At 43.6% G+C, this 72,089-nt stretch overlaps 1 long non-coding RNA gene across 1 annotated transcript; it reads left to right on the plus strand.

Annotated features, from left to right (window-relative positions):
- The first annotated feature begins 4,962 nt into the window (after nt 1-4,962).
- LOC147663487 (uncharacterized) lies at nt 4,963-25,564 on the plus strand. The gene is made up of 3 exons (XR_015305306.1): nt 4,963-5,126; nt 6,569-6,599; nt 25,048-25,564. It is a non-coding gene; the product is annotated as an uncharacterized LOC147663487 (long non-coding RNA).
- Nucleotides 25,565-72,089: the final 46,525 nt, after the last annotated feature.

The raw sequence follows: 72,089 nt of genomic DNA on the forward strand, positions 1-72,089 counted from the left end.
CTGTTTTTTAAACTTTAGTCCCAACGCATTTCATATCCTAACGACAGCAATGGGTGTTGTTGATTACTTCAGAGCGCCTGCCCGAAATCGTGCCTGATGTTTCACAACTTCTTTGTCTCCATTCTACAGGACTACATCGATGACGGATGGAAAACATGCCCTTTAGCTTTTGCCCTAACTGGCACACTGTACTCTCTGCAACAGCAAGATGAAGTGTGCAATTTGTGTTTGTCACCTGAGCTCGAAGAGACATCCTGTGAGGGGTGTTAGCGTTCCAGTCCAAGAAAATACTTCTGCAGTGAACGGAGCATCATTAGGCCCACACAACAATGCAGCGACTCACAGAAGATGCACTGGATATAGTCAAGAAACAGAAGAGACAGAGCGACAGATGGCGCCACCAGATGTTCAGACACTGCTGGCTAGCAGTGGGGATAGCTCTGACTCAGAGCCAGATTCCATACAGGGGGCACATGAGTACATTGGCGAAAGTCGCACAAACCCCTACCAAACCACCCAAACAGGTATTCGGTGCCCCACTGCCTTTGGGACATGGAGGTCCCCATCAACAGGTGCATACACATAAAAGTTTGTTTTGTTGTCTGCACCAAAACAAACCACATCGGAGCAACTTTGAGCCAAAGCAACGTACAGCTGATCTGAAAGAAGCCTTGAAGACGGAAGATGGTCTATCTTCAAAGCCTTCGGCATCAAAACTGGAGCATAAGCTGTCGTCCTCGAAACCACAAATTCAAAAGACTGCAACCAGTAAAAGAGGCTCTTGACGTCTGCAACCAGTACAAGAGGCTCTTTGACGTCTTCCACATCTTCAGTGTCGAAAAAAACACTAAAAGTAGCACAGAGTCCAGCAAAAACAATTGCATCCCATACTTGAGCACTTGACAAGCTAGACAAGAAACAAAAGACTCTTTGTACTTCTTGGCACTGGGAAACTAGGCACTAAGCCATCACCACCTGTTTCCCTTCAGCTTAAAAAAGGAAAAACTCTTTTGAGGACGACATCAACTAAATAAAAATAAGGCATGACAGAGGCACAAGTCCTATTTGTTTCCCTCCTCCTCCAATTCCTTTCCTTCCTATTCCGTCTTCACTTACGGTACCTTCAGGTCAGTGCAAGCACCCTCTCCAGGATACTTGCGTTCTGAGCAACCACTTTTTCAACAAATCAATCAATCAATCACTTACTGGTGATAATCAACCTGAAGAATACAATATCCCTTATTTTCACAGACTCACCGAGAGATCCCAATACTGTCCCTGACCCAAGGTATATTTATGATACAGATCCTAATATCTACCCATCCACACTCTTACCACCTGATAATACATCATGCGATCATGACATTATCAGTAGTGCTGCTGTACATCACCAAGCAAACCTACACACTATCCAACAAGAAGATAATTTCCTGGTTGATACACTTACTATTTCACAAACAAAAGCTCATTCACTCCCTATGCTTAAAGTGTATTATCATCCACACATGACGAATGTAAGCAGGCAGATCAATCTAGGGTAGTCACCCCTTGTATTGAAAAGAAATGGAAGGCATGCCCATTGGACCCTGAATACATTAAAGACCAAGTCCCATCAGAATAATTGATGGTACACGCAGCCAGGAAAAGAGCAACTTTACAAGGCACAGGGTATGTGCCTCTTACAGATAAAGAAAGTAGGAGCAGGTAAACATGTTGCAGCACAAGAAGCCAAACACATGCGTATTGCAAATTCTGAGGTGCTACTCTCCCGATACCATTCGGCCACATGGAATGAAATGCCAGAACTACTGCAACACCTCCCTGATCAATATCAACAACGTGCAGCATAATTGATAGACTACGGCAGGGCTATATCTAATGCCACTATACAATGTTCCTTAGACTTTCAGACACAAGTGCCTGCAAAGTTACCACCAGTATCCTCATCCGACACCATGCATGGCTGAGTCTCCGGTTTCAAACCGAATGTATAACACCGCCAGCTCAATTTACCTTTTGATGGTCAAACTCTATTTGGGCCACAGGTGGATGAAATGCCAGGGAAGTTCAAAAAGGACACAGACTGTTAAAGCAATGGGTGCCCTACTAACATAAAAACACTGGTTCCTTTTTTGGGTCAATACTGGGGTGCAACCAGAGGAGGGTCATCCACTGACTCCGGCAGTGGCAATAAATAGCACAGCTCCTATTAGTCAGTTTACCAGGGGATCTTTCTATAAAACAAATTATAGAAATAAAGGTAGAGGCCATGCAACCACTACCAAAACCCCCAGCCCATAAAACTCTGACCACCTACACCTCCCCCAACCGGTTGGGGGAAGGTTACAGCATTTTTATCCACAATTGCAACACATCACCTCAGACCAATTTTTTTAAAGTTTTTGTTTTTTGATTTACATAGGGCGAACTTGACCTGAAGATATCAAGTATCGGAGCCCTTTACATGAGCACCAGTTTCGTTACAGATGGACACATTCATTTTTGTTAGGTGCAGGCAGATTAAGTGATTTACCCAGAATCTCAGGAAGTTGAGCGTCCTGGCAGAGAATCAAACCTGGTTCCAGAGCTTCGAGGTGGACTCCTCTATCCGTAAGGCTACATTTTCTCCCCTATACTTCTAAACATGGATTCCTCACCTTGTGAATAGATAAAATATCAGTACCTCCAAGGAAGGTGAGTTGGAGTTGACTCAAACCAAAAAGTTCTGCTCGACCGAAAGGGCAAAATGCCACTTTTGAAGGACCTTACTGTCGAGGCAGTAGTGTTTTGTGAAATTGTATACTGACGTCCATGTGGCTGCCTGACAGATGTCCAGGACAGGGACTCCACTTGCTAATGCAGTGGCAGCTTTGGCCCTAGAGGAATGTGCCTGCAAGTGTGCTGGGTGATGCTTCGAAAGTGCATGACAGACCTTTATGCAGAGAACAATTCGCTGAGTGATTGTTCATTTTTGCATTATCCTGCCCTTTGCTACTGAAAACCCTTCAAGGAGCTGTCCATCCACTCTCTGGTCCTTGGTCCTATAGGTATAGACACTTAATGTTCTTTAAGGATCCAAAAACTGGAGATTCTCTTCCTGCTTAGAGTGATGAAGTAGAGCAAAAAATGCTGGAAGGATGATAGTCTGACCGATATGAAAAGGAATTAAAATTTGTAGTACAATTGAACCAATCAAACACTCACACCCAGTCAAATGATCTGAAGACGGCTGGAATGCCAGAAACCGGTCCTCGGAAGCTTGTTTCCGGTCCAGGGAAGACATGGCTTAGCAGTTCGGGCTGGACTGTTCCCATGAGGCACAGGGTCAGACTGATTTGCATATAGCCATGTCTGAACTGGGGTGGCAGAGTGGGCTAAAGAACGGTGATGGATTAAACCCAGATCGTTTGACTGGGTGTGAGTGTTTGATTGATTCAGATGCTCCGTCCATCACCACCCCCTTTTGTACCGATATAGAAAGTGCGGTGTCCCTGAAATGGTGAAGTGAGTTTCTCGCTGAGCATTATAGTAAAAAAAAAAGTGAAACCGAAAGAGCGGCGTCCCTGAAGCAGGCACCCCTTCAGCTTGAAAGTTTAAAAATCAAGAAGTGGCCGCCATTGTCCCGTGAGTGCTGTGTGGGGGAAGCCACTATTAAAGTTAAAGCATGCATAGAGCACTGCATATACAAAAAGTAGCCACCATTGTCCCTGAAGTGCTGTGTGGCCACACTGCAAATGCAAGAAGCGGCCGCCATTATCCCACATTTTTTCTTAATGAAAATAGTGCTCACTGACTTAAAAAGCAGACCGTGTAACCACACATGTTGAAAATCCAGTCGCTATGGGATTTTACAAATGCAGATGAGGCGGTACCAAGGAGGGACTAAACCTATTCACAAACTAAAAGCAACAATTTTGCAAGGAACGTAACAGGAGCCAATTGAAAAGATGGTGGGAAATGGGCGGAGCTTGTATGCCATACATCAAGACAGCATGCCTCGCATAGCAGCGCATATGCTGCTCAGGCTCGACCTAAAAAAGGACTTGAGGTACCTCAGAGCCTGTCTAGACGCAAAGGCAATATTCACCAAGTAATCCAACATAAAGGTATAGTCCTCATTAATGTTGAAGAATAAAAGGCTGCCCGATCGAATGAGGGAAGCGGGTAATACCTTTATCTGAGATGTCAAGATGTATTCAATGACTACAGCTGTTTTGGTTTCAGTTGCGTTGTATCATGACTGATTGCTGTAAATGGCCTGTAACCACTCTTTAATGCATGCACCCACTGATACTCAAACTCCAGCACCTGGACAGGACATTAAGATTAAGTGATGGCTTTTTCAGAATACTTCAGTATTTGTGAGCCTGCTTGTTTTAATCAAAGCACATTCACTATGTTAGGTACACTAAGGGATATTATCTCAGGTTATATTAAAATATGGTATGCAAAATCTTTTGATGACACCACAACATTTGTCTGCATCAATCAACTCCATTTCTGCAGAGTCTGTTATGGACTGATCCCTTTCCTGATTTTCCTTTAGATCATCCTTTTCCTTTCCCTCAGATAAGCTGACTAGCCTTTCAAAGCCTGATTCGATGCAGATTCCCCGTGTTCCCTTCATAACTAGGGGTGGGTGGAATTTGCGTAATCGCGTTGCTCAATTCTCCGCAAAACTGTAAAAAATCTCAGCGAACACGCAGGAATCCTGTGAACATGTGGAATTGCTTGTTCGCTGTGCTTTTTTCCTGTTCGCAATTGCTGTTTGCGTGATCGGGGGAAATATCTCGCAAACATGCATTTTTGGAACGCGAACAAGCAAATAATTTCGCGGAATGCAGAATTTTGGGCAATTTCGCGTTCTCAGCAGAACGCGAAATTACCCAAATTCCGCGAGCAGAACGGAATTTACCGCCCAGGCCTATTCATAACCACATGTCAGCGAAATTGTGTTCAGCATAGGAAATGGAGTTAAGAAATGCTCAAGTATCCCAAGAAACAATTACTTATAAGGAACACAGCTACTTATGAAATCTGTTATCTAATGCTGTGATTAACGTCTTTCTTTAGGAAGAAGATTTGAAATGGGTAGAGGAAAATATCCCTTCAACGTTTGCAGATGCGTAAGTATCTTTACTACGGACATTTTAGTAAACAATTTTTAGGCTTCTGTTGAACAACTGAGGCTGTTGAATTGAGTGCAGGTGTGGTTGTGCTCTTTGCAATACTAAGGAATTTTCGAGCAACAAGAATTACACTTCTCCTGTAACAAGAACTTTCTGTGGAAATTCTTCAGCACTTGTTTCTCCATTTGTCCGATCTTTTACCTGGACTGCTCCTCTCCCTGCTGAGGCTTCAAGTTTATTTCTGGAACACCATTGTGCCCTCATAAATGCTCAGAGATATTTTGGTGTTTTCTGGCATTTTGGAACAGGGAGGATTTAGTTAAACTTTATGTGAGTAGCTGATTCTCTTGAATGGACAAGATATCCGTAGCACATGCCTGCTTTTTTTGCCATGATAGTAATGAAAATGGACATGGCAGTGGAACGCTGGTGCACTGGGCTTTTCATCTGCAGACATATCGGGGATCACTCTGTGATCACTGGGTTTTGGAACCATCCACAGTCTTTCACAGCTAAGAGGTGGTGCTACAACCATGTCCTTCGTCCAAAATGAGTATTTTGTTACATTTGTTTAGTTTCATCATAAAACTGGAAATCCTTTACCCTGAATCTTTTTCTAGTCAGAACCCTTGAAAACACTTCACAGTTTAGACGTGAAAAGACCTGTGATTTTACTCATTATGCCAAAAAAAATTAAAAATAAGCAGTAGTTCTATCTTAAGGTGAGCGTGCTGCTGACCAAAAAATGCTGCTTGTGTTTTTTATCACTTACTGGCATTCAGCTGCCAATTGCTGAAGCATTCAAGAGGGTTCCCCTTATGAAAAGGGCCGGAGTAAGAGGGGAGCGGAGGTGTCCATGTCCCATTAGTCTCATAGGATCTACGCGTTCCCACAAATCAGTTTGCTTACAGAGAAGATTTGTATGTAAGTCGCTTAGACTGTTTTGAATATACCTATAAGTATTACTTCTCTTGTTGCATGTTCTAGTCTGTTCTATGCTATCAGTTTATCAGAATCAGACATTGGCTCAAACGTCTGTGTTTATTCCTCTTAATGAGAACCTAGTTGATGGAGGGGGGGGGGGGGGGGGGGGGGGGTTACAAACAATGGGTCAAATGTTGTTTTGGTAATTCCAGTAATCTATCTATAGGTCTATTTTCATGAGCTGCACCTGACCTGAATGTTTATCTACTTGGACAGACCATGAGAAAAGGATGAGGGCATTCAGACATCATGCGAAACAGTGTTACCCTTGCTTCATTCCCTTAATAAAGTTGATGCCGTTTCCTAATTTCATGGTTTTTTCTTGGTGTTACTTAGACTTTTGCAGTTAGCCAGGAGTCACAGACTGAAAATGCCTGTTATTTTGGTGGGTCTTTTTTCCAAACTGATTGTTTGGATTGCGATGTAAAACGTAATCTGTATTTTCTTTGTTTCAGAGCTATTCCAGTATTAATGGATTCCGATGAGGTATGTATTAAATATATTTCTTCACTTCATATCTGCAGCTTGTCACCACTTCCTTTTCTTCACTGAAAAACACATGAAATGGATGAGAGTGCTGATGAGGTTTTGAGTTCTTGCTATGGAGAAGTATATGATGGTAATGAATCTGATGGTGTAGTGGCTTCATCGCTGTTCCTGTGTTTTAGTCTTCATAACTTTTTATGTCTATTCTGTTGATAAATCACATTGGTGAATTGAGAATATGAGAAAGCATGCATTGCTTTCATATTTACGGTATTTCGGTATTAACAAAATATATTAGGAATTATCTTTGGATATCAATATTTGCGAATATGCATGGGGAACTTTAGTCCCTGGTACAGACCCACATTTATGTTGCGAATTTTGTGCAAATAGAGGGGAGTGAGAATCTGTTCAGTTTCATGGCTCACAATCTGTTGGTAAAATTGTATCTGCTCCATCTACTCCTGCTCCTAATTGATTCCTATAAAATCTTCCTCTAAAGGGAGAATTAACATGTATCATCCAATTTACATATGTCACCCCATTTGCATATAGATACATCATCCCATTTACAATCCCATATTTCATACATTTAGAGCTAGATATATCACACTATTTCGCCTAGGATTACTGAGGCTTTTATGTTCGGTACTCCCTAGATTATGAGAGCAAAATACAATATAATGGTGGATTACGACAGAATTTCTAGCACACTGAACACGTTTAATTTTGTTTTGTTTTGCCAGTGTGTTCAATTTAGGTTCCACAAGTTCATCCTCCAAATTTGAAGTCTGCCAAGTTCTTCTTCCCAGTATTTTCTTTGTACTTGTGCTTCATACAGGCTGTGGTAGTTGAATTCTATAAGTTTATTCGCAGACCGCAATCCTGTGACTCTCAGCTCCATGCACTAACCGTTTATCACAGGTCCCTAGATCAACAAGCTCAGAGCCCCATGAAGTCACAGAGCACTACATATATGGCATTCTATGGAAGCATTACAGGACTGGGCACAGGAAAACAGCTACGTTAATTACAATGCCAGTCTACATTATAGCACATCCCCTTTCTTCCCAAACATCAAACACAACAACCACACTAAGATGAACCAAACAAAGACAGACCCACCACAGATCACGAATAACCTGGAACCAAGCTCCAGAGAACACTAAAACACAACTTGGAATTTACACCCACCAAAAATCACCCAACCATCCTGGTGGATGGGGGATCTCACCGCTCGTTCCATTGAATGACCAAACCCACAAACCGGTTTCCCTAGCATCTCCTCAGTCATGGGATGTTCCCCATACTTCTCCTGCTTTCCTTTTAAAACCATCAGCCGTCATTAATAACCACCATGAACACCACTCTGCTATCCTTTATGGCTGCACTAATATTTCCCACCCTTCTGGTACAAAGCAACTCTCCTTAAATACATTTCCACCCACTGTCTTCACTCTGTATGGACCCCAAAACATGGAGAACCCCCAGCCCACACCACCAGGCCTGACCAATGAAGTTAGTTTCCACATTTTAAAAACTGTGTTCCTGCATCCACAAAAGAACGAACTACCTCTCATCATCTCGAAGGGCTTTTTGCCCATGTTGGGATTCACTGTGGTGCAATATGCCCACAACATGTCAAATACAGCACTTTAAAAACCTAACCCTGCATCACTGGTCAACTCCATAGTCTCCCATTAATCAAGCTGTTTATCCTCTCTACCGGACAATTTTCTTGTAGGTTGTACAAACATGTACTGTTATGTTTCGCTCATATGCTGCTCAGTTATTCTTTCATTTCACCTGAAGTAAGTTGCACGCCATTATCAGTAATCAACATAGAGGGAATACCTTGCCTCCTAAATATTTCTCCCAGTCTGCAATTGTAGCCTTCGTGCTTACACATCTCATAAAGGCCACCTCAATCCATTTTGATTTTTCATCCACCAAGACCGATGCATACCTCTCATGTTCAGGCAAGAAGAAAAACGGCCTAAGATATCCAAGCATAACTTTTCCCCACACAGTTTTGCCCACTTCACTGAATTTCTGCACACCTGACATTCTTCTACCCATTTCTTCACCTGTCTATCCTTTACAGTCCAGTAAAATCTTTCCTTGAGTCTGAGCATTGTCTGACCGAAATATCCCTCATGCTCCAAACATATAGGTTTGTTCTTTACTGCACTAGGTGGCACAAGCCTTTCGCCCCTCATGATGAGTTTGTCCCCAAGCAAAGACCATTCTTCAGCCACCTTGTGAAATAGTCTAACCTTAGCTGGAAATGTATGTACTCTTCTGTTTACCACAGCTTTGAGGACAACATCCCCTTCCATAGCACACATCCAATCCTGCATAGACACACATTCCTGCAAGCTCTCAGTGGCATCCTCCACATCTGCCACCACTTCCTCTGTGTCAAATTCATACTAATCTGCAGACACTTTGTTCTTCCAGCCAGGTAAATATTCAATACAACAATCATAATCCTGTAGTTTCACAGCCGACCTTACCAAACGTCCAGAACAATTGTTTGTGCCGTTAGGTCTCAAAATCCTCAGCAAAAGCTTATGATCCGCCTCAGAGTCATCCTGATACCCAAAAGGTATGAAAATGGTTTGTTGTTCAGGCATCAGCTAATGCCTCTTGTCCGATGACTGAATACTTCCTTACCTTGTTGGCCAACGAACAGAAAGCAAAGGCCCCTGTCGTCTGTTTTCCCAGGCACCTGAAAAAGCACTTCAAATATGACTATCACAGTGGCATCCACATTGAGGATCGTCTTTAAGCCAATTTGAAATAGAAACAAAATGCCAGCATTGGCAATGTTGTCCTTAAGTGGCTCAAAAACTTCCTGTTGAACTTACCCCATGTGAGTTTCATACCCTTTCTCAGCAACTCTCTCAAGCGCTCTATTTTAGAAGGAAAATCTCCTACAAACTTATAACAGTATTCCACCCACCCCATGAAAGAAGGCAGTTTGTCCTTAACACCATGCACTTTCATTGAGTATAGCACAGACTCCATTTCAATTTTCAGATTTTCAATTTAGGTCTTGATGAGGTGCCCCAAAAATGTGACCTAATGCATCAAAAATGGAAATTTTAGCAAATTCATTCCAGCCTTGGATATGCGCGATAAGATCTCACAAAATTTATCAGCATTAGCAATGTTTTCTGCATAGATCAAAATGTCGCCTTTGAAGAACACCACATTTTTAAACTCCAGACAACACATTTGACATTATCCTCTGGAAAACACTTGCTGCAGATGACAGTCCGAAAGGCAACCTGTTAAACTGAAGTATCCCCTTGCTCGTTATGAAACGTGTCAGATGCTTGTAATCTGTATGCAGTTTCACCTAATGGTAGGCACGTTTTAGGCCTAGTTTGGAAAAGTACTTTCCCCCAGACAACAGAATCAGCTCATTGTTGTCTGGCAGAGGGAAATAATCCATGGCAACATTCTAGTTGAGACTATGTAAGTCAACAGAAAACCTCAGCGACCCATCCGATTTATTTTGTGCTATCACCACGGGAGACCACCTTTGTGTGGCCTCAACAGGCTCTGTGACTTCATCCTTGCTCATCTGCTCAAGTATACTCTTCACTTCTGCTTCACCAGCAAGGCATCCTTCCTCAATACAATTTGGTGTTGGTATTCTTTTGTTTCTCCTAACCTGTTCTCAAACACGGTTTAAAATTGTTCCAGAACTGTTCCTGGCTCTCCGTAATCCACGACCATCACTTGGTTGGCAGCTCTTGGATTTACAATTATGTGCACCTTTCCCATGGGTTTCCCAATCCATAAACTCAGGTTTTGCAGACCAACATCCCATGACCCTAATGTTCGCTCCATGATAGCCCTTCAATATTTCATCAGTAGATTTAAGTTTTACTCAAACAGCTGCTTGATTATGATGGTGTATAGTGACCCTGAATCAACCATCAGTATGATTTCTTTTTCATTCACTTTAAAACCCTCTTTGGAAAGTATTTTCTTCTTCATATCCTATTCATGCCTCTCACTTGCAGACATATCACAGGCCATCAGAACTGTGTGTTCAACCACTTCCTTTATCTCATCCACTGATGCAACACATTTGTTTGAGGTTTTGCTAACTCGTGCAAAATGTCCTTTCATGCTACAGATTTGGCATTCCTTGCCAGTGGCAAAACGATTTTTTGAGTCGCCCTAGTGGAATCTGCTACAACACCTGTAACAAGAATGGGAGGAAGATCTCCCTAAGAAATTCGATGGTACCCCAACTTTCATACTATTTTCTTTGCTTTGGTTACTGTTTGTCACAGTCAGTTTTGTATTCACTGCATTTACCAGTTCTGATTCCGCCACATTTGAGATGTTTTAGCTTATATTTTTTTGCATCTCCTGCATGACTCCTCCACTAGCTTGATAATATTTAAAGGATCCTTAAGTGTGGCATTGCTAGCTGCTGTTAGCCTCTCCTGCATTTTCTACTGCTGCATTGGACTGTTAATTGGTCCCTAATCAACTCTTCTGCCATTAGCCCAAATCTGTACTTGGCAGCCAACTCACGTAGTCTTGCAGCAAAGTAATCTACCGGCTCAAAGGATCTCTGTGGCTGAATGAAAAAATGTGTGACATTGCATCACTATAGTCACAGCTTTAGCAAATCCGTGCTGTAATCTCCATTTGGCCTCTTTGTATACACCTTCGATCTCATCTCCACTATCGTCATACACTTGAAGCAGTTATTTTATATGCATGTTGGCCCTCCGTACCCAAACAGCCTATTAGAAGTGTTTGTTTCCTGAGTGAAGAGATACGTGTGCCTTCAAGAGCCACCAAGTAGTCCTCAAGAGTCTGTCTAATTTTTGCATTCAATTGATAGATATCTAGGTGGCATGAGAAACGAGGGGGGCATGCCAATAAGCTGGTTTGAGCTCATTATGAACAGTCACAGTGACATTCAACAGACGCACTAAATTATGGCACAGCACAACACAGAGCAAAAAATCATAGAGATCATAACTTGGTGCTTGTACAGCTGTGCGGTGGTGCAGTGTCACTGTATTGAGAGGTGACGGAAGTCTTGGTGCACAGTGAGCTGCCAGTAATATCTGGCTTTTGGAGGTAGGGGCTTTTACGGCACAGAGTGTTGGGTAGGCAGCTATCGAGAGGCAGTATTCCGACTGCTTGTGGCTAGCACGTGTGGGGGGAATCTTTCAAGGAAGCTGTCGCAAGGAGGACTGCTTTGTGTGTTCAATATTAGAAGCGTGTGAGGCTGCGCTGATTCTCTGATAACTGTTTTCAGGCTGGGGATCCTGTTTTCACTACAGGAGCCAGGTCCCACTGTGCAAAGTGAGCGGATGGTGTTTTTAGGTGCGGCAGCACTGCGTGGCAGTGGAGGCAGGGGTAGGAAGTTGCTAACTCTTGGCCTACCATTACTTGATGTTGGGGAGTGATGTCATCAAGATTTTTGCTGCTGCTACTGGTGATAGGTGTCTGGCCATCCTCGTCACTAAATGATGATGTGAATTACATGTTGAAACAGGATGTGGTAGTTGAATTATTTAAGTGTATTCACAGACCTCAATGCTCTGACTCTCAGCGAAGGGCGCCAACCGTTTATCACAGGTTTCTAGATCAACTAGCTCAGAACCCCATAAAGTCACAGAGCATTACATACATGACATTCTATGAAATCACCAAAAAGCTGGGCGCAGGAAAACTGTTAAATAAATGGAAGTCTACATTATAACACACACACTTGCACATGAAAGAGAGCTTAGTGAATAAGGTCTGTCTGCTCAGTCTGACTCTAAGGAAGTGGTCTCTTAGGTCATTTGATGGATGGAAAAAGTCTGTGTCTAAGCCATCCACCTGTAGCATTATTTTTGAAGAAAGTAAATGTATTTTGTTCATATAGTCTGATGACTTGTAAATGTTGATGACCAGTTAGAGGCGACATAAGTATGTTTTCTGCCAGGGACTATTGGTCATTAAAGATGCCCTGAGAGCACAATTGTGTTTGACTCTACTATTCTCACTTTGTGTTTCGGACTCTTAGCAATCTAAGTGTTGTGATTTAAAAAAATATTTATTTTGTTTATTTTTTCATACGCATACTCAATATGAATATAGTTAGTAAATAAAGAATATTATGAATAGAAAACAAATACTGGTCATTATGGTTAACAGTTCATCAAAATAACCATTGGCATCCAAGTTCTCATTGTCCTTCTCACACACTTAACTTCATTTTTGTACTCCTGGACTTATGTGTATGCTTTACAGCGTTGTACAAGTGGGGCTTGTACACCACCAACCTCCAATCCCACTACAATATGTTAGATGTTCACATTCTGCCAGAATCGAATTCACCATGCAGAGTGCCATATCAAATTTCTGTTGTGTGCCGGACTCTGCCAAATCAGGGGAGTCATTCATCTTACTTTACTAAGTAAGTCAGTGTGATCATCTTTCTTTCGTTACCCACGCACAGCTGAATGTTCAGTACTTCATCCATTGGTGGTTCTAGATGTATTGTATTCCATATCAATTTTGCCTGCATGACAAGGGATCAACATATTTTTAACTGACCTTCCTTATCTCCTATTCTAGTTTGATGTTTTCTAAGGTGAGGTACTATGGTCTCATACAAATCGCCTCTATTGAAGACCCTGGCAGACTGCCAAATTTCAATTGTACTCCAAGTAGCCTGTGAATCTTAACGTTGCATATTATGCCAGTGACCCAAACCTTTCCTATTTTCCACTTTGGCACAATTAGCTAATTGACAGATGGTGGGGAATTTTACTGTCAGCAACATGGTTGAGGCTATGATCCTTTGAAAACTCCATGATCGTGTACATGTGTGTCCCAGTTATGCAACTTATTTGCACCGTGACCGAATTCAGAATCTTCTCCATAATAACACTCTGACATTTGTCCTTCAGGTCCTACATAAAGAAGTTGAAAGTCTCAGGGTAGATCTCATGAAAAGTTTTTGACTGTCTCTTCTACCTGAGCCCATTTAGATGTAGAGTGAATAGACGAGGAAGCAATGAGGGGGATAAGCATATGAGCATCTGGGGGAAGAGTGGTGCATGATGGTGACAGAAACAGTAGTAACTCTAAAGTGCGCAATGGAAGGACACAAGTAATGCGTTAATGCCCCAGGGAGGAACAAACACAAGAAGAGGAACTAATGCCCACTAAAGCTGACAAATAAAGCGCAAATGACAGTGATAATAAAGTCAACTAGTGGAAAACAATCGCTGTACTCTAAACCCACTGTAAGCAGTAAATTCCCCTTTAACCTGATTTTGTTGCAAATATAGGACTTTCCTGTCCAAAATGATATGCCCTGACATATGTTGGAAAACAGGGGGGTAGGCGCCATTCTCTTAGCTGCAGTTCCTGGTATTTTTACCCCAAAATTGGTAGGTAAACGTTTACTTTTTCAATTCACGCTAGCGCAGCTGTCTGTATACGCAAGTGTGGTAGAATCCACTCAAGCCCACACCTCCCTGAATTTCTTTTTGTGCTTCAACATTTCAGAAATATCTTGGGCTCATGGCATTCCCCATGAGCATATCCAAAGAACAATGGTTCCTGTGGCATACCAATTTATAGAATATACAATACTAAACAGCTTAAATAAGCAATATTCACTTGTAGCAGAGAAGGGTTTGGCAAAGAAAGAAGCACACATATGCAAAATTTATAAGAAAGACTTCTTATATTTCAACTCATGAAAAGTGTCCATATTTACAACAGCAACACATATACAAAAAGTTATATGTACAGTGTAAAGTGCAGTGCGTCCCAAGTGATTTCGTGAACAAAAACAAAACAAACACAAATAATAAATGATCTATACAGTTTTGCGTTATGGGTATTAACACAGGGAAATGACCAAGCAATATGATACAATAATTGCTAACAGTTATTGTACTGACCGTAACCTTATATTCACATATTTGATTTTCACACTTTTTGAGCCTTTGCACAGCTGTTCCTTGCGTCTCCTTGCCCTCATTAAAGTGTTTCTAGTTGCCATAACATTAGCTCGACAAGCAAGTGCACTCCAAGCTCTGTGTCAACCTGTCGTATACCATCTTTTCCTGTGAAAAGCTGGTTCTGCGAACTTGGGAATCCTTTCCTCCAAAAGCTGACATGCAGTTCCATGTCAGTCAAGCCATCAACTGAATGGCATTCTATGCTCGGCTTCGCCCTTTTTAAGAGAATGTGAAACCCCTTTGCCTGGACCTTAAAAGAATGCTGAGTTTTTACATTGATCTTACCAGAGACCAACAAGTCCACAATCAACTCTTTTTGGGGTTTGTGGGAATTAAGAAGGGCAAAACCAGTCCGAAATGTACAATTGTGTAGGATTGTGCTGTGCAGTAAGATGTCATGCATTGGCCCAAACAAAAAACAGCAGGTTTATGTGCCCATTCTACCAGAGTCAAGGCTGCTACCACTGCGTTGGCACTATGAGTTTCTGTTCTGGACATTTGTTAGGCTGCTACGTGGATGTCTTGTTATACGTTTACACTGCACTAATGTCTTGACAGCCCTGTCCACCGAGAGGGTATTTCACCCCACTCTGGACTATGTTTTGAGTCAATTCACAGACCCACCTTTGAATAGGTTTTGCTTTGGTATCTACTCAAAAGGTGAGGGGATTGCAGTTAGAAGTCTCTAGCATAAGAACAAGTTACTTACCTTCAGTAATGTTTTTTTCTGGTAAAGACTCTAACAGTAGATTCCTCACGAACCCTGCCATCCTCTCCATTCTGTGGATTGCACTCTGTCTTCAAAAGATCCCACATATAGCAATCTCTGCATTGGTTTACACTGATTTCCTGGCAGGGCTGTGTGTCTTGGGGCATGGTCAACCACGAAAGCAACTGCCATAAGCATGTGGGAATAACGCCTATGCTGGCTATGCACATTATTACAGGAGCGGAATGTTGTTGGTACGGAGGTCCATGGTGCCTCATAATACCACACAGAGTTACTGCTGACAAGTTTTCCGATCCTGTCTGATACCTGGGGGAGTAATCAAAAGGTGACGAATCTGCGGTTGGATAGTCTCCACCAGAAAGAGCGTTACTGGAAGTAACTTCATTAATTCATTTCTTTGCATATCATTCTTCCTTCACATATCCTGCTTTGTTAACAATGAAAATAATTATTTTTGTCTAACCACACTGCAGACTTTGTTCTTTTAAACATCACATCTGGTTAGCTTTGGCAAAGCTACAACAGAATAACACTCAAGGCAGATGAAAAGTAATTTGCAATACCTTCTATTCTACAGAGAAAGTAACACGCACATTTATTTGTTAGTGTTTTAAAAGCTGACCGTGTTAACCACTAGAGTAAAGTCAGACATATTTATTTGTTAATTCTCTACCTGTAGAGGATGGGCACAGAACACCCAATCTTAATTCTCTGTGCTGAAAGACAAATGTTTGAAAAATTAGATTGCCCCCATAAGAACCTCTGTTCATTGCGTATTGTCATCAAACTAAACAAATTTACCTTTTGAGTTTGTTTAATTCTTTTTCTAATCTTTTTTTTTCTCCATTTGGAAATATAAAAATATAAGGAAGAAGAAACAATAGTACAAAATGTGGCATATCATATGTAAATATAATATATTCGGGTCGCTGAATGTGAAAGTAATGTTTTGAACTAAATTCAGCTTGCGTTAACAGTGGACTATATCCACAACAAAGCGAAGGAAATTGTAGGAGAGTAGGGTCTGCTTCCTATGGTTACCCCCACTTTTTGCTGTGTTTCACTGGTTTTTCGACTTTAGCCTGGCTGTGGCCCTGCTAATCAGGACCACAGCCTAGCTGTTCTCTCTCTAAATTGATACCATGTACTTTAGGTACATATCAGATTGGTTACTGGGTCACCCTTATGAGTCCCTGTATAAGGTACCTTAGGTACCCAGGGCATAGGGACCACTGAGGCCTACCAGGGCTAAAGCATGAATTGTGCCACCCCTGGTTAACCCTCCAAAATAACACCACAGGTCTGCACTTACAGCCTGGGTAAGGTGGTGTATGCACCCCTTACTTAGATGTAGAATACCTATATCTACCCTTACATATAGGCACATATTAACCTACAAGTCACTCCTATGGCAGACCTTGACAACCTGAAGGCAGAGTGCTTGGTTTTTTGTGAGATGGTGCCCTAGCATGAGATGAGCACCCTCTGCAGCATTCGGAAATATCTCCTTATAGCTGTTCTATGATCTAGCCATACCATATACTCTCAAGTGCATTATAATCCTTGCGGTTAAATGCTAACTTTGGTTTGGCTTTATCAAAACATGTCGTGTAAGGTGTCAAACGATTTGGAATACTACCCCCCCCCCCCCCCCCCCGGCCAGTTCTGGCGGCAGGGGTAGCATTCCACCCTTTCAGAGGGAAAAGACTTGTACACACTGGTATACCCGGTTAAAGTTAAACAGAGCCCCAGCATCACAAAATGGATGCTGCTGCCACAGACACGAGTCTGACCTCCTGCTGCTGGACGAAACTCTGGCAGGGGAGGCCTAGACAATAGGTTTCCTGTCCAGGGAGGTGCCAGCACCTCCCCAGACATGTTTTAGTGTATTGGGGCAGGGTGGGTTGCATTCAGAGAATGCTTTTCAGACACTGCCTGGGGCACACAAGGTGCTCCATGCATTTCCCAGTTCAAACCGGTTGCTGGGGCACTCAGCCCCAGGTCTGTAACCACCCCCTCCCCAGGTCCACCCTTAGGTGGGACCTTAGAGTTAGCCCAACCCCTAAACTTAGTTTAAGTATAGGAATCCAGTCCCCTAGGACTTTAGATTACCCTGGACGAAACTCTGAAGACCTTCAACATTTCATTTCCACTGAAAGACTGAAGAATCTCCCTTGGGGTCAAGGAGTGACCCCCTGTTCAAACAGGCACCAAAGAAGCAGCTTTGCCGGTCTTCATTTTCAAGGCTCCCGCCGGATCCCGAGGAATCTGCGACACAGGACACTGACTTCCAGACATCTCTGAAGCTGACATGAGTTCCCAGCAGAGCTGAGACATGTAGCTGACACGAGAGACGTGGGACTGGAACTCCTGGACATCCTGCATTTTTGCGACTGCACCTACTTCCCGAAGTTGTGCATTGGGGTATTTGAAGACCCTGCCTGAGCACCTTTTGCACCGAAGTACAGAGGGCAGCACTCCACGAATGACCCGTGAGTCCCCTTTCTTCACCGCAGCTCGAGGCTCCTTCACGGTTCCTAGTCCGTTGGCGGCCCGCACGAAGGACAATACTTTGTTTCTTGAGCTTTCCTGGTTGCTCCAGATGTATGACTCCCCTCCAAAGGGTGAGTCCCTCAGACCTTGCTGGTCTGCACCGAAGCCAATCTTGTCATCTTGCGTGGGTTGCTGTTGCCAAGGCTTGTTGGGTCCAATCCGGATTCTTATGCTGCTGCACTCGACATCCTTCGTGGAGCAGCTTGAATCCAGCTCCTGGTCGTCGTCGACGCCTCCTGGTCCTCTTGGCTAAAGAGTCAAGCTTCACCTACTTCACTTGAAAGCACCTGCCATCGGCTGGCATCTTCCTGTCGCCATCCTGGTCACTGGCTAGTGACCCAGACTCTGTCCCCTCTTCTTTCAGGTTCTTCACATCTCCGATCCACCCTTGGATTCAACCGGACACTTTTCCTCTGGTCGCCTGCAGCATTTCATCCTAGCTCTCCATAGGAATGGATGAGGAAACCACACATCAAAAGACACCTATGCACCCCGCTTCCCTGGGTGAGGTAACATGAGTACTCTGGTGCTCCCACCGGTCTTGACTCTCGAAGTGTCTTAGTCTAAAAGGGTTCCATCGTAGTTCACCTCTAAGTATCCTTAATCTTTAAAATTGTAACCTGTTCGTTCTCCATAGAAAGTCAATGGTGATTCGCTGTTGTGTTTAAACCCTGCACGCGTCCCCCGTGGATCTCCTGTGTCCCTACCTTGGGTGGTTCCTGGTTGCCCCAGCAGTTCTACAGGCCCTAGGCCTGACTTCTATCCCTCACGTGGTTCTTATACCACTATTTTAGTATATGGTTTGTGAGGCCCCTAGGGCATAACGTATAGTGTGCAACTTATCGAATGCTAATTAAGTTCCTTGTATTGTACTTTGACCTCTGACCTCATAAAGAGTCCAGAGGTGTTGTGTTTAGAATAAATACATAAATATTTAATATATACCTTGTGTGGTGTACTTTAATTTGACCATTCAAGAGATTATAGACTGGTAAAACAACTTGCTTAACTCGCCTCTAAGTCTTAGCCTGAAGGCAGCTCTCCACGGCTACCACTAGGATAGCTTTCTATAAGGTTTACTTCAAACCCACCATCAATAAGGGTTGTTCTGACTGGTGCAAGGCGCCCACTACAATAGTGGACATCTTATGCCAGGCCAACTTCTCACAGAAATCATGAGCTAGGAGAAGGAAGATCCAAGGAAAAGGAGAGGGGCCATGAATTAAGTTTGTTTTTAAAGGCTCCTCTATTAGGCATATAGTAAATCACATATGCTTGCATTTGTTTCCTCGTACGAGGTATCTGATAGAAACATGTTAGTGATCGATTCCTTACCTTAGAATTACCCCCAGACGTCAGACTGGATCCGGAAAGTTTTTCGTCACCCGTACCCCTGCGCATCGGTAGGTGACCTCGTGCGGCTCCGCGTACGTCGCTGGCGTCGTAGTTGCTGAGATGATGTCGCTGGAGCTACTTAGATGTGCCCACGCGCGTTGACATCAGTTCTTCCTTTTTCCGCGCCAGCAAGCGCAGATCCAGAGAGAGCGGTACCCCAGTCACTTTTTGACTGAGTTATTTTTGGGACTTTTGTCTCTGTTTGTTTTGAGTCTTTGACTCCTGGTGTGTAGGGATGCCCGGTTTTAAGTTGTGCGCAGCTTGTCCACGCACAATGTCTGTGACGAACCCGCACCGTGTGTTTCTCTACCGCCTGGGGCGCGATCACGACTGAGTCGTGCCCCAAATGCCGGGCCATCGCTCTGAAAACTTTGCAGCAGCGGTCCCGAAAGTTGCTGGAGGCCCCGGAGTCGGCTTAGCGCCGTTCAAGGTCCAGGTCCCATGGGAGGTCGAGGGACAGGTCGCGGAGCTGCCACCACCACCATCATTTGTTGAAGTCTTCGCACTCTGAGTCAGGTAGGCGAAGCACAAGAAGTCAAAGAAGCTCTGTCGCTTTCGCCTTCCCTTAGCCTCTAGCGTGACATGGCTGAGGGTGCGGGTGGTGCCACCACCTGCGCAGTTGCCTTCCCGGGTCTGTCGATGACTCCGGCCCAGCTACAGGATTTCCTGTCAGCCATGGCCTGCCTTTGTGACTCATTGGGCCTCACCAGAATTCCTTCGGGCCCCGCGGGTCCAAATGGGGGTCCTCGCTCTGTCGTCACCGGCTCCGACCATGACGACGACTCCTGTCTCGGCGACGCGAGACCCACTTGGATCCATGCATGTATCCCAGCCGATGTCGGGTGAAATCATACGACCTACATCGACGTCTACGGCACCGCCGCCGGCATCGGCTGGATCCATGGCTGACGCCGTCACCGGCTTCCACCCCGACGAGGAGACTGCGCTGGACCGGTGTCGATCGACGCCAATACTGACGCCAATAGGGAATTTCTATACCTTTCTCCATCCGCCTCCCTCTTTTCCGCCTGTCCGGGAGTTTGGGGGGGAAGGGGAGGACTGGGGAGGGTCTGAGGACCCTCGCGCAGCCCAGTGCGAGTTAGATCCGGACTGGGAAGAGGATTTGGAGGATGCAGGTGACATGGATTTTACTCCAGAACCTAGCTCACTGTCTCCTTCTACCGTGGCTACGGAGGAGGGTGGCACATATTTTGTGGTGTTGCCTAGAGCAGCCGAGGCTCTCCACCTCGAGCTCCCTACGGTGGCTGTCAGTACTAACCTCCAGACAGAAGTGCTCTGGCCAGCGTCTTCCTCTACGAAGCCACTGCTGCCCTTTAATGATGCACTTTCAGACGTTCTTTTGGGCACCTGGTCCAGGCCCAACACAGGGGGCTCCTGTGGATAGGGACGTGGCCCGACGCTATCGCCCAGCCTCGGGTGACCCCATTTTCCTCTCCCAACACCCGACCCCTGAGAGTTTGGTTGTCCAAGCCTCTGCGACCCAAAGCGCATTCCCTTCCGCATCTCCAGATAGGGAATCCAAGAAACTGGAATAGTTTGAAAAGAAACAGTTGACTTCAGCCAGTTAAGGGCTGCGGTCTGTGAACACTGCATGCCTCTTGGGCCATTAATCCCATTCTGTGTGGGACACTGTTGCGCAGGTGCTGCCTCAGTGTCCGGAAGAGGCCCGGACGGTGCTCTCCCAAGCTATTGCTGAGGGTAGAGATGCAGCCAAGTTCACAATTTGTTGTGGCCTTGACACCATCGACTCGCTGGGCAGGGTGATTTCCACGACAGTGGCACTACGCCGCCATGCCTGGCTGAGGACAACTGGCTTTTCCGGGGATGTCCAGAACACTTTGATGGACATACCCTTTGATGGCACCCGCCTTTTTGGCGACAAAGCAGGCTGTGTGTTGGAGCGGTTTGAGAACTCGCAGGCTACGGCAAAGTCCTTAGGTCTCTCGGCCACGCGCACTCCTTCCGTTACTGCTTTTCGCTCCCTTCGTGGCCAAGGAAGGGGCGCCCAAACACGTTTGTTTCAGAGCCACAGGCCTGCGCAGTAACAGTCTCAGCGCACCCTCGGACGTGGGACCCCCTGAGGTGGGTCAAGGGGCCAGCGGGCGGGTCAGTCCACCACCTCCCCTGCCGCCACTGCCTCCAAACCTTCCTAGTCCAGTGTTTGTGTTTCAAGCCCAACAAACGCCAGTGGGTGGCAGGATTCACCATCACCTCCCCCACTGGAGCACCATCACTTCCAACAGGTGGGTTCATCAGATAGTGCGACGGAGCTACTCCCTCCCCTTCGAGACTACCCCTCCAGCCATGCCACCTCAGTTCCCCGCATGTTGGGGATGACTTGGCACTTCTTCAGCAGGAAGTTACGGCCCTCTTGGCCAAGGGGGCTATCAAGCGCTTTCCGACGCCAGAAGTAGTTTGTGGTTGTTACCACTACTTTCTGGTTCCAAAGAAGGACAAGGGCCTGCGTCCTATCTTAGACCTTCGGAACGTCAATCGCTTTCTCCGGAAGGAGAAGTTCAAGATGCTCACACTTGCTCAGGTCTTATCTGCCCTAGACCTGCAAAACTGGTTGGTAGCGTTGGACTTGCCGGACTTTATTTTCATATCCCCGTCCTGCTGACCCACTGGTGTTACCTGCGGTTCACGGGAGGCCACGAGCATGTACAGTTTACCGTGCTCCCTTTTGGCCTTACCAGCACCCCTCGGGTGTTCACGAAGATGATGGCGGTGGGCGCAGCTCATCTGCTCAGATCAGCGGTTTCAGGCTTCCCCCTATCTCGACGATTGGCTGTTGAAGGTGGGCTCGCCCCAGGCAGTTGCCTCCCACCTTCAGACTACTGCGGACCTCCTGCATTTGCTGGGGTTCTCCATCAACGTGCCGAAGTCGCACCTGATTCCCTCGTAGAAGCTACTTTTCATCTGAGCAGTTCTGGGCCCTGCACAGTTTCGGGTTTATCCCCTGGAACAGCGAGTCAGGACATTCAGGCTATGATTCATAACTTTCGGCCTTTGTCCTGGGTTCCGGTCAGGATGACTTTGAGGCTGCTGGGCCTCATGGCCTCCTGCTGACCACTCATGCAGGATGGCATATGCGGGCTCTGCAATGGGACCTGAAGTTCCAGTGAGCGCAGCATCAAGGGGACCAGTCCGAGTATGATCAGATCTGGGAGGGCACTGCGCAACAGTTGCAGTGGTGGCTCACAAACCAACGTTGGATCAGCGGCAGATTCCTCTCCCTTCCCCAACTGGAGCACACAGTGGTGATGGATGCGTCCCTCTTAGGATGTGGCGTCCACATGGGGGAGGAGGAGATCAGAGGCCTCTGGTCTCCGGCGGAGTCCTGGCTCCATATCAACCTTCTGGAGCTCTGGGCGATCCTACTTGCACTGAAAGCATTCCTTCCCTCTGTCAAAGGGAGAGTGGTGCAGGTGTTTACAGACAACCCCACCGCCATGAGGTATTGCAACAAGCAAGGCGGGGTGGGGTCATGGACCATATGTCAGGAGGCTCTATGTCTCTGGACATGGTTGGAACATCAAGGCATTTCCTTGACGGTTCAACACTTGACAGGTTCTTTGAACGCCAAGGTGGGCAAACTCAGCCGCAGGTGCATGATGGATCACAAATTGCGTCTTCACTCGGAGGTGGCGCAAGGTCTCCTTCAACAGTGGGGAGAGCCACCGAAGTGAATGTGCAATGTCATCACTTCTGCGCGTTGGTGTTTTCAAGGCGGCACTCGCTCGACCACGCTTTTCGTCACGAGTGGAGCTGTGGTCTATTGTACGCCTTTCCGCCTATACCACTGCTACCACTGCTACCCAGAGTGCTGAAGAAGATCAGGCGTGACCGGGCACAAGTCATTTTTGTGGCCCCCGCCTGGGCTCGAAGAGTTTGGTATCCCGAGTTTCTCAGTATGAGCATGGATCCCCCATCTGACTGTCTCTTCGGGAGGATCTTCTGTCGCAGCAGCAGTGGACGGTCCTCCACCCGAACCTGTCCAGCCTCCTCCTACATGCGTGGAGATTGAGCGGCGACAGTTGATTCCTTTTGACTTGCCTCCTGAAGTCTGTGATATCATTCTGCCAGCCAGGTGTCCCTCCACTAAATCGGTAAATGCCTGCAGGTGGAACAAATTTGTGGCATGGTGCACAGCAAAGCCTGTGGATCCCCTTTCTGCCCCTCTTTCAGAAGTCCTTTCATTCCTTCTTTCTCTGGCTCAGCAGAGCTCTGCTCTGGGCACTGTTAAGGGCTATCGTTCTGCAATTTCTGCCTTTCTCAGGCTCCCTGATCAGCCCTCTCTTTTCAAGTCCCCTGTTGTGAATAGATTTCTCAAAGGCAATTCTCACCTTTTCCCTCCAATTCCATTTGTGATGCCGCAGTGGAACTTGAATCTGGTTCTTACCTATTTGATGTGCACTCCCTTTGAGACGCTTCACAACTGTCCTGTTCATTTATTGACTTTAAAGACTGCTTTCCTAGTTGCCATCACCTCCGCTAGGCGCGTGAGTGAGCTCCAGGCTCTTACCTGTAAGCTTCCTTTTCTGTCGGTCTATCCGGACAAGGTTGTGCTTCGCACTCATTCTTCCTTCTTGCCAAAGGTTGTCACTGCCTTCCACATCGGGCAAACTATCACCTCGCCCACTTTCTTTCCGCCACTGCACCCTTCCAGAGAGGAAGAGAGGCTCCACCGCCTGGACTCAAAACGTGCGCTCTCATTTTACCTGAATCGCACACAACAGTTCCGGGTGGATAACTTTGTTGGCTACGTGGGCGCCAAGAAAGGCCGGGCGGTACACAAGAGGACTGTCCCGCTGGGTTGTCGTGTGTATCAAGGCCTGTTATTCTCTAGCTAAAAAGGAACCTCCGACAGGGTATTGCGCCCATTCTGTCTGGGTGACAGCAGCTACTACTGCATTGGGACGTGGTGTTCCCCTGCAAGACAACTGTCAGGCAGCCATTTGGGCCTCGCTGCACACTTTTACTAAGCATTATTGCCTTGAAGGTCAAGTCTGGAGAGACGGCTTCTTTGGCCGTTCTGTTCTCCGTGACTTTATTGTGTGATCTTTGTTCGCAGACCCGCCACCGGGGTTGGTATTGCTGGGGTATCTATTCTAATGTAAGGAATCTATCACTAACATGTTTCATTTCAGATGAACAAATTACTTACTTTCGATAACAATATATCTGTAAGAAACATTAGTTAGTGATAGATTCCTTACCGCCCCACCCATCCTCCCCGTTCTACGGACTGATTTCTAGGTTAAAGGTCGTCCCTTTCAGGGCCCTAGTTTCAATGCACCAGTGGTCAGTATCTTGCATGGCTCTGCGTTCCTGGCGCAGAAAGTCATGTACAGAACTGATGTCAGCGAGCGTGGGCACGTCTAAGTAGCTCCTGCGACGTCATCTCGGTGACTACAACGCCAGCGAGGTACGCAGAGCTGCACGACGCCTTCCGACGTGCAGGGATACTGCTGACGAAAAACTTTCCGGATCCAGTCTGATGCTTGGGGGTAATTCTAAGGTAAGGAATCTATCACTAACTAATGTTTCTAGCAGATATATCGTTACCGAAGGTAAGTAACTTGTTCTTTAACTCTAAAGGCTCAAACCATTTTTCTGGTCTCAAACTGGTAAGTAAACTTATTTACTGGAGACCAAATGATTTGATGTTGGTTTTATTATAGAAGATCGTCTGTATTCAAATGATGACTAATGTCTTTCTTTCTCGCTCCTCCTTCAGGAGATAATGATGACTAAGTATGAAATGTCTAAACAGCAGTGACATTACTAGCAACGAGTCCAAAAAGAGCCGCACAATGAAATCCACTTCTAAGCTGCATGTGGATCTTCCGGATTCTGGTACTGCGCTGGAGATTGCATCGAAGATACTCTTTAAGGACCTGAACATTTTCACATTTGTTCCAGAACATTATGTTTCCATTTCGTTATCCAAGAAGGATATTCACAAGCTTTGTTGAAAGTGTTATTTATTTGTTGAACTACATTCTTGGTTTTGTCTTTCTCATGGACAATACAATGACTACATTTTCTAAATAATGTATGTGGTGGGTTTTGCACAGACTCTGTCTTCTTTGTGCTATTGTGCAGTTTTGAAGGACTTTGCTTACAAATGCACTATTGAAGGATTTTTTTTGTTGCAATAATGTAAGGGACTTCAATGATACTTTTGTGTTTGAAATTGTTTTACCCTAATATAAATGTGAACATGGAGCTGACCTTGTTTTTAACAAAAATGACTCAAATCTTACTTTGTAATTGACGAGTTTTAATTGGTAATGTGTAAGTATTGTGAAATCCACAGCGCTTTTATCCAATGTATTAAATACCGGAAAGTATGGTGGTTTGGAAGGCAAATGAAAATATGCGAATAGTGAGCCAATACAACATATTACCAAAGAATACTACTCCCTACTTATGCCGAATTGGTCATAGTTTTTAATAAATATGCCCATTTTTGCTAGATTAGATTTTTGTCTCTGGTTTTAAGGCTTGTGGGAGTGGGCAGTAACATCCTTCTTTCCACTTAAAGCTTTCTGTCAATTCGGTGAAGAGAGAGATGAGCTGTCAGCTGCGCTTTGTTCTATCGGTGGCATCTGTTCTTTCAACCCTGTTTCTTTCCTATCATTTTGTTTTTGGGCAGGAAAGGCTGCTGCTGGACGTAGAGGGACTTCTTTGTTAGGGTTCTTACTTAGTCATAGGTTGTGTTCCAACCTCCCTGTTGTGGGGCATCCAGCTGATCCTCCCTCTTCGCTGACCCCTGGGATGATCCAATCCTAGGTATGTGACCAAAAGGAGGATGGTCTTTAGCAGCCCCAAGATTGTGAGATGTCACTGTTTGCAGTATGTATCAGCCATATGTAACCACACGGCAGTGCCGATGATCCATCCCAAAAAAACACTTCATTCAGACTTGTAACTTTCTCTGAGCCTCTAAATTGGAATGGGTGCCATGTATGTGTATTGGGGGCATCTGAGCTTCTTCCAAAGTCTTCATATTAACTCCTTACTTCTCAGGGAGAAAACTCCTCCATGTATCCATGAGAAAATGGTTTAAAATATATTTAGTGTGGTGCAGCATGTACAGTGAGATACTTTCAGTTTACTTCCGCTTCTATGTATGAGAATAGTGACCTAGAGTTGATCTATAGTCACACAAGTGTGAGCAGCAATGAGATGGGAATTCCCAGTTGTGTCCACTACTATGATTGTAGTGAATGGGGGATTTTTGTAAACTATAACCCCAATCTGCATTTTAACTTGCCAATTTTTTTTCTCCTTATAGTATTGATCTGCATCGATGTATTACTGAGTAGTATGCAGTCAATACTCGGCGTCAGTCAGTTGTTGGTATAGCAAGTGCAGGTTGTCCCTTGGCATAAGCTTCATGGTAATTGGCTCTTATTAGCTAGGTGCAATCCATTGGCTTACGGGTACTTGGCAAGCTTCTTCCTGTATATCATGTTCTTTACTACTCGAGGCATCCAAGTGCATCCCTATGACTAGTCAACCTAAGATCCTTCAGAGAATTATCAAAGGGGTGGCACGTTTCCTACCTGCCCTTATTTTCCAAATATATTCTAGTAGGTACAGTCCTCAGTAGTGTAGTCAATCAAGTGTTCTCTTTCACCTTTAATTTCTTCCATGTTTCTACTGACGTAATCCGATGCCTCTTGTTGAATGGCCTTTCACAGTTATGGAATTTTATTTAGTTAAATATACAAAGCCAGCTATGGTCTAACACATCGCTTAAATTCTGTTAGTAGATCAAGTCCAAATGTTGCTCTTCCTCTAACAGGCTTGGCTGCTTAAAACCCAATTGTTTAATTGTTGTTACCCCCTGCATTTTTTGCCTTAACTCTACCTGTTTTGCTAAATTTGTTTTTGTTGGCTTTAGGACTCTGGCACGGGTAAGCACTGGTAAAGTGCTTGTGCTCTCCCTTTTCACCATCGTCAAATTTTGTTTACACCTAATTGACATATTTCATTTTCTTGTAACTACCTAGTAAAGTGGTGCTCGATGTACCCAGGGCCTGTAAATTAAATGCTAATGATGGACCAGCAGCACTTATTGTGCCACCAACTTAAGTAGCCTTTTAAGCATGTCTCATGTGGCTACATGATAGAGCCACTCATGCCACAACAACGAGTGAAGTATAAGTCATAAGCCGTGCATTGTGGAGCGTAAGTTAAAGTTAGCTAAAGTAATTATAACTGGTGAATTTCCATGGTTTTGTACACGTGAAATCTCAGCGTAACTATAAGACCTTGTTACCTTTTGATTCTTTTTTTTTCTCAGCAGTGGCTCTCATCTCTCCATAACCCCTCTCTCATACATATTTAATTTTTTTATAGCACCTCTCATACCAGTGTAGGGTGTTAGAACACTTTGCATTGCACACATACAGAGATAATGAATTCAAATGTATTTCTACCCAAACAACCTTTTTTATTTTTTATTTTTTTGCAGCATCAGGGTATATAAAGACTGGGAAAAATACATAACGAACTAGCTTGTTTCATGCAGTTTGCATGCAGCTCTTTGATGGCAAGTTATAGCTCACTGTGCTAGAATATGATTGTAACTTATGTACTGCACCGTAACAAAAGCATCTCTGTGACAAAAGCTATAAACCACTGAGCTTCGTTTATTAAATACAGTTCTTTAGAATGCATAGTACACAGTCTTTGTAGTAGGCATATTAGCCATCAGCTCTACCATAGATGAGTCAAATCTGCCCCTAGACAACACTATCTCTCTCCTGCAGGTACATTAATCACCATAGTTATCTTGACACTTATTGTTGCCTGAAAACTTATAGTTATGAAAGGAACTTTTTATTGCTTTTAAAACTACTGCCTGGGGACCCCCTGGGGATGTGTCATGGGCTCCTGGGAGTCCGCACACCACAGTTTGAGAACTGCTGCACTATCTTATTGACCTAAACATGACCATCCCTATTCCATAAAAATACCCTTCTCACCCAATACCATTACCCGACCCTAAACCCTTAAACATGCTTACCATCCAGTACCCCTACCCACCTTAAATATACCCTTACCACCCAAAACCCTACCCACCCCTAACCCTTAAAACACCCCTACCACCTAATACCCTTATCTACCCTAATACCACTACACACCCTAAACCCCTACGCACCCTAAACTCTAAAAATACCCTTGACACCCAAAACCCTCCCGCCCCAACCCATAAAGCACCATTACCACCACGGACCCTTACCAACTCCTAAAACTTAAAAATAAGCTTACCTCTAAATAACCTTACCCACTCCTAAACGTTGGAAGAACACTAACCACCCAATACCCCTAAAAATACCCTCTGCACCCAAACCCCTATCCACCCTTAAACCCTACAAATACCTTTACCACCCAGAACCTTTACCCACTCTAAGCCCTAAAAATAATTGTGCCACCCAAAACCCTACCCACCCCAGACCCTTAAACATCCTTAGCACCCAGGACCCTTACCCACTTCTAAACCTAAAAATTGCCTAACCACCTAATACCGTTGCCCAATCTAAAACACCCTTACAACTCAAGACCCTAATCCACCTCTAAACCCTGAAAATATCCTTACGACCCAATGCCCTTATGCACCCTTAAACCCTAAAAAACTTTTTACCACACAATATCTCTACCCACTATATACCCTAGAAATACACTTGCCACCCAAAACCCCTTCCCACCCCTAAACCCTAAAATCACCTTTACCACCCTATACACTTACCCACTACTAATCCCTTAAGATTACCTTACCCTAATATATATATTTTGTAGCAATTCACAAAAGACGCCGCACTCTTCTCGGGTAATTTCAACACAGTTTATTTCAGCTCTATTACTCTTCCTTCACCTACGTGTTTCGAACTAAACAGTTCTTGATCACGGTAGTTTAGTTCAAAACGCGTAGGTGAAGGAAGAGTAATGGAGCTGAAATAAACGGTGTTGAAATTACCCAAGAAGAGTGCGGCGTCTTTTGTGAATTGCTACAAAATACTAACGAGCGGAGTCCTTGTCTCGTCGCCGGCACCAGCTATATGTTATGCGGCAGAGCTATGAATTAAATGGCTAAACCACGCTAAAGCGACTTTGAGTGCTCTTCTTTGAGACGAGTCCTGGGCACGAAGGGACTGAAGTGTTTGGAAATATATATATATTTTTTTTAACAAAGGACGCCGCACTCTGGAACTTTGTCTTTAAGTTTTATTATACAGAGCCCAGTCTGACTCATCGACGCATTTCAGCCTGACGGCCTTGATCACGGTAAGTGGCACTACTTTTTGAAACTGTTATTTCATTTCCTGTCAGTACGCCACTCCCATGAATTCTGGGACATGTAGTTTTCAATATTACAAACCTAATAAACTTGTGTTAGCTTTGCCAATAACGGAAGAGGACTGGATACATTTTCTCAAAAAGACCCTAGACGCTGAATTGCAATCTAAACCGCAGGGTGACAAACAGACAACGAAGGTCGATAAAAACCAAGAAATTGAACTGGTAAAGGCTTTTTCGAATACTGAAGTAGCCAAATTAATAAAGAAACAAAAGGATGGAGCACCAGGACCTAATGGGATTCCATTTGCACTCTATAAGGAGGATCCTGATTTATGGGCGACCTACCTGACAAAGGTGTATAACGTAGTTGTCAGAACAAGGCAAATACCGGAATCCTGGAGAGGATCTTTAATATCTCCCATTTACAAAAAGGGCAATTGGCAACTACCTGAGAACTATCGTTTGATTACTCTTCAGGACACGGACGCAAAGCTATTCGCGGGTATTTTATTAGCAAATTTATCAGGTTGGGTCGAAAGAAAGCAAATATTACCCCCAAACCAAACCGGGTTCATCAAAGGATTAGGAACTTCAATAAATATATTAACCCCATCTGTATTAATGGATAAAGCTCTTCTAGCAAAACAGTCCCTCTATTTTTGTTTCATTGATTTCAAATCGGCTTTTGATCTTGTAAATAGGAATCTTTTATGGAAAAAACTTGAGGATTATGGAATCCCGGACTTGCTTCTAAACCTTATCCAATTATTATATTCTGAAAACTGGGTCAGGGTGAGGATTGGTGATGGACGAACATTATCCAATAAAGTACCGGTGACACGAGGATTAAAGCAGGGCTGTGTCCTTGCCCCACTACTTTTTAACCTATTTATAGCCGGCCTCACCATTGCACTAAATGAAGTTAACTCCTATCCACCGAGGCTAGCAGGAAAACATATGTCAAATTTGCTGTATGCGGATGATGTTGTGCTGCTGAGTCAGACCAAAGTGGGGCTGCAAAGTCTAATTGATCGAAAATCGAGATACGCAAAAGACAATCAAATGGTAATAAATGAGGCAAAGACAAAAATAATGGTAGTTACAAAGAATAGAAAAAAGAAAAACAAATGGACGTTGGAACAAACTCAGCTAGAGCAAGTTGATAATTATCGGTACCTCGGCGCATTATTTAATGATAGTGGAAGTTTCCTCCCACAGAGAAATGATATCACTAGGAAAGCAAATAGTTTGGTGACTTCATTTAGAACCATACAAAAGAAATTAACCACACTATCATATGGTCCCTTATTAAAGATCATATCTGCTAAACTACTACCAACCTTGACATATGGCTCCAAAGTCTTAAATGGTAAAGATGCACAGATAATTAACAACGCAGTGGCGAAAACCTACAAGATATTATTCCAACTACCAGGTAATGCTTCGCAAGCACAGGTGAGATTGGAGTTTGGGATAAACAATCAGCATTATGCCCGAAAAGGTCAAATTTTGAAAGTCTGGTATCGTATAAAAAATGACCTCAACAATCAACTATCTCGAACATTATGGCAAGAAGTAAAAGACAACCGGAAACTACAAGCTTGGGCATATTTAAATGAAGCAAAAGAAGAATTTGGAATAATGCCAATTTGGGAAAACACAATTACCAAGGAAAGTTTTAAAAGAACAATTAATAAATTGACTATCCGTCTTTCATTGATAAAGGACAAAGAATTATTGGTGAAAAGAAGGCACGCATGGCCCATTATAAATGGATATTAAAAAAACATCCAAAATTACTTAGAAATTCCTTGGTCACAGCAAAGCAAACAAACTTTTATAAGAGTACGTTTTGGCGTTTGGCCTGGTTCGTGTCATCGGCCACTATGAAAGACTATTGAGGACAATACGTCATGTAGGTTGTGTAAAAGTGGACAAGAAGAAATTTTACATCTGCTATGTCTGTGCCCTGCAATAGAGGTGGAAAGGAAAGTTATCCTTAAGATATTTAATGCTCGTGGAGTAAGAACATGCAGACAAGCGTTAATGGCATGTCTAAACCTGAATGATGTACTAATGAATTCTGCATTTGTTAAATTTTTATCTGTGATTGGCAAAAACATTAAGGAAAACATTATTTAGGCTTCTCCTTTTTAAATTGTATAATACTAGAATAATTATGTGCATGGTGTTTTAAGCTTTTATTGCCGTTGATAGATATAGATAGATATATATATATATATATATATATATATATATATATATATATATATATATATATATGTAAGATTTTAATTAATCAAAAAATAAATTTGACTATGACTATTTTCTAATATTACAAACAGATCCCCTTGTGACAGACATCATCTTAATTCAAATGATATTACGCGGTGATACTTTCATTTCACAGCTAAGGCTTCAAATTTATCAGTTTGACCTCCCAAACGCTTATATAATTCCATTTCAAAAGTTTAAAAAAACAGAACATATTATCAATTTCGTTGCCAAGATTAGGTAACTTGTGCAAATTTAGACATTCATATTTTTATGGTGTAACAGCATTTCTGATTGTGACGATGCCTATTATATATGTGTTTCACAACATTTTTGTATAGTACATGATGATAAATATGGTTTATAAGACTTTTGGGATTCATCACAACAGTGGTCAGTTAGGCAGTCAAGGGTTTAGTGCCTTTAAACTGAATAGTAAAGTAACACCAAATTGTACCATTTCTGTGTGTTTCATGCTCCAGATGGCAACTGGCATGTACTTCTCTTAACATTGGTCAGGGGTTATAACTATTTTGTAATTTTTTTTAAGGTAGTTCATCTTGTTATGTTTTGTTTTATTCTAGGTAGACAAAATTCCTCATCAAAATGCATGCCTCTTGGGCACTTGGTCTGTAATCTGATTATATATTTGGACTTCAGCTGTCGCAGTTTCCTCTTTTGATCTCCCATCCTTTCATATTGTTCCACTGTGTCTATAGCAAAGTAGCTCATGTTACGCCAATCTCCACCTTTGCATGCCAATAGATGTTTAGCGTTGCATGTGTGAGATCTTTCTTCTTTACTGCCCTAATATGTTCCAAAATTCGCTTCTTCAACATGCAGATGGTATTGCCTAAAAATAGCATTCCACAAATGCATTGAATGGCATAGATCACAAATTTCGTTGAACAAGTGATTTTTGGGTCAATTTGGATCAGTCTCCCCCAATTTTAAAGGCTTTACAAAAGTTACATTTTTTGAAAGCATTCTGTTGTTTTTCCAGCCAATTCTGTGTTTTCTTTCGGATTTAAATGGCTTTGGACAGTTATGTCCACAGCCACTGATAAGAAGCATCATGAGGATGAAAAGAAATTGCTCACAAGATGAAGATGCGGCAAAAGAACAAGAAAACAGTGCTAACAGACTAAGGAAAAGAGGATACAGAGAAAGGGAACTAAACAAAAGCATAAAGAAAATCGATAACACAAACTGAAATTCTGATTAAAAAAACAAAACAATCAAAGGAAAACAACAGCGAGATAGAACAATACGCTCCCAGACTAATACTATCATATAGCAAAGAGTCTCGCAAAATACATCAAAGTGTGCAAAAATACTGGCCCTTGTTACAACAAGACCAAAATCCGGCTAAACTCATTGGCACGAACCACAAATCACCTTCAGTAAGGCTTCATCTATCAAAGACATAATAGTCCAAAGCCATTTCAATCCGAAAGAAAAAACACAGAATTGGCTGGAAAAACAACAGAATGGTTTTAAAAAAATGTAACGTTTGTAAAGCCTGTAAAATTGGTGTAAATAAAAAGAAAATAAGAGATCCGGAGGAGAGACTGATCCAAATTGACCAAAAAATCACTTGTTCAACAAAATATGCCATTCAATGCAATCGTGGAATGCTATATATAGGCAGTACCATCAGCATGGTGTGAAACACATATATAATAGGCATAGTCACAATCCAAAATGCTGTTAGACCATAAAAATATGAATGTCTAAATTTGCACAAGTTACGTAATCGTGGCAATGAAATTGATATGTTCCGTTTTTTGAAACTTTTGAAATGGAATTATATAAGCGTTTTGGAGGTCAAACTGATAAATTTGAAGCCTTAGCTGTGAAATAAAAGTATCACGTCGTAATATCAATTGAATTAAGATGTCTGTCACAAGGTGATCTGTTTGTAATATTGAAAACTACATGTCCCAGAATTCATGGGAGTGACGTACTGACAGGAAATGAAATAACAATTGCAAAAAGTAGTGCCACCTACCGTGATCAAGGCCGTCAGGCTGAATCGCGTCGGTGTGTCAGACTGGGCTCTGTATAATAAAACTTAAAGACAAAGTTCCAGAGTGCGGCGTCCTTTGTTCAAAAATTGACCCTGGCTATTGGTTTGGCCCCACACCTGCACCCGCTGTTGAGCGATCCGGCGAGTAATTCACTGAAAAAATCATGTCATGAATGATGTAATATGTGACATCAGCAGTGGACTGCGGGGGCGCAAGTTATAGATAGTAGAACTAACTAAAACAGAGGAATTTCAATGGTTTTGTACGAGTGAAATGTCCATCTAACTATAACGGCCCTGAAACCTGTTTTTTTCAGTGAATTTTTAAGGTTTTTTAAATGCTAATTCCCAACTATAACTTGTTTGAAACTTATGGTTTTTCAGTGAATTTCAAAGGTTTTTTAAATGACAATTTTTACATGTAATAATAGTTATATTTATTTTTTATACTGATTTTCTACGTTTTTTAACTTTATTTTTACATATTTTATTTTTTAAATTGCATTATATATTTGTAATATAAATGGATTTTTTTTTAAATATTGAAACTCAAATATAGTTTTTTTGTTTTATATTTTATCTGAATATATTTATATTACTTTCTTTCTTGTTTTTTTCAAACTTTTTTGTGGAGTCGCGCACCCAAAGTGTACCTTTCTTGATCGCTGCGCGGAACCTAGCCGCCATTTTAGGAATTCTCAGAAGGATCCGTGTAGGGTGCGCGACCGGTGCGTATTTTTGTGCACGTTCGCTCTGCGTCCGGTACACGACTCCAGGCGCATACGCGGCACATGCGCATTACTTTACGCGATGCTCTCGCGCTTCTGCATGACGTGATATACGTGTTCGATGCGGTGGGTGCGCGACTCCCGTGAAATTTTTAAATGTCTAAAATTATATATATATGCATTTAATATACATATTAGGGAAATACATTATCTAAGCTCTAATCATAAAAATAATATATTTTTACTTTTAATAAACTTACATTACATTGAAATGCAATTTCCGGTCACGTTGGGTGCATGCTGCCTGTGCGCACGCTGCGCAGACCCTCTTGTGACTTGAAAAAAAAAAGATTTGACCCCAACCATTTCAATCATTCTTAGAGCTTCTTTGAAGACCCAACTCTCAGCTGAGAAGAACTTTTTTGTGGATCATTTCTTTTGTGATATTTTCCAAATTGAGGACACAATTGCTTCAGGACAGCAGCCAGCACAAGAACCTGACCATTCTTCAGAGAACGAATTTGTTGCTGAACCTCCATGTCCTCACAGACCTACATCGGTGGTGTGGAAGTTTTTTACATTCCCTGAAGGGCAAAAAAGGTGAATGCCACGAAAGTCACCTATAAAATTTATGAAAGGATTCTATCAAGAGGGAGTGCCGATAAGAAGTACTCCTGTGGTATGGCTAGTATGTACAAGCATCTCAAGACTCTGCACCCTGTGAATCTGGCTCGGGAGAAGTGCAGGAGACTTTAAGAAAACCCACCACCTGCAGTGCCTAGTACTTCTCGCACTTTCTCATCACCAGCACATCCGGACATACGTCCAGAATTTGCTCAACTCAAGATGCACTGCATCAAGTGCAACCAACTTCTCTGCTACGGAGAGCAGTCTGTGGACCTAGTCTGTACAGTGCAACAAAACCATCACAGTTAGACTTTTATTTTTTTGTTTTTTCTGGGCTAATTCCTGAAGTTGACAGTTTTTTACGTTTTTTTTCTTTTGAAAAAATAACAAAAAAATCACAATTGTTCAAACAACTACAAAAAATATATATAACAAAAAAAGTTATTTTCAGAAGAAACTTCTCTGGTTAAAGAAAGAGCTATATTTGTATGATAGTGTGTGAAAGTTTGGTTGAATGTATGCATAGTGCATGATTGACTGAAAGAATGCATTAGTAGTGTATGGTGGATGTCTAAGTGCAGAACTATAAGTAAGTGCTGCAGCATGACACTGTTAGCTCTTTAACTGCAGTGTGCTGTGGTACCTCCGAAGCACAGGGATGCAACATATGTTCATAAATATGTAGCAAGTCAATGCTTCCCTTTGCACTGCTGCTTAAACTGCAGCCATGTGGTGACACAGGCACCCTCGCACCATGGTGCAAGGATATCTGTGTCATGCGGAATTTGTTTTTGTGCAGGAAGACACACCTTCCTGCACAAAAACAATCATTTAAGGAATTTTTCTCCTTCAGTGTATGCTGTGCAGTGCAGCATATATTGAAAGAGAAAAAATGAGGAGAAATGAAAACAATTCTCCTTGTGCATTGCTACACCGACTGGAAGATGGTGCAGCATTCACACACATCTCCAGATTTATGATAAATCTGGAGATATGTCTGTTCTATGAGTGTTGTGTGCAAACACCCACAGCAACAGCTATGGAACGCCCCTTGAACGCAAAGTGGTGTGTATGATGAAGTTGTATTTATATGGAGAAGAAAAGCTACACAGAGTGCCTTTTCCTCTCCTTGTAAATGTGAAGGAGCGTCTGGCACCATCACTATGTTACAAAAAGTGACATATTGTTGGTACAGGATACTTCTAAATCTACCCCATAAGTGCTTAGGTATTGGCAGACTGTTACAATTAGAACATATCGCTAGTTGATTGATTGAAAAATTGAATGAGAGTGACAGGAGGTAAGCACAGAGATATCTCTCCAAAGATGCTTAAAGTACAACGATTGAAATGCTTGCAGTCCTTCAATAGGTACACTGGAAAATGTTATGAACCAATCAAATATTTTTTTTCAGGTCACATGGGATCCTTCCCCACTTTCTTCACCAGTTTGAAAAAACAGCCCCTTATGTGTTTTCATACTTAATCTTACCTGGAGAGTAGTCAATTTCAAAAAATGCTAAACTTTTTTTCAGATATTTTTTAGAATTAAAATTTTTGAAAATGTCATACTTCAGAATTAGGATCTGTGAAAGAAAAGAAAAAATCAGTTATAATATAGAATATATTTTTTATAATACAACATAATTTGAACATTATATACAATTATTTGCCTATTTGCTGTTGTCAGAATATATTGAATTTCACTACAAACAGTGATTTCAATGTTACTCATCATATAACAGCGGGCAAAAAGAAAACAATAAGATTGTTTAAAAAAAACAAATGTATGTAAAAAATGATAATATACTCAACTATTTCTCAACATTCCATAAACAACATCCTCAATAACATACTATAGAATACAAATCTCATATATATTAAATGCTTTCTAGTAAGGAAATGTTCTTTCTTCAATTTCAAAGAACTGAATTAATAATTAAATGAAGAATTCTTTATCATTTTCATATACTTTAAATGATGTTCTTCAATAATATATGCTGTAAGAATATCCAAGAAAAAGTCCTTCATTTAAATGTATACCTTTCCTCTAAGACAAATGGTATTGCTGAAATCATTTATACTGAAATTATCCAATAGTAATTGAATTAATACCTTTTAACATATTCCTCATAAGCTGAATTATCATCCTAAAACTTTGGCTTTGAAAATATTAGATAAAAAATTGGTAATTCGCTAGGTAAGCGTTTAAAAAACAATTGAGCATCATTACAATATGTCCATCCTTTACTGCATTTTAAATAGACAGTGTAATGTCCAGATGTTGTTGAATGACCATCATGGAAAATAATTGCTACTGCTACAAAAGTGCTTCCTGATATTGATACTTGACTTGCTACAACATGTTTATTTAAAGTTTCCAATTTTCTTCCATCAGCTGTACAACGTATCATTAAAATTATATATTGTCCATATCTTAGTATAAATAATGTTGATAACATTTCTGATCTGCATTGGCAACACAATGTTTTGATTTGCTGCTTTAACTAGTTTGTTGAAAGACACTGTTTTAGAGTCTGGTAAAGTCAAATATATAAATCTTTCAGCATCTATGTTAGTGCTACTTGTAAACATACAACTTTCACATTGATGTTCCCATTTATAACAAAGGCCAAAAAGATTTTCAATTTCTATTCCTTCATTTTCCAATATGGCAAGCATATACATTAAGAATTCCTGAGCATCTGGTTTGATATTCTACGTAAATTGTGTAGAACCAGAACATATATCCAAAAGATTACCAATATCAGAAACACTTTGCATTTTACTTTTATCAGTTCTCAATTTTTCATAAATACTATGCAACAAGAAACAAAATCTATTTTCCCGATACTCCATAATTTGCTGTTGCAAACTTTCAAAAAAAAATATTGACCACTACATTAGCATAGCAGTTGATACCTGAACTATTTTCTAACTGATAACCAACAATTTTTTCAGTAGTGTACTTTTTCTTTTTGCTTGCAATCTCAACATTATCTTGATATTTTTCCCTTCCTATAACCTCACTACAGATATTCTCATATCTTCATTTTCAACCTACTACACGCTTCTTAAACACAGGATATTCACCTAAATTTGGAGCATACACTCTTCTAAACCTATTATACTTTTTTACACAGTTTGCATCTGCAGTAATCTTTGTCTCATCAAAGTCAATTGAAAACAAGCCAGATAAAGTTCTGACTTGGGACAAAGCAACATATTCCATACCCTCTTTAAATACAGTACTTCCAATGTTCACCAAAGCACTGAGATTTATGAATAGTCCCTGCATATGCTAGAGAAAATGGAAGCTGTTTTCTACGGACATAAAAAAACTAACAAAACAACCAATTTATTTTACTTATACAATTTGATCAAATTTGATTTTTAAAAATTAAATTCCACCTCTATTTTGATAATTAACAAAATCAACAACTTTACCCATAGCTCCATTTACGAAACCTTTTTCTACATCCAAATTATGCCTTAAAATTACCCAACAGTTTATACATACTTATAGATTCTTTTCTAAACCAGAAGTTTTAGATATCGATTTTTCTAAAGAATCCAAATTTGTTTTCAATTTTTCTGTCAAAATAATAGTGATTCCTTTATGCTCAAGTTTATCAATGGCTACTATTTTCATTATTTCTTCATTTTACAGCTTTAAAGTTCTTCATTGAATGTAGAACATTCGCATACTGTTGCCAGATTATAGATTTATTATCTGCAATTTTCATATATATTTTCTCAGGAACTATATTTTAATTTGGAAATCAAAAGTAGTCAACTTTGCAAAGCTTGTTTGCCATGTTCTGTCAGTACATCAATTCTTATATCTTGCAGAATAGCTCCATAATCACCATTTGCCTGTCGCATATTTGTAATGAATTCTTTGTATTCAAAATATGACCAAATATTAACGTTTCCAACACTTCCCAAACACTTTCTGGTTTCTTCATGCACAAGTGTTTTAAATGCTGGTTATCCTTTTACGGGAGTAAGTTGTAGTAGATCTCCAAAAACTAGGATAGCCTATCCTCCAAATAAGACCTCATACTCTGTTTTGCGGAATTTGCTGCCTTCTTAAATGCACAAAAGCAAGCATTAAGTTTGAGACCATGCTTACGTCACCAATAATTAGAAGTTTCATTTTCTTTAGCACTCTTGAAACTTCATAACAAGCTTCTCCAGATAACTTGTAATATTCCAATTTGCTTTTATGCTCTAAAGGTAGCATAAGTAAACAATGCAATGTGATTCCTTTAATGTTGTGTGCTGCCAACCCAGTTGGTTCAGAAAAGGGGGTGGTGATGAACAGAGTGTCTGAATTAAGCAGACAACTCTTACCAAGTCCAAAGATCAGGGCTTGATCCATCACCGTTTTTTAGCTCACTGCACCATCCCAGCTCAGAACTTGGCTATATGCAAATTAGTCAGACCCTGGCCCAGTGCATCATGGGAACAGGGCAGACCAAACTACCAAGCCAATTCTTATACTGGGAAGGAAACAAGCTACCGGGGACCGGTTTCTGGCATTTCAGCCGTCTTCGGCCCGGCTTGCTTGAATCCTGATGGTGCAATGAGCTAGGGACTCACATCTGAGTATACCCTTCCACGCTTATGGTGGACAAAAATGATTCAGAAAAGGGGGTGGTGATGAACAGAGTGTCTGAATTAAGCAGACCACTCTTACCCAGTCCAAAGATCAGGGCTTGATCCATCACCGTTTTTTTAGCTCACTGCACCATCCCAGCTCAGAACTTGGCTATATGCAAATTAGTCAGACCCTGGCCCAGTGCATCATGGGAACAGGGCAGACCAAACTACCAAGCCAATTCTTATACTGGGAAGGAAACAAGCTACCGGGGACCGGTTTCTGGCATTTCAGCCGTCTTCGGCCCGGCTTGCTTGAATCCTGATGGTGCAATGAGCTAGGGACTCACATCTGAGTATACCCTTCCACGCTTATGGTGGACAAAAATGATTCAGAAAAGGGGGTGGTGATGAACAGTGTGTCTGAATTAAGCAGACCACTCTTACCCAGTCCAAAGATCAGGGCTTGATCCATCACCGTTTTTTAGCTCACTGCACCATCCCAGCTCAGAACTTGGCTATATGCAAATTAGTCAGACCCTGGCCCAGTGCATCATAGGAACAGGGCAGACCAAACTACCAAGCCAATTCTTATACTGGGAAGGAAACAAGCTACCGGGGACCGGTTTCTGGCATTTCAGCCGTCTTCGGCCCGGCTTGCTTGAATCCTGATGGTGCAATGAGCTAGGGACTCACATCTGAGTATACCCTTCCACGCTTATGGTGGACAAAAATGATTCAGAAAAGGGGGTGGTGATAAACAGAGTGTCTGAATTAAGCAGACCACTCTTACCCAGTCCAAAGATCAGGGCTTGATCCATCACCGTTTTTTAGCTCACTGCACCATCCCAGCTCAGAACTTGGCTATATGCAAATTAGTCAGACCCTGGCCCAGTGCATCATGGGAACAGGGCAGACCAAACTACCAAGCCAATTCTTATACTGGGAAGGAAACAAGCTATCGGGGACCGGTTTCTGGCATTTCAGCCGTCTTCGGCCCGGCTTGCTTGAATCCTGATGGTGCAATGAGCTAGGGACTCACATCTGAGTATACCCTTCCACGCTTATGGTGGACAAAAATGATTCAGAAAAGGGGGTGGTGATGAACAGAGTGTCTGAATTAAGCAGACCACTCTTACCCAGTCCAAAGATCAGGGCTTGATCCATCACCGTTTTTTAGCTCACTGCACCATCCCAGCTCAGAACTTGGCTATATGCAAATTAGTCAGACCCTGGCCCAGTGCATCATGGGAACAGGGCAGACCAAACTACCAAGCCAATTCTTATACTGGGAAGGAAACAAGCTACCGGGGACCGGTTTCTGGCATTTCAGCCGTCTTCGGCCCGGCTTGCTTGAATCCTGATGGTGCAATGAGCTAGGGACTCACATCTGAGTATACCCTTCCACGCTTATGGTGGACAAAAATGATTCAGAAAAGGGGGTGGTGATGAACAGAGTGTCTGAATTAAGCAGACCACTCTTACCCAGTCCAAAGATCAGGGCTTGATCCATCACCGTTTTTTAGCTCACTGCACCATCCCAGCTCAGAACTTGGCTATAGGCAAATTAGTCAGACCCTGGCCCAGTGCATCATGGGAACAGGGCAGACCAAACTACCAAGCCAATTCTTATACTGGGAAGGAAACAAGCTACCGGGGACCGGTTTCTGGCATTTCAGCCGTCTTCGGCCCGGCTTGCTTGAATCCTGATGGTGCAATGAGCTAGGGACTCACATCTGAGTATACCCTTGCACGCTTATGGTGGACAAAAATGATTCAGAAAAGGGGGTGGTGATGAACAGAGTGTCTGAATTAAGCAGACCACTCTTACCCAGTCCAAAGATCAGGGCTTGATCCATCACCGTTTTTTAGCTCACTGCACCATCCCAGCTCAGAACTTGGCTATATGCAAATTAGTCAGACCCTGGCCCAGTGCATCATGGGAACAGGGCAGACCAAATTTCCAAGCCAATTCTTATACTGGGAAGGAAACAAGCTACCGGGGACCGGTTTCTGGCATTTCAGCCGTCTTCGGCCCGGCTTGCTTGAATCCTGATGGTGCAATGAGCTAGGGACTCACATCTGAGTATACCCTTCCACGCTTATGGTGGACAAAAATGATTCAGAAAAGGGGGTGGTGATGAACAGAGTGTCTGAATTAAGCAGACCACTCTTACCCAGTCAAAAGATCAGGGCTTGATCCATCACCGTTTTTTAGCTCACTGCACCATCCCAGCTCAGAACTTGGCTATATGCAAATTAGTCAGACCCTGGCCCAGTGCATCATGGGAACAGGGCAGACCAAACTACCAAGCCAATTCTTATACTGGGAAGGAAACAAGCTACCGGGGACCGGTTTCTGGCATTTCAGCCGTCTTCGGCCCGGCTTGCTTGAATCCTGATGGTGCAATGAGCTAGGGACTCACATCTGAGTATACCCTTGCACGCTTATGGTGGACAAAAATGATTCAGAAAAGGGGGTGGTGATGAACAGAGTGTCTGAATTAAGCAGACCACTCTTACCCAGTCCAAAGATCAGGGCTTGATCCATCACCGTTTTTTAGCCCACTGCACCATCCCAGCTCAGAACTTGGCTATATGCAAATTAGTCAGACCCTGGCCCAGTGCATCATGGGAACATGGCAGACCAAATTTCCAAGCCAATTCTTATACTGGGAAGGAAACAAGCTACCGGGGACCGGTTTCTGGCATTTCAGCCGTCTTCGGCCCGGCTTGCTTGAATCCTGATGGTGCAATGAGCTAGGGACTCACATCTGAGTATACCCTTCCACGCTTATGGTGGACAAAAATGATTCAGAAAAGGGGGTGGTGATGAACAGAGTGTCTGAATTAAGCAGACCGCTCTTACCCAGTCCAAAGATCAGGGCTTGATCCATCACCGTTTTTTAGCTCACTGCACCATCCCAGCTCAGAACTTGGCTATATGCAAATTAGTCAGACCCTGGCCCAGTGCATCATGGGAACAGGGCAGACCAAACTACCAAGCCAATTCTTATACTGGGAAGGAAACAAGCTACCGGGGACCGGTTTCTGGCATTTCAGCCGTCTTCGGCCCGGCTTGCTTGAATCCTGATGGTGCAGTGATAAAGGGACTCATGTCTGAGTATACCCTGCCACACCTATAGTGGACAAAAACAATTCAGAAAAGGGGGTGGTGATGAACAGAGTGTCTGAATTAAGCAGACCACTCTTACCCAGTCCAAAGATCAGGGCTTGATCCATCAGTAGTTTGCTCTGCCCTGTTCCCATGATGCACTGGGCCAGGGACAGACTGATTTGCATATAGCCAGGTTCGGAGCTGGGATGGTGCAGTGAGATAAATAACGGTGATGGATCAAGCCCTGATCTTTGGATTCAAATTGATTAGTAGATTAAGAAGTATCTGAATCACACACCAGATTTTCTTATACAGAATGTCTGTAGTGCACTGCTCTTAGCAAAACCAAAACATGGCAAACGTTCCCTCTCATTCTGCACACATATACATGTAAATATCGAAACACATTGCTTCCCACATTAATTCAAAAGCGAACCCACATTTCTATTGGTTACACGTTTCAACCCTTTCCAATTGACATAACTTTCAACCCTAGCCCCACTCTGCTTAATGCCTGTTACCATAGTAACAGTTCATGGAGCACTCAACTGAACACACAGGTCACAAGTTCAGCACACATTGTTGCAAATCCAAACATCAAGTGTGCTTGACTTTTCAAAATATCAGCTTATCCTATGTAATGTTCCTTTCAAACAGTTTTTATTAACAAATAAGAATCATGCTTTTAAAACACAGAAACATGTACCTTACTTTTCAGTCTATAATGTTCTCAAACAGCCAATCATTTGTCTTCTTTCTTCAAAACTGCATCTTATCCACAATTTTAGAAAATCTTACTTTTCAAACTGCCCATTTCACATATATCATTAAAAACATTAGTACATAAGCATTTTCAACATAAAAATATGACATGCAAAATCACAGTTAATTCAAAATCCCCCCTTCGTTAAGCAATTTTAAAGCTCTTACTAAATATTGCTCCGATCCAATAGCCCTGTATACATTGTATGGAGCCCACCAGTACCAGAATTCCAGTGTATCTGAAGCTTCCTAGGCTTTATTTTGATTCTTTATACAACAAATGTGTCAATAAAGAATCAAAATAAAGCCTAGGAAGCTTCAGATACACGGGAATTCTGGTACTGGGAGCTCCATACAAAGTATACAGGGCTATTGGATCTGAGCAATATTTAGTAAGAGCTTTAGAATTGCATAACGAAGGGGGTATTTTGAATTAACTGTGATTTCGCATGTTATACTAGGCAGGGAGTTTAAATGTGGTTCCTGGCGTAACTGTCACTGCTGAAGGAGCGTAACTCTTGGAGGTTTCTGCCTCTTTCACATCACATGGAACCGTTTTGTGTCTGATTCAGTAGCAGCTGCCCCTTCTGGTGAGCTGTAATTAATGTGGCTGCAGTGCAGATGTGTGAGATTTTGGTGCAGACTTGCAGGTGCAATCCAGTAGAGTTTAGGTTTAGGTTTAGTTTATTTGATTCAGTTCTTTTGCGAGAACAACACATTTTTTGCAATAAAATTACAATTTTGGTTTTAAAATTATCTATCTAAAACAATTTTTGAAATGATTTAAAAAAGTTATACACTTTGATACACACAAATTCATTGGGTGGAGCATTGCAAAGGGTAATCAAATTCTGAACAGAATTTATATTACATTTGATTTTGATCGGTGTTATGTATCTGTTCCTGGCAGCAACAATAGACGGATTTGGACAGGCAAAGAGAACATGTTCCAGGTCTTGCACTCCACCTTTACATAAGTCACAGAGGTTAGACCCTCCTCCTTTTGGCAACCATTTAATTGTGTATGATTTCAGGGGTAATAGCCCAAGTCGTAGTAGAATAATACTTCGCCTGACTCCATAATTTGGATAAAAAAAAATATATTGTTGCGTTTTTTTAAAAACGATTGTATCCGCGTACTGTTAGTACGTTGAGCGGACATAGCAATATTGCTTGTCCAGGGTCATACTTAACCTGGGGGTAAGATGCTTTAGGCATAGTTTCAGTTGGGCTGGTGACCAAGATGTTAGCATATCCAAAGTCACAGATGATAATTTGAAAGCTTTGCATAAGTTTTTAAAAAACACAAACTTCAGAGAGTCTGGGTCAAGTGTTTCTGTTTTTAACGGAGCTTGTAAAGTTCCTTGATCAGCATGGACCAGGTTATATGCCCATCTAATTATATTCGTGATCCCTCTGGAAAAAGAGCTGACTAATGATAGTTCGAGCCAGAGAGCTTGAACCGGCACAGTTTGCGGCATCCTGGTTAGTTTCCGCAGGATTTTCCCTTCTTTGATATCAATTTGTTTCCATTCATTGATTGGAATATGTTCTATTGCATATGATAGAACGGCTGGAATTTTAGAGCTATAGACCTGTAACAAAGAAGGGAGGTGTCTTTGACCGGTGGAAGTATATAATCTTTCGAGGGCTCCTAGGTGGACGTCTGCTTTTTGACCCATTTTTTGCAAGTGAGGCAGGTTGTGCAGGGACTGGGTGAAAATTCTCCACGAGATATATATATATTCTTTTACAATTTCCAATGGGTTTCCCCCTAGTGTCCAGTTATATTTGACATGATTCTTCTTTCCTGTGAATGGTACTATTTTTGTTTTGGTGACATTTGGGATTAAATATGTCAGTATGGGATAGCCAGTAGGGGATAAGTTGTCCTGGGGTGGGTGTGAAATAGCTGCAGTTGTATAGCTTTGTTGTGCGACATGTCCTAGTTATGTTCATATGGCTTGTGGGTATGTGCAGAATTACCACTGCTTAGAGGAAAAGTGGCACCAGTGAGACATGTGAATCATCCTGCCTAAGCCTTTCCTCCAATAAAAATACTGTATAACAATAGCTAAAGCAATTATTGGCTCACAGCACACTTACATCACTTGAGTGTCATGCTTTTTAGACCTCTAAAAAATCTTTAAAAGACTGCAGCATATTTTATACAGCAAACCTAATGACCTTTGTTTCACACCTGCATATGTTATGTTTATTTGTATAGCAGATAATCGTCCATTAGGGAATATAGGCACTTTCAAGAGGGTAGGTGGCAGATTCCCAGGTAAATTTATTCAATGAGCCAGGTCTTCAGCTTTTTGTGGAGCTTCAAAAGCGATGAAGAGGGTCTGATGTGATGTGCGTAGTCATTCCATGCTTTGGGGTGGTGTAAGAGAAAGTGCAGCCTCTGGCTTTGGTTATTTGGATATGGGCTATGTGTGCCAGTGAGAGTCTGGCTGAGCGGAGGTGCCCGGGTGATAGGTGGAAGGATATGCAGCTGTTGAAGTAGAGTGAACCTGTATTGTGTAAAAGTTAGTGTGTGTGTGTAAAAAGATTGAACTGAGCATGTATGTGTGTGGGGAGCCAGAGAAAATCGCTGAAGTGTAAGATGATGTGTGTGCAGCTAGGTAGGTTGATGAGGAGTATTGCTCACCATTTCGTATGGTTTGAAGTCTGTTCAGAGTCTTCTTGGTGATTCCTGCATAGAGTGCTTTCCTAATGTCAAGTTTGCTGGCAATGAGGGACTGTATAATCATTTTCCTAGTGTTCTCTTGTAGCCAATTGAAGATCTGTTGTGGCTCCTCAGGGTGTAGAAGCAGGTGGAGGTCACTGCATTTACTTAGGCTATCATGTCAAGCTTGTTGTCCAGGATCATTTCCAAGTTCCTTACATGGCTGGTGGGTGAACAAGGAGGCCGAGTTCAGATAGTCACCAGGGAGGATCTCAAGCAGAGATTTTCCTTTCGAAGATCAACACTTCAGTTTTGTCTGTGTTGAGTTGGAGGATAAACCTGATGTTGTCTTTTGCTGCAATGAGGGCTGTCTCAGTGCTGTGATTGCACCGTAAACCCGATTGTGTGGTGTCTAGGAGTTGGTGTGTTTTAAGGTAGTGAGTGAGTTGCTTCTTGATGGCTTTCTGCATGATGGTGGAAGGGGGTCAGGCGGTAGTTTGCTAGTTGAGTGGGGTCTGCAGAAGGTTTCTTTAGCAGTGCATTGACTATTCCATGTTTTCAAGCATCCAGGAACGTACATCAGTGTTCAAGAGGAAAAGGGCTTTGTTGATTGAGGAGGCACCCATGTTGTAGATGTGGTGGGGGCAGGGGTCCATCAGTGTTCCGAAGTGGATGGTCTTCACGATGCTGGCAGATTCTTTGGTGGTGATTTGTTTCTTAGATAGTCGGGGAGTTCCTGAGCAGGGGTTCAATTGAGATTTGAAGTTGTTGTAGTTAGCTTTTTGTTTTTTTGCTGACGAATTCCGCGAGGTTGTTGCATAGTTCTTGTGAGAGGGTGGTGGTGTTTGAGGCAGAAGCTGGCGAGACAAAGTCTTTGACGATCACGAAGATTTCTACACCTGCTGGAGCAGTTGTCTATGCGCTCTTCTAGGACTTTCTTCTTGGCATCTCTGATATGCTGGGGGTAGTGTCTCAGGGCTGCTTTGTAAGTCACCTTGTCATTGTCATGATTGTTCCTTCTTTATCTTCTTTCCAGTTGTTTGCAGTGTTTTTTGGTTGCGCCGAGCTCTTCAGTGTACCAACTAGCCTACTGCTGGGACTTTCTTAGTGTGGTGAGTTTCTGAGGGTCCAGGGAGTCTGCGTGATCCATCATCGAGCTATTTGTTATCAATGTGAAGGTCCTCTGTGGGGTCGGGCTAGTTCTGGTGCAAGAGGTCGGACGCTTTGGATTCCAAGGTGCTTCTCTAACTGCGTCTGGCCAGTCTTGTGATGGCAGGTTTTGACTGGCAAGGGATGGCGATTTGGATGATGGCTTGATTAGTCCAGGTGAGAGGCATAGTTGCAGTGATTTTGATGCCTTTGAAGGTAGCATCTGGCCGAATGTTTGGGTCCAGTGAAATGTTGTGTTACTTCAAGGCTTTTGAGGAGTGTGGTGAAGTTATTGCCATTACTGTTTTCGAGGTGGAAGTTGAAGTCTTCTAATAGGCTGTAATGTTTGGAGTAAAAGTAGCTCTTGGGCCTGGTGGTCAGTAGAGCAGGTTCTGTTTGGGGTGTAAGTAGTTGAGATTGGTAGTTTGAAGTGTAGGTGCTCAATGGATGGGGCTGCATTCTCCGTAGTTGTGGTGCAATTGATTGATTCGTTTAATATAATTGGGATTACTCCTGGTTTGTGTTGGCAGTACTACTGTGTGAGCTTGTATTCTGCGAGAAAGGCCCTGGTGATGTCAGGTGCTGACTCCGTGTTTAGCCATGTTTCCATAAAGAAGCGGCGATCCAAAGCATTGTTAACCAGCATGCGTCCCAGATTTCCGTGGCGTTGTTACTGAGTAAGCATGTGTTGGGGAGCATACATGATAGTTTTTCTCTGTTTTAATGGATGTAGGTGGAAGCGGGGATGTGCTGCTTGCAACAGTTTGTGTGGAAAGTGTGATGGTCGTAGGTAAGTCACTGCATGTGAAGCAGCAATGGTGCAAGCAAAAGCTCCTTTCATGTAATGCAGCGCAGTGTGGGGGAGGGGGCCCGGGGTTGAGAGATCAGATAAAAGTCACATAGTGGGGGCACACGCCAGGGTTTATGGCACATAGCACGGCCCAGGCGCGGAAGGGTCCTGATAGGTTTGCCTTTGGTGTGCTGCAAGCCAGTCCAGGGAGGGGGAGGGGCACAAGCACAATTAAGGAGCGGTGGTGCAAAAAGAAGCAGGTATGGAGGGAGAGAGCAAGTACGGGAGGTAAGAGGCAGGAAAACTGAGCACCAAGAGATGGCAGAGCTAAAGGGCATAAGGCAAAACAAGCAAAGGAAAGGCAACCAAAGTGAAGGTATAGCAAAAGTGCAACAATGGACAGAGAGGGCAAAGAGTGAAAAGGATTCTGTTGCCAGTGCCAGTGCCAGTGCTGGGGCTGGGGGTGACCGCAATCCTATAATTCATCTGCTGAGCCCAGGAGGAGGGGATCTGCATGCTTACAACTGCACTCTGTTACCTGGGTGAAGGATGCTGTTGTTGGTGCTTGTGTTGCTGCGTGAGAAGCACAACCCCTATAATTTATCTGCTGAGCACAGGAGGAGGTGCTCCACATGCTTAAAATTGCGATTTGACACTTGGGCGTGGGATGCTGGTGCCGGTGCTGGTATTCTAGGTGTTCCACCTTTACAAGGAGATGAAGTTGAATCTTATGAGGAATTATTCAATAAAGTATTGGATTGAAATAGGGGCTTTTCTTTCTCCTTGACGGATGACATCTTTCTAACCTGAGATATAGAGTTGATTGGACCCACACCAGCAGATGTCCAGGGTGAGTGTGTCATTTTAAACATTAGGTCCCCCTACCTGGAGCAAAGTTTGCTGTTTAGGAGTAAAGTTACTGCTAGGGGCATCATAACTTTAGTTCCTCTAGGTTTTTTAAATTTTATTTATAAATCCAGACCCCCCTCCTTTTCCTACGCAAAACCATTAGTCTACTCATTAATTAGCTTGTGGTCCAAGTAGACACGTCCTCTGATCCCCAATCCTCCTTTACGTTTAGACAGGTATCCAATACGCCATCTGGTATAATGGATCAGATTTGCGTACCTATTAGTCAGGAAACAGACTTAAGCAAGAGAAAATAAACAAAGAACATGCAGGCATACAATATATGCATGAGATTGTAATTCATTGAATAACTTGAAGGACTTCATGTAGTACTAGCACAAAAGTATTTTAATATATAATTTTTTCGGGTTTTATATTATAAATTAATAGGGATTTTTACTGCATTAAAAGCATGATTCACAATTCTGTTATCCTGTACATTAATACATGCAAAAATTATTTATATACACAGTTGATAGTCTTAAATATTTGTACTTCAGTACATAGTGTCAATTCATTAAACTGCAATGCAGATAACAAATAGTTCATGATATAATAAACCTGAGAATAGCAAAAGATTTTTTTTAAGACCATATATGGGCACAGAAGCATGGGATACATGCGGTTGAAGTATGGCATCAATATATTTTGACAGGGGTTCCATGATGGAGCCTATAGTGGTCACAATTGGTCTGTATGGAGGATTTGGTTAGTTTTTGTGTATTTGGGGACTCCGTAAATACTGCCCATATTGTGATTTGTGTACCCACAGCCAACCACTTTGTTCTCCTGTCTAAGATAGAATGACTCCCCAAGAGGAATGAAATGTGCTCTCATACAGGAAATCTGGAGAAACACAGCATGTGTTGGAGAAGGATCTACATCCTCAGGAGTGGTGCACCAATTGACTTTTTTCTGTATTAAGCTGGTACATTGCAGGCCTCAAGGGCAAGATCCTCAACCCGGCATGGTGTAACTTTGTTGCCACATATGATTTCATTGCATTGCAGGAAAATTGTTCCACCACTTCCATTGACTATGCTGGTTTTGCCTGTTATTCCTGGCCCAAGACTCTATATTCAGGAGGAAGAGCCAAGGGTGGTCTCTCTCTATGGGTACAAATGAATCTAAATGTTGAAATGACAGTGTTAGAAACAGGAAGTTCTGCCTTTCAAGCTCTGCATATTAAGGATGAGCATTCCTTCTATTTTTGTGTAATGATCATTTATAATAATGATTACATTAACTCTGAATGTGTTCACTACGCACATTTGTTTTCCATTTTGACTCACTTGAAGCCGCCGAGGGGGTGGTTATGCATCAACCGAATTTTCTTCTCTGTGGGGTATTTAATGCTAAGCTCCGGCTTATAATGAGGGCCAATGAACTGAGGGTCTCTCGGATAGCCACTGTACAAACCTAGGTTATTATTTGGCCTCCAACAACGTTGAGGCCCTTTTCAATCTGTTCAATGGAGGTGGCCAACTTTGGAGATTGTGGACGGGCCTCAATCATTGATTACTTTTTTGTAACAGGTATTTTTTTTTCTTTTTCCATGGCTGTCTCAGGGTTACATAATGGAGACAAAGTGGGGGACCCTAATGGTTCTATTGCAGCTGGCAGTTTTCCTGTGAGCAAGACTAAAACTCCTGCTGTATCTATACAGGCCGCCAATCACTCTAATGATGGCTTTAGACTTGTTTGGTTCTTGAAGGATACCATTACTGCTCTGGGTTATCTTTTAAAGGAGCATCAGCAAGCATGGAGGAGTGTGGCTCAATGGTTAGAGAGGCAGACCTTGAAGTAGAGTTCTGGCCAGGGACCAGGGTTCGATTCCCGCCTCGGCGGGTCTCTGGCTCATAAATTCCGCTGACTGGATATTCTCGCCTCAGTGCCTATTCTAATCATGGGTCCCACGCTGCAACTCTGGGCAATAGCTTGCTTAGCCTCCACAACGGCCCCCTACAGCGCTGGGGATGCCTGGTTGCACCCCGGGGATGCCCAGGAGTGGACATTTCACGGGGAAAAGCCAGGACGGGTTCCCTAGCGGTATGAGTACAGCGCCAGGACACACTGCTTGCCGGGGTATCAGTGCGCTTTACAAATACGTCTACATTTACATTTACATTTCAAGGTTGTTGGGAGGATGTCCTTGGGGCCAATCTATTACCTCACTATGATCCTAGGAATCATTTGTAGAAACCCATCTGACATACCAAGGACTATCCTTGCTGATTTGATAGTGTTTGTCCAGCCGCCAATCGACATCTAAAACCGCAGCACTCTAAAGTTTAAAAAGGAGGCCTTATACAAAGAGTATTGGGATATTTAAAAATGTCAGCATTGAGGAACTGTATTAACGTTTTCTGGTATACTGTCAGCAAGATCAGGCAAAGGGGCCCCCGGCCAATTCCTCCCTACTTTGTAACAATTTGGACATGTATTGGGTCAAGCATTTTAGCTTTATCTATTATCTAGCAGTAGAGAAGTGCCAGTGCAACTGTCTCAGTGAGAAACTGTGACACTCACCTTTACTATCTATTGAGTTACCAGAATTAGCAGAAGCTATTAGGCTGAACTCAGGTGGTAATGCCCAGGGGCCAGATGCTGTCCTTATGGACCTTATTAAATGTAACATCGATCTGTGGGGACCTTTGCTCAACAATATGTTTAATAACTCCCTATGTGCTAAGATCCTGAGCTCTTTGGCCCTTTCAATTATTGTCCCTATCCATTTTAAAAAGTGGATTGTAAGTCACCCAAATGCTTTCAGCCGATTTCATTAATATCCAGTACTGTAAAGACCTTGTGAAGAGTGATCTTTAATTGATTAAGATCATGGGCCGACCATGACAACATCTTGTGTTCCTACCAACATGGTTTCCACCTGGGGCTAGGAACGGTGGAACAGTGCTTAAACTGGCACTTGGTGATTGGCAATTATACCATTGTCAAGCACTGTTCACTGTACCTAGCCTTTATGGATCTATCCACAGCATTTCACCTTGTTAACAGGATCAGGCTCTGTTCGATGCTGTTGGATTTGGGGATGGAGTCACATTGGTGGATTTCTTGTACATGCTGCATGAGAATCTATTCGCCAATGTGCTCTATAGTCTGATGGGAGGATTGTCAGATACCTTCCCCTTAGCGAGTGGAGTGCACCAAGAATGCATTTTGGCACCCTTATTATTCATCATCCACATCAACAACCTGAGTTTTTATCTCGTCAAGGTAACTAGTGATGTCCCAAAAATAATAGTTGTGTTTGTTCCTACCTTATTCACAGACAATGCTGTCTTATGGCAAGGACTCTGGGGGCACTCTGTGCATTGGTAGAGGCGTTTTTGACTTTTATGGGTAATCTTGATCTGATCACTAAATTCAAGAAGTTCCAAAAAATCATGACATGTGGTCTTGGGAGGGAAAAGATTTGCTCCATTCCAATTAGCAACCACTTCTTGAGCAGTGTGAGCACTTTTAGGTATCTTGACTTTGTGTTTGACTAAGTGGGTTTGTGGCAGCCTATGGTGAATAATTCATGTATGAAGCCAATCATGCCGGCCGGCGCAATATTTTATCTTCCTCAGTCTGTAGGAAGGGACAATCTCCTTTCATGAAAATATAAAACTCCCAGTGTGCCCCTACTGCCCTGTATGGCGCCGGGGTTAGGGGTTCTCACTATAAAGACAAGAGGCCCTCTGGCAATGTGAATGGTGAGATGCAAACTAGGAGAAAACAATCAAAATGTAGCAAACAAATGCTTCTCCATTACACTTAAAGCAGGAATCTATACTACTATTATAAAGAGAGAACTGCGAACCTTTGAGACGGGTAAACTCAAGAAGTACAGCACCAATCATAACACCCAATACACCATTGTAAAGGGTAGTTTCAGCAGATGGAAATAGGCTATTCATCTGGCCACCATATACATTAGAAAAGTAAAATAATATAGGGGGTAAAGTAGTCCCTTCTGGGCATTGTAAACTACAGTGGGTGTGTCGTGGGCATAATTGGTGGGCGTGGCGTGTGCCGTCTCATCGAGCTCAAACTTTGCCACCTTCACTACAGTGGACGTCGTGGCGTTATGTTGTAAACTACAGTGGGCGTGTCGTTGGCGTCATTGGGGGGCGTGGCGTGTGCCGTCTCATCAAGCTCAACCTTCACTACAGTTGGCTTCGTGGCATTATGGTGGACCATTGCCTCGTAATACAATCAATGTGGGCGTATCGTGGGCGTCAATCATATAGCCGTCTAAATGGCCGCGAACTACAAATGAAGCGCCGCCGCTTTATGCGCAACTTTCCACATATCGACGTGTAAACAAACCATAACGCGTATTAACAACAATATGCCGCATGAGAATAACGTTAGCCGCCTGCATCACGCCCCCTGAGAATAGAGTTCGACGCATCCTGAGAACGTCACACGCTGCCTGCATCACGCCCCCTGAGACTAGCCTTCGCCACCATCGCCACAACGGAGACACAGGTACTGCTAAAAACAAACTGCAAATCTCAACAAGACAGGTAAACAGACAATTTCTACTTTTAAAAAATGAAGCGTGTTAAGGATTCGAAGCATTGAGCATTAACTTAAGACTCTACAACTAAGTTAAGTAAGCATTGAACACATTCTCTTTTTATGCCCGGACAACGTCAGGTAGGGCTGCTAGTAATTATCTAAATGTTCAAAGTCATGAGTCAAACCAATTACATTTATGTTTTATCTTTCAACATGTGTTCATATGGAGTTATCAGTTTATCAATTCAAACAAATACATATAAGTACAGATACTTCTGCGCCCCCCCCCTCTCAAACCAAGACCAAAAAGCAAAAACAGCCACATACTCACAACTGGAGTCAATCATACCCACTCATACTAAAAAAAAAAAACATATACACACCACAATTTTTTTTTAAATTCAAAAATTACACTCATATTGAAGTGCATTATCAGTTGCCCAATATCCTATTGACATCAACGGACATAAATGTCATCATTTCATCTTTATTCGGTTTGAAAAACCATAAAAGATGTACATTTATACAATTCATACGCACACAATAGATATATTCTAATGTTAAAAAGTGCCCACATTTCTCCAGTAGCAATCAAGTATTCAGAGCTTATCTTAAAAATAAATTACAGATACATCGTTTGGAAATATAAAGCCTAAATTCTGATTCTAGTGCTATTATATAATGCCCAATCATAGAGGGAATGTTAGTTCGAGGCAAAAGTTAATAAGTGCAAAAGACCATATTTAAACATTTAAAATATAATCAAACATCTGATAGCTAAAATTTCAAGCCTTTTCCCTCACGTACGAAGTGAACAGCAAATAGATATCTACTTACAATAAAAATAATCTTCTGGGATGTATCCGTTTTAAAAATTCTAAGTGCTACTGATTCGCAAATTTTGGCGGATGGGTTTAATCCATTTTTACCTTGGAATGGTGTACCCTGGGCAAAAAAATAATACATGGGACTCATTTTCCACTGCATTAAGTGGACATAGGTGACAAAAGGCCTCTCTGTCATCACCATTGTTACGTAGCCATTTAGCTATATTGCTGGAGGACCTCAAAGCGAAACTTCATGTACAGTGTTTTGGCCAGTTGTGGTTGAACTACATCCAGATATTGTTCGAAAAAGAGGAGTGGTTTTGCTAGTAGAAACTGGAATGTTAGCTTACCTATTTCAGAACAATGGTGGATACTGTTTTGTATGTACGCCCAGTATGTATTTTCCCAAAGCTTTTTTGAAAGTTTTGTTAATGTGCTTGCTGGGTGCACCCCAAAAGTAGTTAAGACTTTGGGGGTCATTAGGATGGCGGACGGAAGGAGTCCGCCGGCATGAAGTACGAGTAAAATGCCTTTTTCAGTCCGCCAGCCGCGGTCTGTCCGCCTGCCACATTAGGATGGGAATCACTGTCAAAAGTACGTACGCTGCGGAAGATCAAGCACCGCCGCTGAAATACACCCGACCCTGCGGCGGACGTAACCAACCAGAGACACCGCCATACGGAATGACGTCTCCGACCGTCCACGTAATTACGATAGCGGATAAGACACAGCAAATCGGAGTGGAAAAACCCCCAGCCTGAACACGGCGGATTCACCACAGAGGAGAGCCAAAACATTGCAGAGATACCCAACACAGTTAGCTCTCCGTCATGGACCCAGCTCTGAACGCATTTCCGATCCTCTACGTGCTCCACCACCAACAAGTCATGGACCGTCGCCGCAGGTACGCAAACACAACAATCAATGCCGGAAGGGGAGTACCTGCTGGGGTCGTGACGTGGGGAGGTGCATTTTGGGTAAACAGCATTTACGATACCACCAATATATCAACAATGCAAGTAGACAACCAGGAATGACACACAGAAACCACTACACACGATTAGATTGTTTTATTGCACATATTACTAAATAACTCCTAGAGTAGGCAGGAGCATGGGCACTGGATACAACAGAAAAGGTACATCTGAGGTAGCACATGAGAAGGCGCAATGCATTATCATTACAGCAACAGGGCAGTGTACATAACAGAGCAGGTACATCAGAGGCAGCACATGAGAGGGGCACAGTGCATCAACAGTCCATGGAAAACAGCATGTAACATCAGAGGAAGCACATGAGAGGGCACAATGCAGCATCCTAACAGCAACAGGGCAGTGTCCACAACAGAGCAGGTGCATCGGAGGCATCACATGAGAGGGGCACAGAGCATCAACAGTCCATGGCAAGGCACAGAGCAGGTACATCAGAGGCAGCACATGAGAGGGGCTAAGTGCATCAACAGTCCATGGCAAGGCACAGAGCAGGTACATCAGAGGCAGCACATGAGAGCGGCACAGAGCATCAACAGTCCATGGTACAGAGCAGGTACATCTGAGGCAGCACATGAGAGGGGCTAAGTGCATCAACAGTCCATGGCACAGAGCAGGTACATCTGAGGCAGCACATGAGAGGGGCACAGAGCATCAACAGTCCATGGCAAGGCACAGAGCAGGTACATCAGAGGCAGCACATGAGAGGGCACAATGCAGCATCCTAACAGCGATAGGGCAGTGTCCTTAACAGAGCAGGTACATCAGAGGCAGCACATGAGAGGGGCTAAGTGCATCAACAGTCCATGGCACACAGCAGGGACATCAGAGGCAGCACATGAGAGGGGTTAAGTGCATCAACAGTCCATGGCACACAGCAGGGACATCAGTGGCAGCACATGAGAGGGGCCATGTGCATCAACAGTCTGTGGCACGGCACAGAGCAGGTACATCAGAGGCAGCACATGGAGGGGCTAAGTGCATCAACAGTCCATGGCACACAGCAGGGACATCAGAGGCAGCACATGAGAGGGCACAATGCAGCATCCTAACAGCAACAGGGCAGTGTTCGTAACAGAGCAGGTACATCAGAGGCAGCACACGAGAGGGCACAATGCAGTATCATTACAGCAACAGGGCAGTGTTCATAACAGAGCAGGCACATCAGAGGCAGCACATGAGAGGGCACAATGCAGTATCATTACAGCAACAGGGCAGTGACCATAACAGAGTAGGCACAAGTCAAAGAAAAAATTCCCTTTGGGCAAATTGACATAAATACATAGATACTAACAAACAGTGATCAAACAAAAACCGACCATAAAACAAGGAAGCAATGAAAATAGGTAGAAACTGCAAAACATGTGAAAACACTCTAATGACTTAAGGAATTAAAAATAATTTATTAACATACATTACATAAGTTAAAAACTAAAAATCGGGAAACATATACAGGATGAAACAATAAAATCAACATTCCAATAAAAAGGAGCTTTAGGGAAAAAGGACTAAACTCAAACACTAAACAGTTATTTTGAATTTCCCTCAATTTATCATCCCAGATTGACTCCTTGCATCGACGCGTTTCGGCGGAGCGTTCAGATAGAACCCGCCTTCATCAGGAAAATGTGCATAAATGTTTCCCAATACTTCTCAAGTAAACAAAGGATACCGCAGTGCATCATAAGGGGTATGTTGCCTCCTTATCGTTAGCTAGATATATTCGTCCAGCGAAATATCTTCTTTTAAAAGCATAGAGTTCTGCTTAAAAATGGTAGCGAGAGCCTCTATTCTTACTTCTGAAATATAGGCACAACCAGCATGATGGCTGGAAGAAAGATTAAAAGGCGCCGCATCCAATACACGCGGTAGCTCTGAAGTAAATGGCAATTTTCACTCTGCAGTGGGAGCGTAAACGGGTTTCCGGGGAATCAGGATGCAAATAAGATGCCCTCAACCCGACACGAGGGAATACCTTCCGTGTTGACCCTTATGGAAGTCGGTCCGATGCGTCCCGCGTGAATATCTCCTCGTAGTGCCGGATTGGAATGTTGATTTTATTGTTTCATCCTGTATATGTTTCCCGATTTTTAGTTTTTAACTTATGTAATGTATGTTAATAAATTATTTTTAATTCCTTAATTCATTAGAGTGTTTTCACATGTTTTGCAGTTTCTACCTATTTTCATTGCTTCCTTGTTTTATGGTCGGTTTTTGTTTGATCACTGTTTGTTAGTATCTATGTATTTATGTCAATTTGCCCAAAGGGAATTTTTTCTTTGACTTGTGTCAATTGTGGAACCCTATCCCTTTGGTTTTGGGGTCCCTCTCTCTTTTATTAGACATAACAGAGTAGGTACATCAGAGGCGGCACAATGCAGCATCCTAACAGCAACAGGGCATTGTCCATAACAGAGCAGGTACATCAGAGGCTGCACATGAGAGGGCACAATGCAGCATCCTAACAGCAACAGGGCAGTGTCCATAACCGAGCAGGTACATCAGAGGCAGCACATGAAAGGGGCACAGAGCATCAACAGTCCATGGCAAAGAACAGGTACATCTGAGGCAGCACAAGGACGTGTGTCAAGCGGCCCGTCCCATGGACATAAATAATGCAAGGGTGTTTAAAATGGACTATCTACACACCAAGTAAAATGACATGTGAGTGATGTGAACTACACCTCACCGCACTGAATCTGGTGGAGTGCTCGACCTAATAGCCTCGGACACAGTGGCAGTGTCTGATACCGGATTGGGAGACACAGCCATAGCTCTAGTGACTGACACATGAGCCATAGACCCAGACACACTGCCAGCACCAGAAACAGGAGTGTGGGACACAGCCACAGCTCTAGTGACTGACACATGAGACATAGACCCAGACACACTTCCAGCACCAGAAACAGGAGTGTGGGACACAGCCACAGATGTAGTGACTGACACATGAGCCATAGACCCAGACACACTGCCAGGACATGACCATGCACAGTGACCAACAAATACCATGCCAGCCTCTGAGACATGAGAGTGGCGGACACACACATTGGGAGTACCTGAAACAGGAGAGGGCACAACTGACACAGTGCTACTACATGAGCCATGCAGCGAACAACAGACACAGTGCCACTATCTGACACATGAGAGTGAACTGCAGCTGACCCACTAGGACCACTGAAATGATGAGCCACAGGGCTGTATGGGCCAGGAGGCAGGGTGGCTCTTGGAGCTGGGGACAGCTGTACTTGAGCGACATTGGGGTGGGCAGGTGTCACAGGTGTGTGTCTCCGTTTCTTTGGGATATTGAAGGGCACCCTGGACATGACTGGACTGGTAAGTGGTGTGGCCTCATCATGAACATCACCCATCAAAGGTGGATCATGTGCTGGTGTCGGTCTGCTCTCTGGGGACGTGCTGGACCCTGATTGACGTTTGCTGTGGCCCTGTCTTCTGCACTCTGCATCATGTGTAATGGGGGATGCAACAACAGTGTACTCCTTCCTCTGCTTCTGCGGGGTGTGGATGGGAGTAGAGGTATGGGGGGACTCCACTGCTGACACATGTGTTTTACGTTCCTTCTCCAACATCAGCCTCAGGGCATCCAGGGGTGATGTATGCCTGTCCTTGATGGGGCTCGTGTCCATGGGAGAAACCTTGTCCCTGGGAGGTGCCTTGCCTGTAGGATGTGTCCTGTCTCTGGAATGTGCCTGAACCGTGGGTGGTGCCCTGTCCCTGGGAGTTGGCTTGTCCTTAGTAGTGTCCCGGTCCATTGTAGTGTCCCTTTCCTATGCAGTGTCCTTCTCCTTTGCAGTGCGCCTGGCCTTGGGAGGTGCCCTTTCCTTTGCAGTGTCCTTGTCCTTGGGAGTGTCCCTGGCCTTGGGGGGTGCCCTTTCCTTTGCAGTGTCCTTGTCCTTGGGAGTGTCCTTGTCCTTGGGAGTGTCCCTGGCCTTGGGAGGTGCCCTTTCCTTTGCAGTGTCCTTGTCCTTGGGAGTGTCCTTGGCCTTGGGAGGTGCCCTTGCTCTGGGAGTACCTTTAGAGGGGGATGCCTGTGTTACATGTGAATCCCTGTCACCCAACACCCCTTGATCATCCTGTGTGTCAACTCCAGGGTAGCTGATGTCGTGGTCTGTGAAAGATTTCCCTGTCCTAGGGGATGGTGACTATGGCCTCCGTGCCCTGCCTTGCTGCCTGTGGCTGCTTCTAGTGCAATATCCCGAAAATGAGCCCTGCTCAGAAATGTCACTCTCCGCTGACACATCAAGTGATGTGGATGGGGGAACAGAAGTAGAAGCTTGTGCCTGCGAATTTTGAATGGCTGCAGACACTGTTCCGGTTAACGACTGAACTGTTCTGTGTAGAACAGCAACTTCGCCATGCATCCCCTCGATGAATGCTACCACCTGCCTCAACTTACTATCGAGATGTAGGGATGCATTGATCATGTTGGTCTGCCCTACACACAGCTGTCGCAGCAGATCAACCGCCTCAGCACAAAGGGCATTTTGGGTCACAGGGGCAGCGGTGCCTGCACCGAAGGCCACTCTGCTCCCCTTACTCTGGCGACCAGGAGCAGTACTTGTTGCAGCTGTTGGCAGTGTTGGCCCTGTGTGCTGTGTACCGACTGAAGGTGTAGATTGCCCACTCCCTGTGTCTACCAACAGTGCTGACTCACCAACACCGTCTGAAGATGAGGACGATGGTGTCTCCAATTGTGAGTCCTCAGGGAAAGTCCTGTCCCCCTCTCCTGAGGTTCCGTGACGATTTGAACCCGTGTTTTCAATATTGTCGGAAATACATAATATTGGTATCAGCGAACCGCAAATGATCCATTTAGCATATCCTGGTGTTTTCGCTATGCTACGAGCAAGAGTACTCCTGTAACAAACACATTTCCGAACTACCCATGGCATCCATCTTAGATCATGGCAGCCATTTTGTGTTTCTTGCCCTCACATACGCAATAACCTCTGATCACTTCATTTCGATTAAGGACACGTAGGCTTAGCCGGCGATTCACCTTTCCAGTGACACGTGCACCTTAGAACAGAACACGCTGTAGCTGCATGACTCGACAAAGGCTGCCTCCTCTGCCCGAGGCCAGTCCTGATATACTGGTTCCTGTGTTCATTGGCCTGATCATGATTAGGTGGCCGAAGCCAGTAGCCTTGCCCATTTACAACCCACAAACATCCCTTATCCTGCTTTTCTATCTTCTGCACCTGGCTCTGCTCCTTTCCTTCTGGGCCTTTATTAGGGGGAGGTAACGAAATTTACGATGAGGCGGGTCGGGTCTTGAATGAAAAGTTGACATAAGATTATGATGGAAAAGTGGGAACCCCTCGTTCGTAATGTTTTGACATCAGATACTGTCGACGATTCCTGTGCAACGCCAAATATTTATTGTTTAGGACACAAAGGTTTGGGAATGTATTACATGTAAAGAATTTGCCTCAAGCTCAAATTTTAGTATATAAGGAGCAACCCTTTTTGTACAAATTGAACAGGCTCCTAGATACTGCCCGTGTGTAGTTTCTGTGACTTCTGTGTCCCTGCAGTAATAAACCTTTGGTCTTTGATGCCACCATCGAGAAGCCCGTGTTTCTGTTTATTTGTGCACCGAGACAGGTGGAACTCCGGGGTCTTCGGGTGTTATCCCTGACACCTCTGGACAGAACCAAAAAGTCCAGAACTCCAATTGGCGCCCAACGTGGGGCGACGTCATTCGGTACCGGTCCAAAAGCCTGAAGAGTTCGAGAAGCTTCGTGTGAAGATTCCTGAGGGAGGCGCCCCACTTCATCGATCCCGGCATATCGCAAAAGTGGCCCGACGTTCTCTTCCACGAGGATTCCCGTTCAGGACGGCTGCAGTGGTCCGTTGCCTTGACCGTCGCCCTGTCTGGGACCCGAGGTGCAGTCCTTAGTACGGCGAAACGTGACGGGTTTCTCCTTGGTGACGTCTTCAGTGCCTCAGTTAAGTATTTAGTGGTTGCTAGTTGGTTACTTCGTAAGGGTTGTTAAAATCCTTTTTAGTTCTTGGTTTGGTTTGGTTTCGTAAGATTATCACTGGTTGTTCTGGTTACGATAATCTATTGGTTTAGTTTGGGTATCGATACATTAGTTCGCTTTAGGTAGGCCTAAGTTCTTGGTTCGAGTGCACATCCCTGTTTGTGTTTGTTTGTTCTGTGTTCCGGATTATAAAATGGTAAGTCGGAAAAATTGTATGTTGTCGTGCTTTGGTTGCAATAGTGATTCCCGCTTGGAGGACTCATGTCTGGTTCCTCCGATTGGGACTCCTTTATATGATCTTTATTGTAAGCATGGTGTGGGTCCTATATCTTATAATGAGGTGTGGGTCCGATACACTGAAAAAGATGGTGTCCTTAGTTGGCCACTGCATGGTAGTTTTGAACCTGACATCCTTGATAATTTGAAAGTAAAATTGTTTAAGAAGAAAGCCCGGCCGGCCATGTTTGATTCTTTCCGTTACTGGCGAAAAGAATCTAAACAGAGAGAAATTAAAAGGTTGAAAAAAGAACAGAAAGAGCAAGAGTTAACTTTAGAACAAGCGGCTAAGCAGCTGCAAGATAATGAGTCTGAGAAAGCAATGGAGATAGCTACTAGAGAGCGTAACTTAGCGATAGATAAGTGCTACCCAGCCTTGCCATCAAGTACGACTAAGATAGTAGAGGACCCCGAAAACGATCCTCTGTTGTCTTACTTGTTATGGTCACCACCACCGTATGCACAGGGTGCTACGGCTCCACCAGTACCAAATGTTCAATTGCCGGTTGCTGGACAACCTGGTATTCCTGCTCCTGCCCCTCAGAATCAAGTTCCTGTACCTCCTGTGGTTAATGTAAATGTTCCTACGGCACCACCTCTTCCTGGGTTGCCGACTTCTTTGCCTATACCTATATTGCTTACACCTACTGCTTCACAAGCTACCTTACTTGATACTTCTACTGTCCCTGTACAATCTGTTCCAACTGCTACTGTGTTTTCTACATCTGCTAGTATTATGACTCCGCTTGCGGTTCGTCGAAGAATCACTGATTCTGTCTCTAACATTCTGTCTCCTTTCTATAAATCTTTAATTAAGACACCTACTTCTGACTCTGTACAAAGACGTAGTCAGCTCCCAAGTACTGAGGAACGGGGAATATTAGATTCCACGGCTCTCAGATGGATTTCGAAGAGTAGAAGATACAGTACGAGAGATGTATTGGATACATTTATGCAATGGAATGAACCAACACAACGATATGTCTTCGACGAGATGTGTTCTCTTTTACGAGAAGAACTAGAAGAAGATGACTCTGAATTGAATTTAGAAGACTTAATTAAGGTTCAGAAAGAGTTTGCTGCAGGTATGATAGTAGGTCAAAATATAAAAGAAGCGATGGAACTGATTTTAAGTTATAGGAATGATCCATCACTTCATTCACCGAGGGACTTAGAGAAAAATAGTACGAAGCAGAATCGCCAATATCCAATGAGAGAGGTTCCCCCAATTTGGCGCGAAGCTATACAAGCTGATGCAGTCCTTGGTATTGCAGCCGCTCCGGCGCAATTCCAGAGAGTGTGGATACACATTCCATGGAAGCGAGCTGAAGTGTTAGCAGTGAAACAGGCCTTGCCAGATCCGCGTAAGAATCCTGCCGGATATTATAAGGAGTTATCACAAACAGTTGAGGCTTGTGTGATGAATCTAGCGGACATTGACATGTTATTTGGGAATGTAGTTCCACAACCAATTTGGGCTAAAATTCGCAAAGAGAATCATCCAGTTGCTCTAGGTGGTGATTGGGCAGCTATCATTGCAGCGGATGGTCAGCAAATAGGTGGTTCCAAACCCGAACCTCTAATTGCTAATCTTCCAAATAGGATAATCGACTTAATGAAAACTCTGATGCCAGCATTGCGTGTTAACTGGGACAAGTTGTCCGCATGTAGGCAAAAGAAAGACGAAAGTGTCTCCGACTTTTTCACGAGGTTCGAAGAAACTTTTGTAGATCACAGTGGTCAGGATATGAGCACAGAAGGAGGACAGAGATTGTTTGTTGATAAATTTGTACACAATTTGCTACCTGAGCTATGCAATAAATTAAAAGATTCCGAGAGTGCGTGGGCTGTCTCTACAACTGCGCAAATACTTGCAACTGCACAGTATTATGAAAATAGGGATAAAGAGGAGAAAGAGAAATCAGATAAGAAAACGAAAGACTTAAAAACTAAAGTTCTTCTGCAACAAGCATATCCGCCTCGCATGAATCAGACCAATACACAGCAAGGGTCGTATCAAAGGACAGATTATGGTTCTCAGAGACCACAATACCAATGGAATCAATGTGCATATTGTAAGAAAGAAGGACATTATAAGAATGAGTGTCCAGTCTTAGCGCAAAATAACGCAGCAGCAGCTCAGAGAGGTCGTGGTGGTTTTGTGCAAAATTCTAGAGGTCGAGGATGAGGTGCTATGCCTCCACAAACAAATGACCGCCCTTCCAATCACTTTGATCAGCGAAATGGACAGCTTGCTCAACAGAATAGGTCGCAGCAGTATCATGTTGAAGACTATTGTGAAAACGATGAGGGATTTCAACAAAATGAGTACTAGGACAGCCATGGACAGAGAGAGGGGGTAGTATCAGTTCCAGTGGATCAGAGTGGGCCTTATGTCGCAGTAGCAACATCAGGTGTAGTCGAACCGTTTCTGTTGGATACTGGTGCCGCAAAAAGTTCTATCATTCATGCGAAACTCCCTGGCGCACCTTTGTCCGGCTTAACAAATGTTTCTGTAGGTTTTTCAGGCGCCCCTGTTTACAACCCTGTATCTGGTCCTTTGTCTATTTCTGTTGGACCGTGTCAATTGAAAGCACCCCTGATTTTGACGACAGGTTGTAATGAAAATCTGCTTGGTTTAGACTTGTTAAAACGCCTATATGCGACATTGTGCTGTTCTCCGGAAGGAGTACAGCTTACGTTGGGTAAACGAATCACCACTCCGATGTACTTGTCAATGGATGCACTCCCGCCAGAGCTGCGTTCACTCCCTGATACTCTTTGGGCGACTGGTCCTAACGATGTAGGCCTTTTAGAAATACCACCATATGTAGTCACTTTAAAAGCAAATGTCAAATTTCCACGCGTTCCTCAATACAGAATTTCTAGTGAAGGCGAACGTGCACTTTTATTAATCGTGCAAGATTTGATTAAGAAAGGGGTGGTTGAAGAAACTAGAGGAAATGTCTGTAACAGTCCTGTATTGCCAATTTTGAAACGTACTGATCCTTCAAAGCCTCCAGCATATAGATTTGTTATCGATCTCAGAGAGGTTAATAAAATAGTGGTTCCGCAGTTTCCTGTGGTTCCAGACATTACTGCATTGTTAACATTGATTCCTGCAACAGCTACATGGTTTTCAGTCATCGACTTGAAGAATGCCTTTTTCAGCATTCCAATAGCCGAGGAAAGCAGAGATATTTTCGGCTTCTGTCTAGGAGGTCGAAGCTTCAGGTTTAAACGCGCTCCACAAGGCTATTGTGAGAGCCCATCCATTTACAGCCAAGCATTAAAAAGTCAGTTAGATTCCTTTGTACTTCCTTCAGGTTCTGCTCTAGTGCAGTATGTAGATGACCTTCTAGTGGCTGCCGATGACAAGGAAACTTGCAAAGCAGCTACGATTTCGTTATTGCATCATTTGTCTAATTTGAATCACAAGGTGTCACCTTCGAAAATGCAATACTGCTGCCAAGAAGTGACCTACCTAGGTCATCTCTTGTCAAAGGAGGGAAGGAAGTTGACCCCAGAGAGAATAAAAGCAATTACGCAGATGAGTGTTCCTCGCACACAGAGAGAAGTACGTGCCTTTCTAGGTATTACCTCTTACTGTAGGCAGTGGATCCCAAATTTTTCTCTTTTAGCAAAACCGTTGGTAGCTTTGACTGGGAAAAATGTTCCGAGTCCGGTGCCATGGTCTGCTGAATGTCAGGAGAGTTTTTCTGAGTTACGAAATGCACTATGTTCAGCTCCTGTATTGGGTACACCCGATTACAGCAAGCCATTCACGCTCTATGTTCACGAGAGAGAAGGTTGCGCGTTGAGTGTTCTGACACAGAGATTCGGTGATAAACAACGCCCTTGTGCGTACTTTTCATCAACATTAGATCCGGTAGCTAGAGCGTTACCTAGTTGTTTGAGAGCTACAGTGGCAGCTGCGGCTTCCATTCAACAATCTGCTGGTTTGGTGATGAATAACATGCTAGTGGTCATGGTTCCTCATGCTGTGGATACACTCATGAACAGAACCAAGACACAACACCTTACCAGTGCGAGATTATCTGGCTACGAGCTGACACTGCTAGCGAGTCATATTCAGATCAAAATATGCAATGTATTGAATCCAGCAACACTGTTGCCGGCTAATCAAGAGTCGAGTGATTCCGAACCCCATGATTGTTGTTTCAGAACCGAGGAAGAGACAAAAGGACGAATTGATTTAAAAGACACCCCATTGTCAGATCCAGATGGCACGTTGTATGTTGATAGGTCATGCTTTAAATTGGAGAATGGTGATGTGACTGCTGCCTATGCAGTAACGACTTTGAGTACGATTGTGGAGACTGCAAGAGTGAGTCAGAATTCTGCCCAAGCTGCAGAATTAATCGCTCTAACGAGAGCGTGTGTTTTAGCTAAGGGAAAGAGAGTGAATGTGTTCACAGATAGTCAGTACGCGTTCGGCGTGGCCCATAATTTTGGACGTTTGTGGAAAGAAAGAGGTTTCATTACGTCCCATGGGACTAAGATCCAACATGGTCAGTTAGTTAACGACTTGTTGGAATCTCTAACCTTGCCGATTGAAGTTGCGATTGTGAAATGCAGTGCGCATAAAGCAATCACGGATGATGTTGGTCGTGGGAATGCTTTTGCTGACGAGACCGCTAAACAGACAGCTAGAAATATGATGAGTAGAATGTATGTTGCAACGTCTGCAAGATGGATTTCCGAGTCTGGAATGTGTGAGGATAAGGTGGAAAGTGTGAAAGAGATTCAGAAAGAGGCAACTGAGGAGGAAAAACGTGCATGGAAAAAAAGTACGGGTAAATTGGATTCGAGTGGGTGTTGGATTGACTTGTCGGAACAACAGCGTTGGATGTTGCCTGATGCGTATGTGCTTGCAGTGGTGACAATGGCACATGGAGTAGCGCACATAAGTTCTAAAGGGATCTGTAAGATGTTGGCTCCAGTCTGGAAGAATGATGGGATTAGTAAATGTGCAGAAAGAGTGGTGAAAATTGTATGGTATGCCTGATGCATAATCCTGGCAAGGGAATCCCTACTCCTGCTGGTCACTTCGCTCCACCCTCTTGCCCCTTTGAAGTGATTCAGTTAGACTTCATTCACATGGATCGGTGCAATAACTTAAAGTACGTCCTGGTGGTAGTTTGTGCTTTCTCCAGATGGATCGAAGCATATCCACTAAAGGACAACACTGCCCTATCAACTGCCAAAATTTTTCTCAAAGAATATTTCCCTAGGTACGGAATGCCACGGATTGTATGGTCAGATAACGGAAGTGAGTTTATAGGGAAAGTTATGCAGAGTGTGTGTGCCGGTTTAGGAATAAAGCAAAAATTCCACAGTGCAAACCATCCCCAGTCTGCTGGTTTAGTTGAGGGTTACAATGGCACCCTCAAACTAAAACTCGCTAAAATACAGGCATCCACGGGTTTATCCTGGCCAGACGCACTACCCTTGGCTTTGTTATCCACGAGAGCGACTGTACATTCTAGAGTAGGGCTTAGCCCATATGAAATTGTCTTTGGCCGTCCCGCTAATATTTGGGGAGTGCCAAGGCCAAAGGAATTTTGTTCTCTGGAATATCCAATGTTGATTGATTACCTTTACGACTTGACTGCTAAATTGAGTCTTATTCACCAACAGGTTTTCGATGCATTGCCAAAGCCTCCGGAGAGTCCAGGTCATCAGCTGAAACCAGGTGACCACGTTGTGGTGCGGAACTTTGCGAGGACGAAGAACCTTCAGCCCAGATTTGTTGGCCCCTACCAAATACTGCTAACAACGAGAACTGCTGTTTGTGTGGCTGGTCGCAAGCACTGGATCCATGCGACACACGTCAAACGTGTGCCCTTGCCACTTCCTTATGACAATTGGATTAAGAAGGGAATTGGTGCCTCTGAGTTCGAGCGAACAGCCAAGTTTGTCCCTTTCAGCGATGCCGAACTGATAACTGACACTTCGAACTCTGACTCTCCTCCTGAAACTACCTCTTTGACTCCTGAACACTTGCCCTCTGCATCAGAAGAAACTTTGCCATCTGCGAACTTGAACATTGTAACCTCTGCTGACAACATACTGTTTCCTGATCAAACAGTTCCTGCAAAATTAAGATACAATTTACGATCTCGCAATATGGACAAATAAAGCAGGAAACTGCCTATTTTACACATTTGAAATTTTAAACACTTTGCCTCCAGCCAGGAAGTTTGCTATTGTTTTATTGTTTTTTTAAAATTGCCTTGCCGTCTGGGTAGCCGTAGGGTCGTGGCTATGTGCCTAGTTGAATCTGCGGGGGTCAGACACAAGGTCGATCTTTCTGTTGGTTCTGGGAACTCCCAGGGCTGATAGAGGCATTTTCATCTACGTACACATCATCAGTGGTCGCGAGCGGATTGTAGAAGATGGAGCTTCCTGCGCTGCAACGAGAAAATGTGATCTATGTTCGCAGAAACAGACTTTACAGAATCCTTCATAGTAAATGTTTTCTGATGCAATGTGCTATTACATTTTTAATTGTTTTAATAACGTTGGTGGGTGGAATCGTTTTTGGTATGAATTTAATCTTTGTGCCAGTAACTACAGTACCTCCCCTTGATCCTGCTACCTCTACTGTTTCTTCTATAGACTCTTTTCACTCGTTTCCTGAACATGAGCAAGCTCGACGCTCAGACTTTATCAATAACACTTTCGTACAGCTCTTGCACCAACACCAACTGGTGGTCAACACTACAGACTGCTGGGTGTGTGGCTTGATACCCCACACTATGGATAAAGGCATTCCCTATCTGGTTTTGCCTTTTAGCTATAATGGATCATTTCAGGCCTTTCAAACCATTTTTGCCTATGCCCTTGAAACCTATCCTCCGCGTCCACCACGTTCCACTAAATATAACTCTGCCAACAAAGCTTTAGTCCAGGGAATTATTGACATGATCAAGGACGTCAATAATACTCCATCTTACCCTAGAGACGAATTGCGAGTATATTTGAGTTGGAACTCTACAGAGTATCGCCTTAGCTTGGGAGAAAGCAAGCGAAAAAGCTCCACTCCAATCTGGGTCGTGCCTCACCGAGGTCAGGTCTGTTTGCAAGGTAATGGGAGAAATCCGAGAGCTCAGCTAGGGAGGAGTGAGTGCGTAGAGACTTACGTGTTTCCGTCTAACTCTTCCCCTGCTTTTCTTACTGCTAGGGGTACCTACTTCATCTGTCAAGACAGAGCGTATACATGGTTGCCTGCTGACTTTTCAGGTTCATGTTATATTGCTCGATTGTTGCCTCCAACATACACTGCTTCATCTGATTATCACAAGACCAGAGTAGCAAGAGGTGTTTTCAGCAAGGAAGACACCGCTGGTCAGGAAGCTGGAGACTTCTTCAAAGGTTTCCTTCCGTTCTGGGGGCCTATGGCCAATAGTAGAAACATACGTCAGCTAACACGGGTAGTTGAATCTACTATTATCGAAACTGCTGGTGCCCTTAGCAATTTGACAGCTGAGCTTCAGGCGGATAGACTCATGACGTTGCAGAACCGTATGGTTCTAGACGTAATACTTGCAGATCGAGGTGGGGTATGCAGAATGATCCAATCGAGCTGCTGTGTCTTTATTCCCAATAATGCTCCAACAGTCTATGAGGCGATCTCTAAGCTACACAAGATTTCCGACTCTATACATGTAGACAAGGGAAACTGGTCCTTCATGGAGTGGTTGTGGACTCTGATATCAGCGTGGGGATGGAAGGTTCTGATGGTCATTGGTGTCATCTTAGTATTCCTATTCTCATGCTGCCTGATTATCCAGTGTGGTCCTGCTTTGTGTAGTCTCTGTGCTGCAACCTGTTTTAGAAAACCACCTGCGTTTGGAGAAAAGGCACGAGAAAGGATGATGATACAACAGCATGTCACTGACCTGATGAGCATAGAATTAGACTCTGACATAGACTGAGTAATTGCCTATGTAAGGGCAAAAGGAGGGTCTGAGGTTCCGTGATGATTTGAACCCGTGTTTTCAATATTGTCGGAAATACATAATATTGGTATCAGCGAACCGCAAATGATCCATTTAGCATATCCTGGTGTTTTCGCTATGCTACGAGCAAGAGTACTCCTGTAACAAACACATTTCCGAACTACCCATGGCATCCATCTTAGATCATGGCAGCCATTTTGTGTTTCTTGCCCTCACATACGCAATAACCTCTGATCACTTCATTTCGATTAAGGACACGTAGGCTTAGCCGGCGATTCACCTTTCCAGTGACACGTGCACCTTAGAACAGAACACGCTGTAGCTGCATGACTCGACAAAGGCTGCCTCCTCTGCCCGAGGCCAGTCCTGATATACTGGTTCCTGTGTTCGTTGGCCTGATCATGATTAGGTGGCCGAAGCCAGTAGCCTTGCCCATTTACAACCCACAAACATCCCTTATCCTGCTTTTCTATCTTCTGCACCTGGCTCTGCTCCTTTCCTTCTGGGCCTTTATTAGGGGGAGGTAACGAAATTTACGATGAGGCGGTCCGGGTCTTGAATGAAAAGTTGACATAAGATTATGATGGAAAAGTGGGAACCCCTCGTTCGTAATGTTTTGACATCAGATACTGTCGACGATTCCTGTGCAACGCCAAATATTTATTGTTTAGGACACAAAGGTTTGGGAATGTATTACATGTAAAGAATTTGCCTCAAGCTCAAATTTTAGTATATACGGAGCAACCCTTTTTGTACAAATTGAACAGGCTCCTAGATACTGCCCGTGTGTAGTTTCTGTGACTTCTGTGTCCCTGCAGTAATAAACCTTTGGTCTTTGATGCCACCATCGAGAAGCCTGTGTTTCTGTTTATTTGTGCACCGAGACAGGTGGAACTCCGGGGTCTTCGGGTGTTATCCCTGACACCTCTGGACGGAACCAAAAAGTCCAGAATTCCAATCGGGGCTGCTCTCTTCAGTCTCAGTCTGCATGTGTGTTTTTCCGGATTCTGATGCATTGCCACCACTGAGCTCTGTCGTTTGTGGGTCAGTGCCCTGGGCCAAAGCTGAAAGAGAGAAAAGAGGTATACGTAAGTGCCACACGCCCGTACTGAAAATTGCAAAAACAAAACACCTTGACTGCTGACCAACATGTAGCCCCCATCCTGCACAAGAACCACCCCTACCATACATCTTCATGTCAAAGAACCGGGGGTGCCTGTGAAACATGTACTTCTAACTAGCAGGGCAAGTGCATGCCGACCACCACACATGTGTCGCCATGAGAACATAGACCTCAAGGGCATGTCATGGGACCCTGCACTACAATGCAACTGATATGTCCACCTGGCTGACATGGATGCCAACGCACACTCCGATAATGGTACCAACATGCTATTGCAGCACAACATACACACCACGGATGTAACTACTGCGTCTGGCATCAATACATGCATGCACTCACAAGTCACAAACACATTCAGTCTGCTTAACGCTAGTTTGCTGCTGATCCCCTCTCAACTGGGTGGACAGGTCAGGATGCGTCACTGCAATGATACGGAGCATCAGAGGGGTCATGGTGCGTTGTGTAAGCCGGGATGTATGTGGAATCTGCCCCAGTGTCATCTCCGCCACATTCTTTCTGAGCCTGGAGATGTCGTCCCAGCGCTTGTGGAAGTGTGTGTGTCGCCTATTGCACACCCCCACTGCCCATACATCACGTGCTATGGTCCTCCACACGGCCTTGCGAAGGTGCAGCTTGACCTTCCATGATGGGAGACAAAATGGGAAAGTCAGTGGACATATGGACAGCCACACAGATAGGAGCAACACGTATCCTGCAGCAGCCATGCACAGTACAGCACATGTGAAGGTCCCACAGCACACCGCCAAGATTGCAGAAGCCAGGAGTCAGTGACCACCTCATGCACACCAACATGTCCCCCAACGCACTTACCACCTGTCCGGGGGCACCGTAGAGCCTGTCATAGTGGCAGAGCACACCGTCCACAAGGACATCGAGCTCCGCTGCGGTGAAGGGACGACACCGGATCTCTCGCACTCTTGACATGGCAGGGTCCCTGAATGTGGCACAACAGCAGCAGTTGGAGGACTGGACAGCAGCAGCAGGTAGAGGTGATGGTTGCAGGCAGCAGATGGCGGACTGGTCAGCAGCAGCAGGTGGAGGTGATGGGTGC

Source organism: Lissotriton vulgaris, unplaced genomic scaffold (genome assembly GCF_964263255.1).
Source record: "Lissotriton vulgaris unplaced genomic scaffold, aLisVul1.2 SCAFFOLD_3376, whole genome shotgun sequence".
Classification (NCBI taxonomy): domain Eukaryota; kingdom Metazoa; phylum Chordata; class Amphibia; order Caudata; family Salamandridae; genus Lissotriton; species Lissotriton vulgaris.